Source organism: Xenopus laevis, chromosome 3L (genome assembly GCF_017654675.1).
Source record: "Xenopus laevis strain J_2021 chromosome 3L, Xenopus_laevis_v10.1, whole genome shotgun sequence".
Lineage (NCBI taxonomy): Eukaryota > Metazoa > Chordata > Amphibia > Anura > Pipidae > Xenopus > Xenopus laevis.
This window is the reverse complement of record NC_054375.1, coordinates 140958280-141028111: the sequence shown is the minus strand read 5'-3', so window position 1 is coordinate 141028111 and position 69832 is coordinate 140958280. Positions and strand designations below refer to the sequence as shown.

Below are 69832 nucleotides of genomic sequence, written 5' to 3'. Positions count from 1 at the left end.
GGCGAATCACAAGATGAAGACAAATATTTAAAATAAAAAATAGATGAGTAGATAAATAGGGCAATAAAAAAGTTAATGGTGAACATCCTCTGTATGACTTGCAGAACCAAAAGAGCCTGATGGGGGAATGTAATAAAAGTAGGGATGCACTGAATCCACTATTTTGGATTCGGCCGAACCCCCGAATCCTTTGTGAAAGTTTTGGCCGAATACCGAACCCTAATTTGCATATGCAAATTAGGGGTGGGAAGGGGAAAACATTTTTACTTCCTTGTTTTGTGAAGAAAAGTCACGTGATTTCCCTCCCTAACCCTAATTTGTATATGCAAATTAGGATTCGGTTCGGCCAGGCAGAAAGATTCGGCCGAATCCGAATCCTGCTGAAAAAGGCCGAATCCTGGCCGCATCCCAAACCGAATCCTGGATTTGGTGCATCCCTAAATAAAAGTCGCAAAGAGCAAAACAATTTGCACAAATAAGAATAAAAATTTGCATTTCACAATGTAATACTCTTCCTTAAGCTGTTATTGCATTGCAAATTTTAATTGAGCATTGCCCACTTTTAAGAAGTGCTTAAAGGTGTAGTAATGTTCAGGAGAAAACAGAACTTTTTCAGTAAATTTTATTACATTGACTGGACACTGGTGCAAGCTCGAAAATCTGCAAACCTTCTTCCAGTGTTGGAAGTGGTGGCTAAACAGTTTCTGGGATTGCAAAAGCTTTATTAAATTCGCATATAGGAAAATGTATTCACACACAGGCATAACTTTTACATTGAGAATATTTTTTCCATTACCAACTTTTACTAAATTCCCCCATGAGTGTCTTAACTAGGACAAATCCCATTTAAATGTTAGCTACTCTACATATGTAATTCACTAATTCCTGCTCTAATGGTTCTTGAGCACACACAAGTAAATCATGTTAATCTGTATTTTTGGCAAAGCAATGACTGTTTTTTTACCAGAGATCAGCATCTGTAATTTACATTTCACCTTTTAAGTTATTCTGACAAAGTGGATTTCAGTCCCAAAAAACAATTGTGTATTTTTGGACTCAAATCCACCTTGTGTGTAGTGACAGAAGGACAGAGGGGGGGCTGCATGTGACATAAGCCCAAGACATCATGTAAATGTTAATTCTTTCATGTGATGCAGAATTATGAATTATGTAATGAATATCACTACGCCAATAAACTTCCATCTCCTAGCATTTTCCAAATCTGAAGAACACTATCATATTATTTTTATTGGGCTGTTACTGATGTACCTACTGGCATTAGTTGGAAACATGATGATTATTGTGCTTGTATGTCTGGTATCCCAGCTGCACACCCCCATGTACTTCTTTCTGTGCAACCTGGCATTCCAGGACATTATCTCTGTCTCTGCTTTCCTGCCAAAGCTGATGGCCATCACAATTACAGGGGACACCAGCATTTCTTTTTCCGACTGTATAACTCAGCTATTTCTCTTAATATTTTCTGCCTGTGCTGATTTTTTCCTGCTAGCCATCATGGCTTATGATCGCTATGTGGCTATTTGTGTCCCTCTACGTTATCACCTCATTATGAGCCCAAGGTTCTGCGTCCTGCTAGTGACAGCTTCTTGGATTATCTGTGCCACCAATGCAATGTGCTATTCTTTGTTTATATCTCATGTGTCATTCTGCAGGCTTTTTGATATCAATTATATATTTTGTGAATCCAAATACATGGTGGAGATTTCCTGCAGTGACACAACCCACATACAGACATTGGTAACAATTAATACACTCTTAGTAGGGATCCTTTCAATTGGGTTGATCTTAACATCCTATGTCTATATCATATATACCATCCTAAAGATAGAAACTTCAGCTGCAAGACTCAAGACTTTCTCTAACTGTTCTTCACACCTTACAGTTGTATTGCTCTTTGGTGGTTCCGGTACCAGTTTGTACATGAAGCCAAATTCAGAAAACTCTCAAGAAATTGACAAGATGCTTTCCCTGATGTACTTGGGTTTTATCCCAATGTTAAACCCTTTGGTCTACAGCCTCAGAAATAGACAAGTTCATTCTGCTGTAAAGACAGTACTTACCAAATATATATTAAATGCAATTTAAAATGACTTCAGCATGTCTCTGATGATGCTCCTGTTCTGTTGCTGCTCATGATCTCCCTGTTAAAACCTTCCTGTAGGTTGAGCTATCAATTGAATAGTTTCTATCCTCTTTAAGTAGAGTATTGAGTGTATGAATGGACCTTTCCACTAAAAACAGTTGTGATCACTCTGCCCCAATCGGCAATTATCATACATGAATAAGTTGAATTGTCATTGTCTAAAGTTCAAAACATGTCACTTTCATCATACTTTTAGGTAACCTGTGGCTCAGAAGGTTTCATCAAAATGTTTTGGAGGAGCTGAAAACAAGGGATAAAGCAATAAATCACCACAGGGTTTCATCAACATACTTCTGGATGCTGTTTTACTTCAAAGGGGGTGTACAAACAAATATAAAACTTTGCTCAGTTAAACTTTCATTTTATCTCAGTGGTTATTTGGAAATGCAATAAGGGAAGAAGAATTGGAGACTGTAATGGTATAAACAAAAAGGCTGGGGGCATGGAACAGGAAGAGAGAACGGGGTGATGTGGGTTAGTCTGTCTTCTACATTCCCCACCAAGGGGGCAAATTCACTATGCACCTAACGCTAGCGTCAATTCGGTAGCGTTGGGCTTTTTCGTTACTTCGCAAATTCATTAACGGACGCTGGCGTAACTTCGCTAGTGTAACTTCGCATCCTTATGCCTGGCGAATTTCTGCAACGTACGTAACTACGCAAATTCACTAACGCGCGCATTGTTCTGAACGCTACCTTTTACGCTAGACTTCCTTCGCCACCTCAGACCAGGCGAAGCGCAATAGAGTAGATAGGGATTGCTTCAAAAAAAGTTAAACATTTTTCTAAGTCCCAAAAAACGCTGGCGTTTTTTCTATATTATGGGTGATAGGCTAAAAAAGATCGAATTTTTTTTTGGGGCTCCCCTCCTTCCCCCCTACATTTCCTAACTCATGGCAACTTAACTATACAGTGGGCACATGTGTAGGGCAAAATAAACATTTTATGTGATGTTTTGAAGGTTTCCCAGGCATTTCTAGTGCTGATACGTATTCCTCCATTGAAATTTGAATTTGGCACTGTATGCAAATTAACCATCGCTAACGTAACTTTGCTTCACTTAGCGAATCAACGCTAGCGCAACTTCGCAACCTTACGCTAACCCAATGAGCCTTAGACTTATCTTAGGAGTATCCAATGATATTAATTGTTTCTGCTCCATCAAGAGCAAAATCTAAAATTTACCACTAATCAACCATTTCTCAAGATACGTATCATCTCTCTTTTGAGGACAATCGGGAGTATTTATTATAGAGATCAATGGCTTTGGGTTAGTGCTAATAAAAAGTAGTCATTATATATCAAGCTTCTATATTGCTTTTGTACACAGTATAGATGTAAAAAATGCCCATTAACGTTAACCTTTGCTTCTCTTATTGATTATAAGACCAGAAAATCATTCTGTTCATTATAACAGCATGTCAAATACATTTTACAGTCAGGAAAACCTGTTCAAATTTTTATTTTGTATTACTTTTTTTTTTAAAGCTCTTCAAGTTAAGTTTAGTTAGGCTTTAAACAAAAACAATCTGTACAGTATAAATGATACAAGAGCACAACGTTCTTTGTGCCCTTCAGGATCAGATGGGCTATAGGATCCTACAGGAACAGAAAATGAGGACTTTGAGAATCTATAATTTAGGAACATCATCAACTAAAAGCAACCCATTTTTAAAGCTAATCCTAAATACATTAACTAAGTGTGAAGAAATGTGTAGGTTTGCAAAAATAATTTTCTTGGCAAAGTCTTAGCAACTAGTCTACAATTTATATTATTGTGTGACCAAGGGTGCTGTTAAAGTTGAATGTGGAAAAAATAGAAAAAGAATGCTCTGTACATATACTGAATAATAAAAGGCTACATCCTTATACCACAATCCTATTTTGCCAGGTTCCGGTTCAATTCTGGTATTAGAGCCTTGGGAAATATAACAATATAAAGTAGCTGGAATGAGGTCCTGCCCTAATGAGATTGCATTCTATGGGGCAGATTTACTAAAGGGCGAGGTGGCAAACGCTGGTGACAATTCGCCAGCATTACAGCCCGCAGGGACTTTGCCGATTTACTAATGGGCGCAGGCGTCACTTCGCTAGTGAAAGAGATAGATGTTAGCGGTGATTCGCACTCTATAGCCAGGCGACTTTTCACTCTGGCGAATGGACGTTCTCCACAAATTCACCAAAATGCGGATTTTACTGAGTTTTACCTCTTTCACCAGACTTGCCTTCGCCAGCTCAGACCAGGAGAAGTGCAATGGAGTGCAAAGAATTTGCTCAATCCTCAGTTATTTACATCATATTTTGTGAGTGGAAAAACTTCTAAGTTCCAAAAATGCTGGGGTCTTTTCCTTTTTTCAGGGTGACAGGCTGCAAAAGTCCTAAAAGATAATTTTTTTAGGTGTAACCGGTTTCCCCCATACATTTTCTAACATATGGATCATTATTTTACAGTGGGCTCACATGATGGGCATTAAAACGACTCTAGTTTTTTTTAAGGTTCCCTGGACATGTCTAGTTATCAGTGTCAATGTAATGTATTAGATGGAACATGTAACAGAAAGAGGTCCATTCAACTTTAAATTTTCCGTCGTATGCAAATTAGCCTGATTGCAAGAATTTGCGCTAGGCAGAATTGAACACCAGCGCATCTTTGCCTTGATTTGCTCACATTGCCTGAGTTACGCTAGTGAAAATTCACCAGCGTCCGTCGACCAGGACGAAACTTCACATTTTAGTAAATTAGTGTTGTCCCAAGGAATTTTTGCCTGGCAAAGTGTTGCGATGGGTGCGGAGCCCTCGCTGGCGAATTTTCGACGCTTAGTAAATTTACCCCTATGAATTTAACCAATATGACTTTAATACTGGATCAGTAAGCTTTTAAAATAAAGACGTATGCACAGCAGAAAAGGTTTTACTATTGATTTTAACATATTACAGTTAATAACCCCAAAATGGAAAAGTAAATCTTAATTGTTAATGGATCATGAAAAAATTCAGGAATGTATATGTTCTATACTGTAGGTTGTTTTAGGCAAATTGTGCGGAATCACCTGTATGAACAAAGGGCAAGAGACCACATGTGACCATGCGGTGCCTGATGATATGGTGGCAGATTCCATTTAATGTGGCTTATACAGTATATCGTCTTAAATTATTAAAATACTCAGTGCCCAGAATAACATAACATTATTCTGAATACCTTAAAAAGTAAGCATTAAATGCCTTAGATTTTTGGAAAGTAATTATTATTATAATTAAACTAGCAGAATGTACTTTTCTGAACAATAACATACCGTTTTGACCGCAGTGTATTTATTTGTATGGGCAGAATTTTATATTCAGAGTCTTTGTAGGAAATAAAATAAACTCTTAGATTAATATTATTCACATAGCCTATAGTAATGAGTTCTTTGGGGATTTAATACTATTGTCTACAGGTTTTACAAACCTTTAAATACTCTGCTTCCAACTCTGTTGATGTTCTTCATGAGAATTTCGTTAATAGACTCAGGAGACCCTGGTAAGCAAATACTCTTCTGCTATCTTGCTGCATATTGTTCATGCAAAGGACATTGAATTTAATTTAACTTACATACCACTTTTTTAAAAAAAACTTAAGATGATATCTAAATTCCCTACCACTATCTTATCTACCCCTTCAACCTTCTTTAATATTCTACTACCGGTTTAACTTATTGTTACCAATAATGGTCAAATCTTTATTCAAATGTAATTTTCACTTTACCATGGACATTTTACAGATAAATATAAACAAAGGTTTCTCATAGTGCAGTTAACATACCACAGATTTATCTTTTCATGAATTAAAGGACAATGAACTCCCCATTGCGTGTTATCACTGTACCAAAACTTATTTTTATTTTTAAACTATGACATTCTATAATTTATTTCCAAAAGAAAATATTCTACCTCTATTTGGGAGCAGTCAAGGCAAACACAAGATACGTTTTGTAATTAACCTAGTATCACAACAATGTTGGTTTTGAATGGATAAAGAACCTATTCATGAATTTACTAGTTACTATAGTTCATTAAAAGAGTTATGATAATTTATCTGTTCTAAAACAAAATTCTTGTTTACAAACAACTTATTCTGTTGCCCCGCAATTCAAAAGGGGAGATATATCTCTGCCTTTGAAAAAAATAGTTACAAATGAAATAGAAAATGTAATGTGTAGTGATGGGCGAATTTATTTGCCTGGCACAAATTCGTCGTGATATTTCCGTGTTCTGCCACCAGAGAATAAATTCGCAAAATTGCAATGAAAATTCACAGGCATTTACTTTAATGCGCATCAAATGTCAATGATAATTCCAACACCGGCGTCAATTTTGATGCCTGCGAATTGATGCTGGTGGCAAAATTTGGGGATTTGCAAATTTCCTGGCGAAGCGAAACGAGACAAATTCACCCATCACTAGTAATGTGTTATGATATAGACACTGGGGCTCATTTATCAACACTGGGCAAATTTGCCCATGGGCTAGAGTCCTGCAGCGGGTGGGGTAAAAAAACCTGCAGGTTGCGGGTATAGACGCCAGTTGGCGGTTCTGTGGGTCACATGTCTTCTCAATAGCAATCTTTACTCCTTTTTTCTGACCCCGCCTAATTCCAATGATGTCACTTCTGGTTTACAATGACAGCACTTCCTGTTTTACTCCTTTTTTTCTGATCACTCCTACTTCCGAAGATGTCACTTCTGGTTTACAATGACAGCATTTCCTGGTTCTTGATGTGCTGGTTGCCGATAAGGTACTTGCGGGTCGAGTAGCGGGTCCAAACGGGTAAGAATGCGGGTTGTGGGTCCGGGTTGCGGGTAAAAAATGGACCCTCACAGGACTCTACCATGGGCGGTTTCCTAAAGCAACCAATCAGTGATTCGCTTTTTAAAGCCAACTGCAAGAAGAACAATGAATGCAGCAATCTCATTGGGTTACTGCCCATGGGCAAATTTGCCCAGTGTTGATAAATTACCCCAATGACACTTTTCTATATTTCTCAAACCTGTAAGCATGATATCTGGGGTAGAAATCTTTTAGAAGGGATTTTAAATATAATAACCTGTATTACATGATGAGAAAAGGTTATTCAGCTCCAGATTTTCCTTAAACTTCAAAGCAGTATCTGCATGATAAACCATGAGCTAAGCATCTCTCACTGAATAGAACCTGGCCCAGTACATTGGAATTTATTTCAAACCACAATATTTGTGTACAGCCATGGTTGTATGTATCCTTCTAACATCTTGCAAGACATATAAAACATTCTCTAAAATGGTGAGAAAAATCTATAGAAAAAATAGATTTCACACATTATGATTACATTCTGAGATTATTTAATCCAATAGGGAACAGGGGGGTTAAATGGTAAATGAGGTTCCAGGTTTAAAATTGAAAATTGCAAGGCTACATGTTTCATCAAAAGCAACATGAATGTTATTCAGTAAATGGAAGTGTCCTGGGGTCCCTATTAATTAAAAAAGGCTTGTCAATTAGTTTAGATAATAAACTTTGCAACCCTAGGCAATGTTTGCAGAATGTTACATTTTTCTTATGAACCCAAAGAGGCATTGACTTAAGAGATGACATAGCAATGTACCTTGACTGTAGAGTTTGATTTTGAGCACCAGCACATATGAAGTATATCCATGAGGATTGAACAATAAAGTTAATGTATTAAGAAAGCATTTCAAAATAGGTTTACCTTCTCTGGAGAGAAGGTGTTAGAGGCTAACACAAGTTTTTTCACTTTTTAGTAGAAAAAAATCTTTTTCTTCTCACCAAAATTAAAGAACCAATAACATCAATTTTTTAAAAAAATAAATAAAATAAACTTGTTAATATACAACGAAAAAAACACAAAGACAAATTAAATCGTTAAGTCTTTATTAAGTAATAATTTACCAAAACTCCGCTTGCGCTCCTCTTGAGAAAAGGCGACAGGCTGACGATCCATCATGCGGAGCGCAATTTCTCCTCCCTGGCTATCTCCTATAAGGAAGGCAGGGAGGAGAAATCGAGTGCCTCGCGATGGATTACTGGATCACCTTTTCTGAAGAGGAGCATACGAGGATTTTTGGTAAGTTATTTCTTAATAAAGACTTAGCGATTTCAAAGTTTAATTTGTCTTTGTGTTTTTTTCCCGTTCTATACTAATGAATTTAGAAAAAAAATATTGATGATACTGGTCCTTTAACCAAATACAAGAGGTCACATTTCAGACTAGATAAACTGCTTTTAAATTGGAGGTTTACCACAAGGCTGGTAAGATTGTGGAATGGTCTGGCAGGTGGTATCATGATGACCAATTCTTGTATGCCTTTAAGAGGAGCATACATATGGTCTTATGCAGGGCCCAGTGTTCCCTCTAATTTAATTTGGTCTGTGTGAGCCAAAAAATATTTTATGTGCAACATTTTAAAATCATGTGTGCACCTTTTAATTAATTATGTGCATACAGAGTAATTTCAAAATGATGATTTGTAAAATTCTTTGTACATACAATGATAAGTTGTATACACTGACCTCAAAATGTTCATAAATTATAGGGATCATTGCCAGGGCCACATAGTAAAAAGGAGATCCAGAAAAGTATTGTACTTATATGTAGAAATACAATACTATATGTGTATAGTAAACATTTTATTTAATATCCAGAGTATAACATTTTGTATAAAATGTTCCATACATTTCTTATTTTTTGCTGTTATATGGACATCATATTTTACACATGCTTTTCTATAAAATAAAATTAGAATTAACCTTCGCATCGTGAAGTAATGAGCACTTTGGGGATTTAACATGATTTCCCATAGATTTTAAAAAACATTTAAATACTCTGCTTCCAACTCTGCTACTGTTCTGTAGACGCAGAGGATTTGCACAACAGAAACAGACATTACCAGAGCCTGGTAAGCAGCAAATACTCTGTTTTCAGCTCTGTTCCTGCATTTCATTCATGTAGCCAAACATGCCAGTTTTAATAATATTTTTCAGGCCCCAAGAAGATATACAAGTTACTTTACTCCCATTCTGGCTAGAATTGGACATGGTCTGCATTCATAGCTCACTGCATACAGTGACTTCCAAAAAACTGATTTATTATTTCCAATGCCATCTTCATTTAATTCACTCAGTTACTCAACCAATAACAAAAACTGCTATCCTGTACCATATATATATATATATATATAGGTATGGGATCCATTATCTGGAAACGCGTTATCCAGAAAGCTCAGAATTACAGAAAGGCAGTCTCCCATAGACTCCATTATAATCAAATAATCCAACTTTTAAAAAATGATGTAATAATAAAACAGTAGCTTGTACTTGATCCAAACTAAGATATAATTAATCCTTATTGGAAGCAAAACCAGCCAATTGGGTTTAAATAATGTTTACATGATTTTCTAGTAGACTTAAGGTATGAAGATCCAAATTACGGAAAGATCCATTATCTGGAAAGGCCCAGGGCCTGAGCATTCTGGATAACAGGTCCAATACCTGTATATATATATACACACACTCCAGTGGGGTACCAACATCAACTAGTAGCCTTAAGCAATAAAAAATTAAAACAAATTGCAAATGTTGTCAAAATATTACCAGGAAGAAAATAATTCATCAAATCAGTGATAATCCCACCTTGCCATATTTAAATTACCTGAAATGTATTTTTTCATTTCAGTCAGATCAAACAACAATTTACCATAACTGACTGTGTCCAATACTTGTGAGCACAGGGGATTATAATAACAACTATAGTCCATTATTACTACCCTCCTATTCTTCCTTCAGCATTATGGGGGTTATTTACTAAAACTCAAATTAATCAAATGTTTTTATTAAAACAAAGCCAACCAAACTCCCCTCCATGAATTCAACTCATTTATTATTAATTCCTTTCGAAAACGCTGGATAGAAACAATGTTGCAACCAAATCAAGCCACAATTTGAAACTTGTGATTGATGCTCCAAAAACTCTACTTTTTCGAATTGATGTTCCGAAAACTAAATTTTATTGAATTTTCATCTTTATTAGATCATCTGACGAAAACCAGCCCGGATCACAATGTCAACAAAACATCTTCCGGGACATCTGTCATTGACTTCTACATGACCTCGACAGGTTTGAGATGGAGAGTTTTTTAGCAGCTTTGGGGGTATAATTAATGTTTGGGGGGGTTTTTTTCGACCAGAAAAATTCAAGGTTTAATATAAGGGCCCCTAAATGTCTTTTTCTGCTGCATTAAGATGACCACAACAATGTTTATTTCTTCATTTAGTGGGCATACCATAGGTGTGTTCCTATGTGGTTCCCTAACTTTTACTGTAAATGATCATTGTCATTTCTGAGGTGAGAGAGAGCCTTAAAACGTTGTGTTTGACCCAGTAGTAAGATATTTTGTTTCCACTTAGTCTGGACTTTACTGTTGATATACAAATAGCAGGAATTTACGCAAGTGGCAATTTTTAAAGCAAGAGATAGCGACCACCTGTGTTTATTCGGAGGTCTAGGCAAGTGTGATCCTTTTCTGAGGGACTGCGCCAAGGAACAGTAACTTCAAATATTTATTACTGCATGAGCTTGATCTCATTTCCTAGACAGAGATTTCCCTCTTACCCCATGCCTTTATACAGTAGATATATGTTTACATGCAATTTTGAACACACTTTTTTTATCATTTTTTTGGAATTGTAACTATAAATTTCAGAATGTAATTTAAGAATATGTATATATAACAGCTGAAAAAATGTTGCAACTTGTATTTTATTTTTTTTTAAAAAAAACTAGATCTTATTAGAAATGGACTATAATTTTGTTTATACTTTATTTTCATTTTCATTCATTAAAAGTAAAAAAAAACTTATTAGTGAGTTCATCCAAATATTTAAAATATTTTTAATAAAATCCTAAAAACATTTACAATTTAGCAAGTAGGAGTACAATTGAACTTACTTTATGGTGTGGGTCTGCGCATGCCATAAAAAATAACAGTAGAAGCCAAGATTGAAACTGGAATTTGGTAACTTGCTAGCCTTAAAATTAGGAGGTCAAGCTATATAGGAAACCAACAATATACAAGCCCCCAAATGCACTTATAAGTTTATTTAACTAAATGATTTTAAGCAGAAGTTTAAACTTTCCATGGAGGCCCTATCTGAAAACCTCTAAAAGTCTGAATTGATTTAAAATGGTCCAATGTGATAAGCGCAGCTCCTATTGAATTCTATAGGACCTTTGCAACTTTTACCTAGCAACATTTTGTATTTATGGTTTTCATGGTTTTTACTCTTAATAAATCTTACATTTTTAAAAGCTTTTTTTTTAAAAAAATAGGAAAAATTAATTTTTAGAGATTTGTTGAAAAAACTAAATTCAATTTTTAGTAAATGGGCCCCATAGACTAAGGCAATCTATTAAAAAGTAAAAATGAATGTGCTCTTTAAAATATATAAGAGGGCAAGATCTGAAAACCTCTAAAAGTCTAAATTGATTTAAAATGGTCCAATGTGATAAGCGCAGCTCCTATTGACTTCTATAGGACCTTTTCAACTTTTACCTAGCAACATTTTGTATTTATGGTTTTCATGGTTTTTACTCTTAATAAATCTTACATTTTTAAAAGCTTTTTTTTAAAAAAAATAGGAAAAATTAATTTTTAGAGATTTGTTGAAAAAACTAAATTCAATTTTTAGTAAATGGGCCCCATAGACTAAGGCAATCTATTAAAAAGTAAAAATGAATGTGCTCTTTAAAATATATAAGAGGGCAAGATCTGAAAACCTCTAAAAGTCTAAATTGATTTAAAATGGTCCAATGTGTTAAGCGCAGCTCCTATTGACTTCTATAGGACCTTTTCAACTTTTACCTAGCAACATTTTGTATTTATGGTTTTCATGGTTTTTACTCTTAATAAATCTTAAATTTTTAAAGCTTTTTCTAAAAAAAATAGGAAAAACTAATTTTTAGAGATTTGTTGAAAAAACTAAATTCAATTGTTAGGAAATGGGCCCCATAGACTAAGGCAATCTATTAAAAAGTAAAAATGAATGTGCTCTTTAAAATATATAAGAGGGCAAGATCCAGCCCTTGACATTATTAGTGAGGGCCAAAATCTAAATAGAAGACACTTCAGAGCATAAACTCTCTAATCTGGTTGTCTAGTGCCCACACAAAAGTCATGCCTGACTTGCAATGACCGGGTATCACATGTTGTATGTACCATCAGTGATCAGCATCTGTATTTTACATGACAAAGTTGATTTGAGAACATCATTCATAAACTGCAAGTGCAAGTGATAAGTGCAAATATCAATAGCAACCAGTCAGGAATTAGTTTTGAGTAGTCTATGACAAAGATGAAAACTAAGGCAAGACTTAGACTTTTGAGTTTAAAAAGGTTCATGTAAATGTTGTTTTCCTTCTCAGTAAATGCAGAGCCATGGATTATGTTGTAAATTCTACAGTACCAAGAGACTTCCATCTCCTCGCATTTTCCAACTCTGAAGAACATCATCATATTATTTTTATTGGGCTGTTACTAATGTACCTATTGACTGTGCTGGGAAACATGATGATTATTGTACTTGTGTGTCTGGTATCCCAGCTGCACACCCCCATGTATTTCTTCCTCTGCAACCTGGCAGTCCAGGATATTATCTCTGTCTCTGCCTTCCTTCCCAAGCTGATGGCCATCACATTTACAACGGGAACCAGCACTTCTTTTCCTGTGTGTATAACACAGCTATTTCTCTTTATAACTTGCACTGATGGTGATTTTATCCTGTTGGCCATCATGGCTTATGACCGATATGTGGCTATTTGTTTCCCTCTGCGTTATCACCTCATTATGAAACCCGGGATCTGCATCCTGCTGGTGACAACATCTTGGATGTTCTGTGCCACCAATGCAATGTGCTATTCTTTGCTTATATCTCAACTGTCATACTGCAAGCTACTTGATATCAATCATATCTTTTGTGAAATTGTATCCCTAGTACAGCTTTCCTGCAGTGACACAACACACATACAGACATTATTAACAGTTGAAGCACCATTAGTAGGGATTTTTCCATTTGGGTTGATCCTAACATCATACGTATACATCATATATACCATCTTGAAGATGAGAACCTCAGCAGCAAGGTTGAAGACGTTCTCCAGCTGTTCTTCACATCTCACAGTTGTATTACTGTATGGTGGTACATGCATCAGCTTGTACATGAAACCGGACTCACAAAACTCTCAAGAAGTAGACAAGTTGCTTTCCCTGATGTACTTGGGTTTTGTTCCAATGTTAAACCCATTGGTGTACAGTCTCAGAAATAGACAGGTCCAGTCTGCTGCAAAAATAGTATTTAACAAATGTATATTAAATGCTAATTTAAAATGACATGTCTGTGATACACCTTGCCTGTTGCCACTTGTGTATATTTTGTAGTTGCAAAATATAATTTCCATAACACAACTGTATTTTGAATTACTTACTTAAAGCTCTTAAAATAATGTTTTGTGGGGCATTCATTAATTATTGGGGCTTAAACTGTATAAATAATTATGGAGGACAGGTCCATCCTCTGCGATTCCTCACTGAACCTCATGGATTTGATGAGCTGTGGGATCCTCCCAGAACTGACTGTAAAGACTACAGTAGGAGCAATCATAATAAAGGTGCAGGACAATAGAATCTAATAAACATGGATGGAAACAAGAAGTTAAGCCAAAGAGTCACACACCAGAATATCCAAACAATATAACGGGATTCAGATACTAAGAGGCACATTTATCAATAATAAAGGGATTTATCAATAATGTTTTTGAATGTGCCTTAAAGGAGTAAAGCTTCATTTTAGTTATTGAACTGTTCTACTGATAATAAACCAGTTATTGCTGCAAAGAACCCTCTTGTGATTTGGATCCTTTGATGCAAACAATAGTCTACAAGGTGCCGGGAACTGCTGGGCAGGCCCGGACTGGCAATCTGTGGGTTCTGGCAAATGCCAGAGGGGCTGCTATAAGGTCCCATAGAAAGTCAGTATATAGTGGGCTTGTGGGGGCTGTTTGGGCCTCTATGTGGGCTGATTGGGCCTCTGTGTCCCTGAAATGCCAGGGCCTATTTTCATTCTCAGTCCGGACCTGCTGCTGGGAGTTTCCCGCCCAAGTACTAGTCAGAGTCACACTACATGCAGGAATAGTCCTGGTCACACACACTATAATTCACACTAGTAAAGTGCACTCATGGGTGTGTTACAATGTTATAAAACATGAAATAGAAACATGGGATATGATAAATGCTTTTGTTAATATGGTGACACTATTAATATTTAATATTTCTCACAACCTGTAAGCTTGATGTCTATAATGGAAATCTTTTAGAAGGGATTTAAGAGATAATAAATTAAAGAAAACCCATATCCCCCGAACAATGTAGGTCTCTATAAAAATATATTGCATAAAACAGCTTATATGTAAATTCCTGCTTCATTTAAATAAATCATTTTCATATTAATACACATTTTTAGTAGTATGTGTCATTGGATAATCGTAAATAAAATACTGGCATTTTAAAAATGGCAGCCCCCTGGGATCATACAATTCACGGTGCACACAAACAAACCAAACATGTTAGGTCACATGAGCCAATTAGCAGACCAAGTTGTGTCTTATTCTTCCCCACTTCTTCCTGTTACAGTTAGAGCTGCAGTATTTCTGGTCAGGTGATCTCTGAGGCAGCACACAGACCATCAAGAAATGGTGGCTCAAGGCAAGAGATGTAAAAGGGCAAGATTTGCTTAAATATATATACCAGTTTGATAAGATTCCTTCATATGCCACTTAATTTATTATAATCTGTTGCTCAAGTATTCATTTTGGGGATATGGTTTTCATTTGACATTTGATGAGAAAAGCTTATTCAGTTAAAGATTTTATTTTAGGCTTCAACACAGTGTCTGCATGATAAACCATATCAAAAAGTCTTTGTGAGATGAAAATTAGATCTTGGGGTTGCAGTGTGGATGCAATATTACTTTACACAAAATTAAACTGATTTATATTGTCCTGAAACATACTTATTTTACATATATATAGAGAGCTGACTGAAGCACAAAATGCAAATGGTGGTAACAATTGGAATGTTTTCTAGACATTTTGTGAAGGTGTCTGTTCTATCCTATTCATAAATTACCTTGATAAATGCAAGGTTATTTGTTTGCCAGTAGAACATGGGTCACACTGGACTCTCTCACCCAGATGGCATTCACTAAGTAGAAGGTGAGGGCATTGTGCAACTATACCTCTGTTGCTGCTATGCAAAAAAATAAAGACAGAGGGACAGAGGGTGCCAGAGTTTCTTGCACACAAAACAAAAAGGGTTTATTTAACATGCACACAACACAGGCAAGTGGTACAGGCAACATAAAATGGAGAGCGTAATACAGACAGAGACCAAAGTTAGCAGGAATCTCACTTAACTAGTGATGGACGAATTTATCTGCCAGGCGTGAATTTGCATCAAAAACGAGACGCCGGCACCATTTCGCGAATTTTTTGCCGTTTCACAAATTTCATTGGTAATTCGCAAATTTTTCGGCGAACCGAAACGCCCCAAATTCGCCCATCACTACACTTCACCTCTGAAACACACCATAGTGGCTTAGATTACCTCCATGGGATTATTTACCCTGATTCCTTATCCGCTAGGATCTCTATACTATGGCAATATCGCCTGACAGATATACCTCCAATACGCCACTCATACTTTGGAGCTCATGGCTGCTTTTTATAGCTCAACCTCAACTAACTCACACTCCTAGTGTGGTACACCTGCCACTAAACACCTCATTCATGAAGTCCCTGTATCCTTGTCTTCACTAAGGTCTTTCCTTTACAGAGGCCTAGAAACATCTACTTCCTGTTAAAAGTGGAAGAACATATGGTGCCTCTCCCTTATCAATACTAAAGAGATACTGACACCTCATGGCCAAATCTGGAACTGCCAGGGAACACTTTAACCTAGAAAGGGAAACAATTCTCCTCCCAGCTCTAAATTAGGCCCAGTTCCAGGGGAACTTAACCCCATGGACCCCTAAATGTGTTTTTACACAAAATTCATTGTACACACCCTAATACATTGTGGATGCTGGCCTATTGTGCGCACCAAGCAAGTAAGGACTAAATATCTTTGGTATTTAAATAAAATATTTATTTTTACATGAGTCTAAACCATTGGCTAAAACATTCCACATATACAGGTTTTTTTTTGTTGAAGGTAAATGAACAGCATATTATCTATATCTATAACATACATCTATATCTATAACATATAGTCAAACTAGGATCAAATTGTCAGATTAACTTTATTCACACAGCCACACAACTGCAATAATGAACACTTCAGGGATTTAATAATAGTTTGTATAGATTTTACAAAGCATTTAAATACTCTGCTTCCAACTCTGCTGTAGCTTTTCTACAATCACTTTGAAAATTTGCAGAAAAAAAACAGGAGAACCTGGTAAGCAGCAAATACTCTAGTTTCTGCTCTGTACCTGCATGTCATTCATTTAGCTAAACATGCCAATTTTAATAACATTCATCCTTAAGAAGATATATTTATATATATATATTAAATAATTATTATGTCACTGTTATTATCCAGTGTAATGAAATTAGCTTTTTAAAGTTTTCTATTCTAATGCTGGAGGTCAAGGGACTACTCAGTTCCCAAAATAGACATTTAGTTTCACTAATAAACATACATGCAGATTTCTCATTGTATGTTGGCTTAGAGAATTCTCATAGCACATGTTAATGGGCCGACTCTTCAAATTTTTTTTCTGGGACAGTTACAATTAGATGCTTCAATATAGCAACAGCCTAAGTGTTCAGGTTCATACAATCCCAAAAATGCTGCAAAAGTCAGTTTATATAAGGCCATGATGTCACTGATACAATGTAACCGAGTATCTGACTTTTGCAGCATGTTGTGCCCTTCAAACTCTTTTGATCAAGCTAGCAAGAAACTAAATTGATATTGGAAAGGTCAAGTAGTTCAAATTGAAAGACTTACCTTCAGGAATTTGCATTGTCCTACTGTTTCTCAGCCTACTGTACTTTACACATCATAATTCACCACTGTTTGCTCATACTGCTGATATTCTGATATGAAGTCAATGCACCCAAAATGGAAAAAAACTTTTTTTACAATAAAATTAAATTTTTTTTACTATAAAATTTGAATTTTTAGTGGGTTTATTAAATCTCGATGCAGCAAAAAGTCCGAATCCAAAAAATCTGGCATCTCAGACCTGCGGAGCTGTATATAAGTCAATGGGAGAGGTTCTTATTAGTAATGGGTAAATCTGTCCTGTTTCGCTTCACCAAAAAGTTTGTGAAACGCATTCAACTCAATGGGCCTCAAAATTATTTTGACGAGCGGCAATTTTTACACGAGCGACAATTTTAACATGAATGCCTTTTTCTCCAAGTACATTGAAGTCAATGGGCATCAGATTTATTTGACACACAACAATTTTCACACAAGCAACTTTTTTGTCACAGCAAATTGTGGCAGCAGTTTTGCAAAACTTTGTAGGTGGCCAAATGCATAAATTCGCCGCAAATCCATGTCTGGCGAATAAATTCACCCATCACTAGTCCCTATCCTATTTGGAAGTTTCTGTGGTCTGCGCTGTAATTAGCCTGAAAATCCGACATTTTCTGACTTTTTGGGCAAAAATCCAAAAAATTTGGCCTTTTCAGGGAAAAGGCAGAAAAAGATGTACGATTCAGGTTTTCTCTCGATTTTTTCCATTTTGTCCCCATTCCGATTAAATCATGCTTTTTTTAATAATAAATAAGGTCACATCATGGATTCTAGTTTGGTTGGACTTTTTTTAAAAAAAAAAAATCTGAAAAAAATCGGATTTTGATAACCCCCCAAAATGATACTTTATATATGCACTGTACTACGTAAAGACACCTGCAAGTCTTTTGTTGCAATGCGCATTTCCTTATTCTATACATTGTGCATTATCGCTAAGCAAAGGTGTAGCGTTAACACCTGCTCCAGAGTTTCATTAAATATTTTGTCACTAAAAAGACTTGCACTTGCGAAAATAAATTACATATGCTGCAAATGTTCACAAATTTGTTCTTAAACGTTGAGATAAAGTCGTTGAGGCCCTTAATCAGTCAGAAAGGATGCAATATGGTTAATACGCGTCTTTGCTCAGGTTTAATGTGCTAGCAAAACATACTACATTCCCCCATAGGTGTACTAGTGCACGTTAACCCAAATGAGTGTATAAAATATTATTTATATGGAATGAACACATATGCCTGTATATATATATATATATATATATATATACATATATATATATATATATATATATATATAGCTAAAATGTATATAATGAGTATTAGTCAATGCTGCCATAATTGAAGTGGGTGTAAAAATATTTATGCAAATATTATTTTGGGGTTACCGCTAAGGGGCTACATTCATGGTTCTACCATTCTTAATTCCCAGCACACATAGATATACAGTATAATAAAATAGTATTCAATTGTGCATGTGGTTCCATAAGTTCTGCAAGGAAGAAGTATCTTCTGTGCTTTGGAGAAGCGCTAGAGAAGCTCTAGAGAAGCTGCAATTCCAATGCAATGTTTAGTGGTGTACCTTCAATGTTCTGCTTCCCCCCCCCACAAAAAAATATTTGGGTGCCCAGCAAATACTTGTAAGCCACCGCCCCCCACCCCAATCTCACCACTGACCTGTTTTTTTAGGGATGCTAGATATTAAAACAATGATATGATACAACATGGTCTATAAAACATAAGAGCAGGCTGCAGGTGTTTTTGTATGAAATACAAAGATGATCTGACATTGGTTTCCTTGTTATTTTCAGTTTTAATAGCTTGGTATTCTGCAACTAGGGCTTCCTTTCCCTGACAAGCGTGCAAAGATAATAAAGAATATTAGAATAATATTATTAATGTAATGTAGATATAAACAAAGATGAATAGGAATAAATGAAGTTAGTTAGTGTAGTACTCATCTACTCTCGTATTATCTATTATCATTAGCACATACAGTTTATTTATAAAATACCAACAAATTACACAGCACTGTACCTATATTTTAATTTAGTCCTATTATTCTAAATGTGTCACGTAAATCCTGTTTCCTTCCTGTTTCCTCAGTTCATGCAGTACCATTGTTTATGTCATGAATATTTCAGTACCAAGAGACTTCCATCTCATAGGATTTTTCAACTCTAAAGAACATCATCATATTATTTTTATTGGTCTTTTGCTTATGTACCTACTGGCTTTGGTTGGAAACATGCTGATTATTGTCCTTGTATGTCTGGTATCCCAGCTGCACACCCCCATGTACTTCTTTCTGTGCAACCTGGCAGTCCAAGACATTATCTCTGTCTCTGCCATCCTGCCCAAGCTGATGGTCATGAACTTTATAGGGGAAAGGAGCATTTCTTTTTATGGCTGCATAACACAACTATTTCTTTACATATCTTGCAATGATGGTGATTTTCTCTTGCTGGCCACCATGGCTTATGACCGATACGTGGCTATTTGTGTCCCTCTACGTTATCAACTCATTATGAAACCCAGGTTCTGCATCCTGCTGGTGACAACATCATGGATGTTCTGTGCCACCAATGCAATGTGTTTTGCTTTGCTTATATCTCATTTGTCATTTTGCAGGCTTATTAATATAAATCATATATTTTGTGAAATCATATCCTTGGTGGAGCTTTCCTGCAGTGATACAAGCCTCATAAAGGCATTAATAACAGCTGATGTACCATTAATTGGAATTTTTCCATTTGGGTTGATCCTAACATCTTATGTATACATCATATATACCATCCTGAAGATGAGAACCTTGGCTGCAAGGCTAAAGACGTTCTCCAGCTGTTCTTCACATCTCACTGTTGTATTACTGTATGGTTGTACATGCATCAGTTTATATATGAAACCAGTCTCAGAAAACTCTCAAGAAGTAGACAAGATGCTTTCCCTGATTTACTTGGGTTTTATTCCAGTGTTAAACCCATTGGTGTACAGCCTCAGAAACAGACAGGTTCAGTCTTCTGCAAAAATTGTGTTTACCAAATATCTATTGAATTCTCTGTACAATGGATAGTTACAGAAGGTTCCCTAAACCATACACTCTTTTGTTAATAGCCTATGTACCAGTATTACATCTGCTCCTTATGTGCTACAAATTTGTGTAAATCTTTACATATTTTGTTAAATAGAAGGTAAACTATTCAAGACAAGTTTGAAATTACTTTGACATCTCAACAGTTAGCACTAGAGAATAAACACATAAAATAATAAATACAATAAATGAAAACACTTTTGCTGGCAATTCACACAGATGTAAGCTCTGTCGTTCATTCATTCGTTCGTTCGTACTTAATCACCAGGTGACTTTTGGTTCTGGCAAAAGGTTGTTTCAAATTTAGTAAAGTGTGGATTTTACTGAATGTTACCTCTTTTGCCAGAGTTGACTTTGCCACCTCAGACCAGGAGAAGTTCTAAGATGAAGCTAGATCTTCCTCAATCTTCTGTCACTTACATCATATCCTGTGTGCCCGAAAATACATTAAAGTTGAAAAAACATTGAATATGGAACATTCATTTTTCAGTGGGCACATGTGTAGGGCATTATATTAACTCTCTGGTCTTTATTAAGGTTTCCTGGATATTTGTAAGAAAAAATGGTAACTTCAAGCATTTGCACCAATCATACATACAACTTTAAATTACTGTATGCAAAAAGTCGCCAGTGCTTAGTGCCCAGGGCACAACTTCGTATATTAGTGGTAGCAAATTTGCACCTGGCGAAGTGGTGCGATGTTTGCGAAATGGTCGCTGGTGACAATTCGCCCTTTAGTAGAGTAGTTCCACTTCGCTAGCGAATTTATGCCAGCGCCCGTTAGTAAATCGCCGAAGTTACAAAATGACGTCACACTGGCGAATTTGCGCCCTGGAGAGATAGCTCTGTGTCAAGTAGTATTTCCTCAGGCATCAATGCTGCTCAGCTTTGGTTTACTGACGTTATTTTAATAAATTAGGGAGCTGGGTGGTTAATAGGTTCATGATTGATAAATTTAAGGTTATTTTCAAAAACAACCAAAAAGAAATGCTTGATTATTTTGCTTGAGCAAAAGCAAAATAAATTCTAGTTTAACATTAAATAGGACCCTATTAAGGGGCCCTAATATGGCCCTTCTTAAAGGGGTTGTTCCCCTTTGGGTTAACTTTGAATATGATATTGAGAGTGATATTCTGAGAAAATGTGCAATTGGTTTTCATTTTTTTTATTTGTAGTTTTAAAGTTATTCAGCTTTTTATTCAGAAGCTCCCCAGTTTCCAATTTCAGCCATCTGGTTGTTAGGGTCCAAGTTACCCTAGCAACCATGCACTGATTTGAATACGAGACTGGAATATGAATAGGAAAGGCCGGAATAGAAAGATGAGACCAATTGAAAAGTTGCTTAGAATGGGCAATTCTATAGCATACTAAATTAAATGTGAACCATTCCTTTAATTAAGAAATTTGCCACCATAGGCAAAGTCTTCAAAAATTTTATTTATATCCACACAAAGAGGGTTTGGCTCAAGAGATGAAAGGTCAATGCACTTTAACTATGCAGTTTAAAGAGATACTGACACCAGAAATTAAACATTTTTTTACATCTATCATAACATCTTTGCATGCTGTTATCATTTTGACATAACATCATTTGCCCAATGCTTTTACATTATCCATCTGATCCCCATATTCCTCTATGAGGGGGCTGCCATATTTGTGCAGCAGGAGTCCGTTAGCATTAGAAACTCTGACAGGTTAAGAAGGGGCAGTCAGGTTGGCAAAACAGTCAGGTTTAAGAACTTCAAGTAAAAATTACTTACAAAAGCAGATTTAGTTTATTATTAGTGAAAGATTATCAACATGAGCTATAGGTAACTTTTAATGTACATTAATATTTTGAAGAGTAGTTGTTATGAATAGTTACCCTGGTGGTCTAGTGGTCCACTGCAGGGCAAAGCCGTGTCTTCGGCGGGGACACCCACCACATGTGTCTGATCCCTTCCAGCGCCGGTTCCCCTATGGTGGGCGCAGCCACGCGCTTCCGGGTTTATGTGCCGGCGTGATGACGTAATCACGCAAAGGCCTCGGAATTCAAAGGTATTTAAAGGGGCTTTTGAAATGAACACATTGCCCGTTGATAGGTTCAATTAGTTTGTTCCTGGTGCTATTCTTTGTGTAACCTGCCTGATCTTCTGTGTATTGACCCGTGCTTTACCTGACTATTCTGAACTCTGTACCCTGACCCTTGCCTGGCTTGCCTGACCTCTCCAAGCTGAACCCTGCCTGTCTGACTATTCTACGTTCTCCAATCCTGATTTCGGTCTGTCTGACTTTTCTACGCTCTCCAATCCTCTTTTCCGGCCAGTCTGACTATTCTAACTCTGCTTGTGCTGGCCCGGCCTGCCTGTTCCATGCTGTGTTGACTGGTCTGTCTTCCAAGTTGTGTTCTTCCATCCAGTATCCTTGGTGAGACGATCGTGCCCCTTTGCTCGTCCACAACCTGGAGCTTTGCTCCTCTCTTAGAAAGTCCTGGCAGCATCCAATTAGCCGAGGGCTCCTCCCGACGTGAAAGGCGGCTGATAAAGGCAGAAGTAAGAGACCAGGAAGCCTAGCTCTGGTTCTGGATTTAGGGTGCCAAACGTGACAGTTGTTTTTTAGTGTCAGTATCACTTTAAACCAGTTCAGAGGGAGCATATTGAGCTGGAAAAAGGTCAATGTTATCAAAGTTGGTTTGACAGTCTAAAAATAATACCAAACGAAGAGCACAGCTGCTAGGGAACATTGCCAGACCTACAGAGTAGCAAGGTGATCCAGGAAATGATTGTGCTTAAAAGGATACTGTCATGGGAAAAAATGTTTTTTTTCCAAAATACATCAGTTAAGAGTGCTGCTCCAGCAGAATTCTGCACTAAAATCAGTTTCTCAAAAGAGCAACAGATTTTTTTTTATTTCATTTTGAAATCTGACATGGGGTTAGACATATTGTCAGTTTCCCAGCTGCCCCCAGTCATGTGACTTGTGCTCTGGTAAACTTCAGTCACTCTTTACTGCTGCAGTTCAGTTTTTTTCCCATATCCTTCAACAGGATTTTAATGTGATAAACAATGAAATCAGTTTTTATATGCGAACTTAATTGCCTCTGGTTCTATGGGAAAATCTGGAACTGAACAAGGAGATAAGCATTTCACATTAAATTGAATATGGCCCATTATGTATAAAGTAGATATTTTACTAAAATTCCACAGTATAAACCTTTGTATAAAATGGTACACAGAGTTTGGGTTGTTGTTGGTTTATGTTTATGTTAACAGCATCTTAATTGCAGAGTTTTGTATAACAAATTGCTAAATTGACTTTATTGAGTAATGAGCACTTTGGGGATTTCCTAGTATTTCCTACAGGTTTACTAAACATTTAAATATTCTGCTTCCAACTCTGCTGTAGCGCAAGTCTTGACACAGTTGAACAGAAACAGGAGACTCTGGTAAGATGTGACCGTAGCGTGTTGGCTTGAAGGCTGCTTATTGCACATATTAATGAATTATCTATTCTCATTTATCTATTGGGACACCCTTGGTTGATTTCTTCAATATAGCAACAGTCTTCACATTCAATTTAACACATTCCCTAAAATGCTGCAAAGGCTAGAGGCCATGTCACTATGGAGTCTTTATGCTGAGCCTTTCAAACTATTTTGATTTTTTCCAGACTAAAGGAAACACATTTGACCTTGGAAAGGCCCTTGCTTCCAGCTACTGGTTATCAACTCTTCACTTGAGAATTTACTTCTATTTGCTCATATAGCTTATATTCTGTTGTGAGACCAATGGACCTATAGGGCTTATATCTGCATATACTGCAAACATCAACACCAACATTTTGGGGTTTGTAGTGGTTATATTCCAATGTATATTTCCCTATTGTGTATCAATCTACTCTTACCTGAAGAATGCTTCATTCCCAGCACATAACTGATACCATAAAGTGAGGCACCCGTAGGTTTTACAGCTACAAACACAAATAGAGCTGGACTGAAGAGATTAACATCAGAATTTCACTTTTATGCAAAGTATCTAAATTAGTAGAATCCATTGATTTATAAATTCCATCCTCTTCCCTTCAACAAGTTAAGCCCTTAAGCTGACTGCTGTTTCCTTTTTCTATATTGCTCTACAACACAATTCTCATTTCAGGTTATGTTGCAAAAAGCAGTGGAAAATTAAGGAGTAAGGAAAAATGTAAGTAAGTAAAATAAGGGCATAATGTTAGATTGTCTGTCATATTACATAATGGAAAGTAGGACCAAACTAGTAAAAAAAATATAGGTATCAGCACATAATGAACTAGATGGAGAGGGAACCAAGTCAAATGCATAACTATACTTTATATAAACATGATGAAAATGTAAGGAACTATAACTTACACTTCATTGATGCTTTCCCACATAGTCATATCCTTTTGTACAATTTGTTCCAATATAATTCTCTCCATCTCTATAAAAGGATGACCTCATAAATGTTTTATCTAATATTTAGCTGCTAAACCTAGAAAACCAAATCTTACCAGTTTTTAAATTAATAACTTTATCGGGTGTATGTAACTCGAAGACTTGAGTGCTTTAGTGTGTGCTTTAGAGATATATTTAATAGGAGCTGCAATGCAAATAAAATGTTGTTGCCGGGAGTTACAATTCAGTTACTCCACAAGCTCTTTACCCTACTGATGGTTGATTGACTTCAGTCATTAAAACAATGATGTCAAATGAAACCATCTATAAAACAAAAGCATGAGCTTATATGGTGTGTTATACAAGGAACATCTAAAATTGGTAATCCTGTTATGTTGATTTTTTTTACTTTTTGGTTCTTCAGTCTCCAGCACAAAATTAAAATGGCTATTTGTTAATAGGGCTTAAATATACATATAGACTTATAGATGTTCAGTTTTAGAGAGGACCAGAGAGGAAGAATATGAGGACAAATACAAAGGAATACAAAGAAAGGTTCCATAAAATGGGGAATTTATTAAAAGGCACTAGTGAATAGGTCCTTCAAAATATATTTGAGCTCCAAAACCAGCCACAGTGACAGCGGTAATCCAAATAAGTCCATAGACATTCTAATTGATGTCACTAATAATGGTTAAGGAGTAGTCACAATCAGTACACACAAATCATGCCTGGCTTTGCAAAACACAGTATCTTCTGCATAGCAATGACCTGGTATCTCATATAATAAGCTCTATCAGTAGCAGTAATATCTGTTTGCAGATCTGTTTTTTGTGGCTGATTTCAGGATATGGGCACTGAATTGCAAATGTGCATTTCCCAATTAGAAACCAATAAGAAATTTGTTTTGAATAGCCTACAAATAATTGCAAAATGAAAGCAGAGGTCTGGTTAGATTTCCTAACTACAATTTAGTATCACTGACACATATTTATATAGCACCAGCACAGGGATCCCCAACCTTTTGAACCTATGAGCAACATTCAAAAGAAGAAGGAGTTGGAGAGCAACGCAAGCATGAAAAATGTTCTTGGGGTGGCAAATAAGTGCTGTGATTGGCCATTTGGTAGCCTCTATGTGGAATGTCAGCCTACATTGAGGCTCTGTTTGGCAGTGCACCTGGTTTTTATACAACCAAAACTTGCCTCCAAGTCTGGAATTCAAAAATAAACACCTGCTTTGAGGCCACTGGGAGCAACATCCAAGGGGTTGGAGAGCAACATGTTGCTCACAAGCTACCGGTTGGGGATCACTGCACCAGCATATTCCATAGCACTGTACTGTTGTTCTTAAAACAGACCTTGCATCCTTATAGTTTCATGTAAATGTTCCTTCACAGTGTATGCAGTACCATGGATTATGTCTGGAATATCTCAGTATCAAGAGACTTCCATCTCCTAGCATTTTCCAGTTCTGAAGAACATCATCATATTATTTTTATTGGGCTGTTACTAATGTATCTACTGGCTATGCTTGGAAACTTGCTGATTATTGTGCTCGTGAGTCTGGTATCCCAACTGCAAACTCCAATGTACTTCTTTCTGTGCAACCTGGCAGCCCAGGACATTATCTCTGTCTCTGCCATCCTACCCAAACTAATGACCATCACCTTTTTAGGGGAAAAGAGCATTTCTTTTTATGGCTGCATAACACAACTATTTCTTTACATAACTTGCACTGATGGTGATTTTATCCTGTTGGCCATCATGGCTTATGACCGATATGTGGCTATTTGTATCCCTCTGCGTTATCATCTGATTATGAGACCCAGGTTCTGCATCCTATTGGTGACAACATCTTGGGTGTTCTGTGCCACCACTGCAATGCGCTATGCTTTGCTTATATCGCATTTGTCATTTTGCAGGCTTATTAAAATAAATCATATATTTTGTGAAATCATATCCTTGGTGGAGCTTTCCTGCAGTGATACAACCCTCATAAAAGCATTAATTACAGCTGATGTACCATTAATTGGGATTTTTCCATTTGTATTGATCCTAACATCCTATGTATACATCGTATATTCTATCCTGAAAATGAGAACCTCAGCTGCAAGGGTCAAGACTTTCTCTAGCTGTTCTTCACATATCATAATTGTGTTACTGTACGGTGGTTCAGGCATTATCTTGTACATGAAACCAGTCTCACAAAACTCTCGAGAAGCAGACAAGATGTTTTTCCTTATTTACTTGGGTTTTATTCCAATGTTAAACCCATTGGTGTACAGCCTAAGAAACAGACAGGTTCAGGATGCTTCAAAAACAATATTTACCAAATGTCTGTTAAATTATCTGTGTAATTATTGGTTACCAAAGGTTGCTTAAACAAAAAACTCTGTTTTAAGAAAAAAACAGTACCTTGTACTTGATAAATAAGCTGCATGAATTCGCATTGGTGGCAAAACAATCCTACTGGGTTTATTTCATGTTTAAGGGGATCCATATTAGAGAAAAAAAATCTTATCTGGAAAATCCCTGATAATAGATAATTTACTTGTCTAAACTATTGGTACTAGTGGGTGCTCTATTAAAGTTCTACAATAAATAACTTTGCTGGTGCAACACAAAGCTGGGAGCTTCTGTCCTCTATATCTAAAGGAACTAGGGTGTCATTGGATCTTTCTACTAAGTACAGTTGCCCATAATGTTTCTTTAATTATTTGCCACTGTACTCTACTTCTTTTCAGGTTGCAGTTTCAACTGAGCCCAACAACCAAGACATAGTATAAACCAGTGCTTGGTTGATATGGTAAGTGGAACATTTTGGAGAGCTTTAGAAGACCAGTTGCTAGTTTTCTTATATTACATCATCAAGAGCAAATACCATATGAACTTATGAAGATCAGTTAATGACTCCAAGGTAAACAGTGCCTCTACTCACATTGCACTTACATCTCTTTACATAATGCTTCATTTAAGGCAGGGATCCCCAACCTTTAGAACCTGTGAGCAACATTCAGTAGTAAAACGAGTTGGGGAGCAACACTAGCATGAAAAATGTTCCTGGTGTGCCAAATACAGACTGTGATTGGCCATTTGGTAGCCCCTATGTGGATTGTCAACCTACATCGAGGCTCTGGTTGGCAGTACACCTGGTTGTAATGCAGCCAAATCTTGCCTCCAAGCCTGGAATTAAAAAATAAACACCTGCTTTGAGGCCACTGGGAGCAACATCCAAGGGGTTGGAGAGCAACATGTTGCTCACGAGCTACTGGTTGGGGATCCCTGATTTAAGGGATGGCCTGTTTCATTTTATTTTAGTTTGATATGTACAGAATTGGACACATGCTCAAGAGTGGCAAGAAGATGTCATTCGATGAGTGTTTTGATGAGTGACAGTAAAATGATGCATTTGTGAGTAGTGATGGGGGAATCTGTCCCATATCGTTTTGCAGAGAAAAAAGTGAAACGGGGAAAATTTGAGAAACGCATTGGGAGTTTTTTCATGTTTAACCTATTTTGTGGTGGATTTTTTGTGAGTCTCATTTTCCCTCTCAAATGGGGGCACATTTACTAAAGGGTGAATTTTGGATGTTTAGCGAAAATTCGCCACAAAGACAATTCGCCACCACATTGCCTATTTACTAAATGCCGAAGAGGACAATTCGCAAGCAAAAATCCTCACCACTAGAGAACTTTCGCATTGTTTCACCAGTGAATTTTCGCAAAAATTCTCTAGTGAAAATCCGGTAATTTATCAAAGTGCAATCACTACCCTTTTCTCTAACGTGTATTTCGCCAGGTTCGGGCAGGTCAACTCCCATTATAAAGACAGAGCAGCCACTTTTTAAATCCCAATCAACATTGCCCATTCCATGCTACATTTTCACCATGGCGAAAATTCTCTAGAGAAGATTTGCCTACTACCATTGTGTGGGGAAATATATTGGCATATTTTCACAGAGAATTTTCACCAGGAGAAAATTCACCACATTTCTCTTAATGTTGTTGTGAAAATACACCTGGTGAAGTGAGGCGAACTTTGGTGAAGTTAGGTGAAGAGAAAATTCACACTTTAGTAAATGTGACAGTTTTGACCTTGATAAATCTGCCCCTGCCCGTCCACTGGCAGTCTGAATTTTTGGAGGCCTATTGATCAAAGGTTCAAAGTCAGTGGTTTTAAAGGTTTTTGAAACCACTACTAAATTAAAAAAATCTAAAACTGATACTGATAAAAATACTGTATTTAATTATATCATTTTAATAGCAATTTATGTGTTCCTTAGAATACAACAATTAAATTAACAATGCCAAAGGGCCAAATCCAGTTTGCCAACATCATGGGGCAGATTTATCAAGGGTCAAAGTTAAAATTAGAATTTCGAATTTGGATTTTCAAGTGTTTTTATGGCCAAAACTGTCAAATTCGACAAGGGCATTGTTAAAATTCAATTTGAGTTTTTTTAAAAATTCAAATTTGATTTTCAAAATGTATCATACACTGGCCCTTTAAGACCTCAAAATTGACTATTTGCCACCTAAAACCTGCCAAATTGCTGTTTTAGTCAATGGAAGATGTCCTGGGATCAATTTGGATTTTTTCGGATAAAAAACTCAAATCAAGCTTTTAAAACTCGAATTAAATTCTAATCGAATTCGATTTGAGTTTTTGGGTGATCCTATTCACCCAAGATTTTTTTAAGAAAATTGCGATTTCGAGTTCATGGAAGTTTTTTAAAAACTCGAAAATTCGACCTTTGATAAATGTGCCTCCTATTGTAAGAGCCCTAATCTAAATAAAAGCTATTTCACTAAATTAACTTTTAAATTCATGTCTTTGATGATGGTTATCGAGTGCCCACACAAGTCCTGCCTTGCTTTGCATAGCAATGACCAAGTATCACATGTTTTAAGTGCCATCAGTATTCAGCATCTGCATTTTACATTGTGGGGCTGATTTGAGAACATGGGTGCTAAACTGCACAAGTGTAGATACCAATAGTAACCAATCAGCAATTTGTGCAAGTAGGAACATGAAAACAAAGACTGGGTTGATTGCTTTTGTTCCTACTGTACATTCATAAATCAGACCTTTTGGGGCAAATTTACTTATGGTCGAATATCGAGGGTTAATTAACCCTCGATATTCGACTGCCGAATGTAAATCCTTCGACTTTGAATATCGAAGTTGAAGGATGTACCGCAAATAGTTCGATCGAACGATTCAATCCTTCGAACCGTTCGATTCGAAGAATTTTAATCCATCGATCGAGCGATTTTTCGTTGACGAAAAAAAACATTAGAAAGCTTATGGGGACCTTCCCCATAGGCTAACATTGATGCTCGGTAGGTTTTAGGTGGTGAAGTAGGGGGTACTTCGACTATCGAATGGTCGAATAGTCGAACGATTTTTACTTTGAATCGTTCGATTCAAAGTCGTAGTCGAAGTAGCCAATTCGATGGTCAAGTAGCCAAAAAAAACCATTCGAAATTCAAAGTTTTTTTTATTCTATTCCTTCACTCGAACTAAGTAAATGGGCCCCTTTGTCTTTCATGTATATGTCGTTCCTTTTCAATAAATGCAGAGCCATTGATTATGTTGTGAATGCTACAGTACCAAGAGACGTCAATCTCCTAGCATTTTCCAACTCTAAAGAGCATCATCATATGATTTTGATTGCACTGTTACTATCTACTGTTACAGTATGTACCTACTGACTTTGGTTGGAAACATGATGATTATTGTACTTGCATGTCTGTTGTCCCAGCTGCACACCCCCATGTACTTTTTCCTGTGCAACCTGGCATTCCAATACATTATTTCTGTCTCTTCTGTCCTTCCAAAGCTGATGGTCATCACCAGTGTCGGACTGGCCCACCGGGAGACCAGGAAAAGTCCCGGTGGGCCCTGGTGTCAGTGGGCCCTCATGCTGCTAAACATTTGGCCTATTTCATGGTTATTCCCTATTTCTTTGAGAAAAAGAGGCTAAATAGATGGAATAATTGATTACAGTATGTAAAGAAAAGAGACTAGGGGAATAGAGGTTGAGTGAGGAGAGGAAGAATAATAGTACTGAGAGTGGCCCTGGGCTAAGGTTTTTTGATGGGCCCCTGGTCTAAGGTTTTTGGGTGGGCCCCTGGTGTCCCAGTCTGACACTGGCCATCACAGTTACAGGTAACACCAACATTTCTTTGCCTGATTGAAGTGATATGGGAATAAGTTTGCCAGGCGCGAATTTACAGCAAATTTCTGCATTTTACTGCAGGCAAATAAATTAGACAACTGCTGTGAAAATTCGCAGGCAAAAAATCCACCACGTCGAAAAATTATTCGGACGCCCATTGACTTTAATGCATTTGGCCAAAATAGGCTACATGCATCTGTTTTCTTTTTCATTGGTTCTACCATTCTTTATTCCCAGCACACTTAGATATACAGTATAAAAAAATATTATTCAATTGTGCACATGGTTCCATAAGTTCTGCAAGGAAGAAGTCTCTTCTGTGCTTTGGAGACGTCCTAGAGAAGCTGCAATTCCAATGCAACATTTTGCGGTGTACCTTCAATGTACTGCTTCCCCCCCCACAAAAATATTTGGGGGCCCAGCAAATACTTGCAAGCCACTGCTCCCCTACCCCAATCTCACCACATCCCTATTTTTTAGGGATGCTAGTTATTAAAAGAATCATGTGATACAACATTCTTTTTTGGTTTATCGTGTGAAAAGTTATGGCCCGTGATTCAATTTTAGCAGAGAAAGCTTTTCTCCCAATACCGTTCCAGTACACTTTGTAGAATTTTTATGTGATAAACAATGAAATAAGTTTTTCTAACTGTATTTCATCATTTATTTATTTTTTATTATAACAAATACGTAATATCCACATTGTTGTACACATTGGTTGGAGGACAACAGAACCCCTTTGGTACCCATGATAATTATTGGTGCTCTTTTTATATAGGAAACGTGTGCCTAAACTCTTCTAATAATAATTTTAGTGTTATAATGTGAGTGTTGGTTCTAGTGAGGGGTTAGTGTCAGTGTTTTCCTTTATCCTGAAAAAAAAAGTGCTTGTGTAGGACAAATCCTACAAAAAAAGGGGAAGTGCCACTTTTATTATTATTAAACAATTTGTGAAGTTACTTAAAGGGCCAGATATCTATAAAAGTGCTACCCCTTTCAATATGTGCTTATATTATTATCAATAACCCGTGCCTTTAATTACTGTAGGTGACCAGTATTCTAGCCCTGTAGGGCTTATATGGTACTTTGATACTTGAGTGCATGTGCCCGTGTTACCGTGAAGGGGCAGTGTCAGTGCTATTGTGAAGGATGGGTACCATTTTCCTATATTTTAATTACATATAAATATATATAAATTCTATTTCCCAAACCTCCCATCTTCCACATCTTCCATATCAGGGACATTATCAAAAGAACAACACTAAAGAAAAACAGGAGAAAGAAAAAGGAGAAAAGAAAGGAAGGAAAAAGGAGAGAGAAAAAAAAGGTAGAGAAAGGTAAGTAGGTAAAAGTTAAAGAGAAAAAAGGGGAATTCGGGACCTGCTTTGACTACTGTTATTACCGTTCTATTTGGGAATTCAATTGCTATCTTCCATCTTCTCCCCTAGTTGTGTTATCTATGCGTTTTTATCTTGCTTTTTCCACTGTTCCAATTTTTGATGCGTGGGATCAGTCTTTTTTGTTGTATCCATTTTATTGATTGCCATTTTCTCGTACATTTAATTTGAATCCGTAAGATTTATCAGCTCCTCCCATGTTGGAATTTCCATCGACTTCCATCTTCTTGATATAAGTAATCTAGCTGAAGTAAGTATGTGAAATGCTAGTTTCCTTACACTTGGAGGATAGATTTGTATTTCTAAGTTTAGAAGAGCTAGTCCTGGTGTTAGTTGAATGGGTACTGTTGTTACCTTTTCCATTAACTGGGATACAACCTTCCAGAAAATAGCGATGTTTGGGCATGTCCACCAAATGTGTAACAATGTTCCTTCCGCATTATTGCAACTCCAGCATGTCTTGGAGCTTTTCTCATTAAATTGAATCTGGGCAATTATGTATAAAGTACATATTTCATTTACATGCCACAGTATAAACCTTTGTATAAAATGTTCCACAGATTTATTATATTGGTTGATTTCTGTTTATATGGACAGCATATTTTATGCAGATTGAATAACAAATTGTTAAATTAGTTTATTGAGTAATGAGCACTTTGGGGATTTCCTAGTATTTCCTATAGGTGTTACTAAACCTTTAAATATTCTGCTTTCAACTCTGCTGTATCTCTTCTATAAAGACCATGAAGATTTGTACAGGGCTTGTAACAGTTGAAAAGAAACTGGAGACCCTGGTAAGATGTGACCCTAGTGTGTGGGCTGAAAGGTGCTTATTGCACATATTAATTTATTTTCTCTTCAAAAATGTATCTACTGGGACAATTTTGGTTGATTTCTTCAATATTGCAACAGTCTTCTCATTCAGTTTAACACATTCCCTAAAATGCTGCAAAGGCTAGAAGCCATGTCACTATATAGTCTTTATGTTGAGCCTTTCAAACTATTTTGATTTTTACCAGACTAGCAGGAAACCCATTTGACCTTGAAACAACCTTGGCATCAGTAACTAAAGAGAGGGATTTGCTTCCAGGTTCTTTGTTCTACTATTTATCAACCTACTCTTTACTTGAGAATTTACCTCTATTTGCTCATATAGCTGATAGTCTATTGTGAGACCAAGGCTTATACTATATCTGCATATACTGTAAATATCAACACCAACATTTTGGGTTTGTTAGTGGCTATATTCTAATGTGCATTTCCCTATTGTCTATCAATCTACTATTACCTGAAGAATGCTTCATTCCCAGCACATAACTGATACCTTGAAGTGAGGCACCCGTAGGTTTTACATCTGCAAATACAAATAGAGCCATATTGAAGTATTTCCAAAGGAGACTAACGCCTACATTTTAATTTTATGCAAAGGATCTAAATGAGTAGAATCCGTTGGTTTATAAGTTTCATCCCCTTTCCTTCAGCAAGTTAAGCCCTTATATGTCTGCTGATATTTTTTAGGAATCTTCTCCTTGAGCGACTGCTGTTTCCTTTTTTTATATTGCTCTACAAAACAATTTTTATTTCAGATTATGTTGCAAAGAGCAATGGAAAATAAAAGAGTAAGGAAAATGATATTATATTACATAATGGAAACCAGAAAAAATAGCAAGACATAATAGGTATCAGCACATAATGTTTCAAGTAAGAACTATATGCAGTACCTAGACTTTATATAAATATGATGCAAATGTAAGGAACTATGGGCCAGATTCAATTCAATGAGAAAAAGGATTATCATGTGAAAAGTCATAGATAAGATTCAATTTGAGATGCAATTCAATTCAGAAAAACGTATCTCACTGTTTATTACGTGAAAACTCTATTGAAGTCTATGGGGAAAAAAAACTGAAACTGAATTTCAAGAAAAGTTTTTTCTTCTTGAATTGAATCTAGTCCAGGACTTTTCACGTGATAAACAGTGAGATAAGTTTTTTTCCCTGAATTGAATCTGACCCTATAAATGAGACTTCACTGATTCTTGTCCACAAACAGTCACATGCTTTTATACAATTTGCACCAATATCATTTCCTCCATCTATATAAAAGGAGAACCTTATGAGTTTTATCAAATATAAAATACATTTTTACATTCTAAAATGTACTTCCAAGGGCAATTACTGCACAATATGAGACAAAGTAAGACAAATACAAATTTTTTACAACATAATATACCTAGTACGTTATTGCAACAGGTAGTAGCAGCTCTTACATCAAACATACATGTAGGGGCAGCTTTATCAAGGGTCGAATTTCGAGGGTTAATAAACCCTCAAAGTAAAATCCCTCGAATTCGAATATCGAATTCGAAGGATTTTAGCGCAAATGCTTTGATCGAACAATCAAATAAAAATCATTTGATCGAACGATAAAATCGCTCAAATCGAACGATTTTAATCAATCAATTGAAGGATTTTTATTCGATCAAAAAAAGGTCCCCATAGCCTAACATTGCACCTCTGTAGGTTTAAAGTGGCGAAGTATGAAGTCGGAGTATTTTTTAAAGAGACAGTACTTCGACTATCGAATGGTTCGAAAAGTCGAACGATTTTTACTTTGAATCGTTCGAATCATTCGATTAGATCGAATTTGATCAATTCGATAGTCGAAGTACCCAAAAAATACTTCGAAATTCTAATTTTTTTCCATTCGAATTCTTCACTTGAGCTTAGTAAATCTGCCCCGTAAAGTAACCCAACTGTAATAAATACAGTCAATATAGCAACTTAGAAGTTGAATGTGCACTTGAAATAAGAAGGATGTGGGTTTTTTGGTAGGTAACAAGAATTCTCATTCCAGGCAGTGTCATTCTGTGGCTTCTTCAGAAAATAAAGTTCTGTCTTGGATAAAAAGGTCATTAACTTGAGGGATAGGTCCCTGGTAAGGCCTCACCTGGAGCATGCAGTGAAGTTTTGGGCTCCAAAAGGATATTAATATGCTGGAGAGAGTGCAGAGATATGCAATTAAGCTGGTTATAGACTGTCAAGGTTTCTCTGGAAAAATGCACTTGCAAGGGGATATGATAACTCTTTATAAGTAGACTAGAAGACAATATAGACAAATAGCAGGGGATCTTTTTTCCCATAAAAATGGTCAACACACAAGAGGCCACCCCGTCAGACTAGAAGAAAAAAACCTTTAATTTGCAGTGTTGGTGGTTCTTCACAGTGAGGTTGGGGAATGCACCAAATGCCTTTAAGAGGGGATGGATGTTTTGTTGGACAAGCATAATATTAAATGCTACTGTGATTCTAAAATCTGCAATTAGTGCAGATATTTGTTATATTGTTTATGTATGTGAGTGTATAGGTAGGTTGCAAGTACTGTATGTATATATGTGTGTGTGTGTGTGTGTGTGGGGTTTATTTGGAGGGACTGAACGTGAAGGTTTTTTTTTTACTTAACTATTTAACAATGTAACCTTACCTGCCTTACAATTAGGAGAGTCAGTTATATGGCACCCCAAAGCATATAAACCCCTATGATTTTCCTTTGATACACAGAAATAACCTACACATGCCTCAGTACATTGCCTAAGGTGTTAAGTAGAAATAAAACTGCAAATTCTAATATAACTTCTGAAAATGCTACAAACTTGCCTTTGAAACAAATACCATTGGACATCAAAATAAGACATAAGTACCTCTAGCTAAACACTATCCATCTGTTATATAACTTGTTATTAAGATAAAAGCCTTATGCAAAAACATATAGTGGCAGATTTAGTAGAGGTCGAGTTGTTTTTCGATGGAAAATTCGAGTTTTCAAGGGTATTTTTCAGTCAAAACTCGGGTTAAAAATAAACTCAAAAAATTTGCATTTTTTTAAAAAAAACTGAAATTTTTCGAGGTTTATTATACATTGAAACTGGAAATAGCTCAAATCCAAAAATACACCATCCAAAACCTGTTGAGGTCATGTAGAGGTTCCATGAACCATTTGAAGATGTTAATAGCCTTCACGATGTTTGAGTTTTTTTTTTAAGTGGGGTTTTGCTTGAAAACTCGATCAATTCGAGAGATTCTAGTTTTTTTTGCTGAAAATTTGATCAATTAAAGGTTTCGGGTTGTTAACCCTGAACTGGTTTGAGTTTTTTACATTCAAGTTTTTTCTTAAATTAGAAACCATTAGAGGTGTGATCTCATTCGAGTTCATCCAAGTTCATTTAAAGGTCTAAAAAAGCTCACGAATCTCTAAAATTCAACCTTTGATAAATAACCCCCTGATAGTGTGATTAGTAAAGCCTTTATGTTATATGATGCTCATCTTGAAAGTCAAGCATGAACTGCAGAAATGTTTCATTTAAATAATATTTCCTTCTTAATGTCTGCAGTACCATGGATTATGTCCAGAATATCTCAGTACCAAGAGATTTCCATCTCCTAGCATTTTCCAATACCGAAGAACTTCATCATATTATTTTTTTTGGACTGTTACTGATGTACCTACTGGCTGTGCTTGTAAACATGCTGGTTATTGTACTTGTGAGTCTGGTATCCCAGCTGCACACCCCCATGTACTTCTTTCTGTGCAACCTGGCAGCCCAGGACATTATCACTGTCTCTGCCATCTTGCCCAAGCTGATGACCATCACCTTTATAGGGGAAAAGAGCATTTCTTTTTATGGCTGCATAACACAGCTATTTCTTTACATATGTTGCAATGTAGGGGATTTTCTCCTTCTGGCCATCATGGCGTATGACCGATACGTGGCTATTTGTGTCCCTCTACGTTATCATCTGATTATGAAACCCAGGTTCTGCATCCTGTTAGTGACAACATCATGGACTTTCAGTGCCACCAATGCAATGTGTTATGCTTTGCCTATATCTCATTTGTCGTTTTGCAGGCCTATTAATATAAATCATATATTTTGTGAAATTGTATTCTTGCTGGAGCTTTCCTGCAGTGATACAACTCTCATTAAAGCATTAATAACAGCTAATGTAACATTAATTGGGATTTTTCCATTTTCATTAATCCTAACATCTTATGTGTACATCATATATACCATCCTGAAAATGCCATCCTCAGCCGCAAGGCTCAAGACTTTCTCCAGCTGTTCTTCACATCTCACTGTTGTGTTACTGTACGGTGGTTCAGGCATTATCTTGTACATGAAACCAGTCTCTGAAAACTCTCAAGAAGTAGACAAGATGTTTTTCCTTATTTACTTGGGTTTTATTCCAGTGTTAAACCCATTGGTGTACAGCCTAAGAAACAGACAGGTTCAGTCTTCTGCAAGAATAGTATTTTCCAAACATCTAATAAATTATCTGTAACCCTTTATCCAGAGAGCTCTGAATTTCAGAAAAGCCGTCTCTCATGGGGGCAAATTCACTAAAGGATGAAGCGCCTAACGATAGCGTTAATTCGCTAGCGTAGCGCATTTTCATTAATTCGGCGATTCACTAACGGACACTGTCGTAAATTCTCTAGTGTTACTTCGCACCATTACGCCTGGCGATTTTGTGCAACGGACGTAAATACGCAAATTCACTGATGCACGCATTTTTCTGAACGCTACCTTTTACGCCAGACTTCCTTCGCCACCTCAGACCAAGCGAAGTGCAATAGAGTAGATAGGGATTGCTTCAAAAAAAGTTTAAAAAAATTCTAAGTCCCAAAAAACGCTGGCGTTTTTTCTGGGTGATAGGCTGAAAAAGATCTAAAAAAAATTTTCTGGCTCCCCTCCTTCCCCCCTACATTTCCTAACTCATGGCACCTTAACTATACAGTGGGCACATGTGTAGGGCAAAATAAACATTTTATTTGCTGTTTTGAAGGTTTCCCAGGCTTGTGTAGTGATGCTACATATACCTCCATTGTAACTTCAATTTGGCACCGTATGCAAATTAAGCATCGCTAGCGTAAATTCGCTTTGCTTGGCGCATTAACGCTAGTGCAACTTCGCAACCTTACGCTTACCGTGAGCGCAACTTCGGAATTTAAGTGAATTTGCGTAGCGCTGGCGAAAATACGCCTGGCGAAGTGCGTTATCCAAATAAGCTACGTTTTTAAAAATTCTCTGTAATAATAAAAAAAGTATCTTGTACTTGATCTAAACTAAGATATAATTAAATTATAATTAAATCCTTATTGGAAGCAAAACAACCCCACTGCGATTATTTCATGTTTAAATGATTCTTTAGTAGATGCCATGAATATCCAAACTACAGAAAGATCCATTATCTCGAAAACCCCAGGTCCCAAACATTCTGCATAATAGGTCCCATACCTGTGTAATAATTGGTTACAAAAGGTTGCCTAAAAAAAAACTCTGTTTCTAAGACAGTACCTTTTACTTCATACATGTAAAGTAACCCTACTGTAATAAATACAATCAATATAGCAACTAATTAGTCGAATATGCACTTGAAATAAGAAGGAACTCTGTTTTTTGGTAGATAACAAGAAGTCTAATTCCAGGCAGTGTCATTCTGGGGCTTCTTCAGAAAATAAAGTTCTGTATTGCATAAAAAAGGGCATTAACTCAAGGGATGAAAACATAATTCTGCCTCTTTATAGGTCCCTGGTGAGGCCTCATCTGGAGTATGCAGTGCAGTTTTGGGCTCCAGTCCATAAGAAGGATATTAATAAGCTGGAGAGAGTGCAGAGACTAAATGCAGCTAAACTGGTTATAGGATTGGAGGATCTAAATTATGAGGGGAGACTGTCAAGGTCTCTCTGGAAAAATGCACTTGTAAGGGGACATGATAGCTCTTTATAAGTACATTAAAGGACAATATAGACAAATAGCAGGGGATCTTTTTTCCCATAAAAATGGTCAACACAAGAGGCCATATTGTTACACAGAGGGCAAACTTTTCAAATGACATTTAAAATCACTTTAACATGTATCACTTAGACATCTAAACTATTGGTACTAGTGGGTGCTCTATTAAAGTTCTACACTAAATAACTTTGCTGGCACAGCACAAAGCTGGAAGCTTCTGTCCTTTATAACTAAAGGAACGCGGGTGTAATTGAATCGTTCTACTAACTACAATTGGCAGTAATATTTCTTTAAATATTTGCCACTGCACTCTACTCTTTCCAGGTTGCAGATTCAACTGAAGCAACAACCAAGACACTGTTATTCTGTCTATAGGGACCTTCTGCTATACATCTTTAGTCTATTAACCAGTGCTTGGTTGATATGGTAAATGGAACCCTAGAATTTCATGACTAAATTAAAAATTGGAGACGTTCAGAAGACCAGTTGTTAGTTTTCTTAGAATGCTATTATCTACATCACCAAGAGCAAAGACTAACGATGGGCGAATTTGTCCCGTTTCGATTCGCCAAAAAATTCGCCAGAAATTCGCGAAACAGTGAAAAATTTGCTTTTGTGAATCTTGATGCCTGCGTCAATTTTGACGCCCACGTCAATTCTGACACTCACGTCAATTTTGTGACCGGCGTTAAAGTCAATGGGCGTCCGAATAATGTTGATGCGCAACAGTTTGACGCGAGCGACTTTTTATTCACTGCCGTCCAAACGCGGAAATTCGCAGCAAATTCCCACCTGGCGTATTTATTCGCCCATCACTAGCAAAGACCATTTTAAATTATGAAAACTCCAAAGTAAACAGTGACTCTGCAGACATTGCACTTACATACAGATTAATAGGTACTATAACACACAAACAATGTCTATCTCTTTACTCAATGCTAGGGATGCACTGAATACAGGATTCGGTTCAGGATTCGGACAAGATTCAGCCTTTTTCAGCAGAATTCGGATTCAGCTGAATACAAGTACGTGGCAGAACCGAATCCAAAAAAATACTGCACTTTTCGTTAAATTAGTGTTCGGATTTGGTTCGGTATTTGCACATGCTTTATTTTTTTTCAATTATTTTATTTTAGATTATGTACAGAAATGGCCAAGAGTGACAAGAAGATGTCATTTGATAGATGTTTAATAAACCAATATATTTATTTTAAATATTTAAATATTTGTAGTAATGGGCCAATCTGTCTCATATTGCTTTGCCCAAAAAAAAGTGAAACGGTGGAAATTTGAAAAACGCATTGAAGTCAACGAGAGTTTTTTCGCAGCAACATTTTTTTGTGGTGCCTTTTTTTCATAGCAACACCTCGCAAAAAAATTGCTAATCACTATTTGTGAGTCTCACTCTCCTTTTCACATAGGGGCACATTTACTTCGGAAGTATCCGCGCAACTTTGTCAGACATTACACATGTTTAATGCACTGTATTTGCTTTGATTCATCTTCGGGTACAATTTTGCAACAACAATCTTGATCTTCACACATTCCCTATAATGTTGCAAAGGCCAGTTTATATGGCCACAAAGTCTCTCAAACATCACTTCTCAGAATTTTGAGGGGCACCTGTAGACAAGACAAATGTATTGAATTGTAGCATCTCCAAAGGAAATTAAATACAAATTGAATTAAATATGAAATTAGTATTTTTGTTTGCGCTGTATCTAAACATTAGCCGTTCTACATGTGTAGTATTGTATACATTGATGTGGAAGTTGTATCTCAGTTTAGCTCTCATACAGTATATCTGCTGATATTACTGGTAGATTCCTCTTTTTTTGCTGAACAGCAAAAAAAAAAAAGTACTGAAACAGCTGTTAAATTAAATCAAAAAGCCTCAACTGTGTCAGTGCTTCTGTGGGCAATCTTAGACCACTATCCCAATTATATGTATTGTAGAATTGAAAAAAGAAACCCGCGTGCATAATAACTGCCAATTATGTCTGTATCCTTTCATAAAGCCACATGTCTAGTACCACGCATCAAAAAAAATAAGTGGATAAGTGAACCACAAAAGGCATATTATTGTTTAATTTGCTATGAGTTTGTGGTACAAGCACATCATGCATGTTAGGATATATAAATTCAAAGGAATGAATTTATTAGGCTTACAGGGTACAGCTAGTCTGTTTCTGGTGTAAAATCACAATTGTGTTTAATTAAATGCAAGAAAGAAGCATCGATGGAAGAGGTCCCCAACCTTACCTGTGAGCCACCATCAATGGTAAAAAAGAGTTGGGGAGCAACACAAGCATGAAAAAAGTTTCTGGGGATGCTCTGTTTTGCAGTACACCTTCTTTTATGGAAATAAAACTTGACTCTAAGCCAAGAATTCAAAAATAAGCACCTGCTTTGAGGCCACTTGGAGCAACATCCAAGTGGTTGGTGAGTAACATTTTGCTCATGAGCCACTGGTTGGGGATCACTGTTCAATGGTGTAATAGTGGTACAACCTTCTGATGCTGCGATACTAAAACAATTGGGTCTATACATACATTAGGTTATTTCAAAAGGTAGTCCATAAGTATATTCAGTGAGGACTACTAGCCTTTAAAATGATTACGCCATACGAGTGGAGAAGTCTACCTGTGGGCCTAATAATAGTAACTAAATATAAATAACTTACTTATCTATGTCTCTGATGATGTTTAGTGAGCATCCACACAAACCATGCATGTTTTTGGAGAAAGCAGTATCTCTAGCATAGCAATGTCCCGTTTAGAGTTGTCATTAATCAGCATTTCCATTTGACATGGTGGCGTTCAGGCTCTGTGAAAACGTTTTTTTCCTTAACAAATGCGGTACAATGGATTATGCAATGAATTTCACAGTACCAAGATCCTTCCATCTCCTAGCATTTCCCTACTCTGAGGAAAATCACAATGTTATTTTAATGGGATTCCTTCTAATGTATCTGCTGGCTGTGTTTTGGAAATGTCTGGTATCCAATCTGCACACCCCAATGTATTTCTTCCTGTGTAACTTGGCATTCCAGGACATTATTTCGGTCTCTGCTTTTCTTCCAAAGCTGATGGCCATCACAATGACTGGCGTAACCAGCATTTCTTTTCTTGGTTGCATTACACAGCTATTTCTATTTATAACTTGCACTGATGGTGATTTTCTCCTGTTGGCCATCATGGCTTATGACCAATATGTGGCTATTTGTATCCCTCTGCGTTATCACCTCATTATGAACTCAAGGTGTTGCATCCTGCTTGTGACAATTTTTATGGATTTTATGTGCCACCAATGCAATGTGCTTCTCTTTATTTATATCACGTTTGTCATTCTGCAGGCTTCTCGATATCAATCATATCTTTTGTGAAACCATATCCATGTTGAAGCTTTCCTGCAGTGACACAGCACATATACAGACTTTAATAGCAGTTGAAGCACCATTAATAGGGATTCTTCCAGTTGGGTTGATCCTTATATCCTAAGTATACATCATATTTACCATTCTGGAAATGAGAAGCTCAGCTGCAAGGCTTAAGACTTTCTAGAGCTGTTCTTCACATATCACAGTAGTGTTGCTTTTTAGTGATACATGTCTTAGCTTGTACATGAAACAAAAAATTCTCAAGAAATAGACAAGTTGCTAACCCTGATGTACTTGGGTTTTATTCCATTGCTAAACCCATTGGCGAACAGCCTTAGAAACAGACAGGTTCAGTCTGCTGTAAAAATAGTATTTACCAAATATATAATTAATGCATCATGTAAAGGTTCTTTAACATGAGGGTGCATTTAAGGCAGTTACTTTCCGTAATGCCTTTAAGAAAGGCTTGGATATTTCCTTTGACATCACATCAGTAGACCACTATCAATCCAGGAACTGGAATAAATGAACAAAACTGAAAAAATAAAAACATTTTTTGCTAAAGTATTGAAGATATTTTATTTTTACTGTTGTGTCCTGGGAACAGAGTAGTTGGCAACTGTGTTGGAAATTGAAACCAATCTTTAGTTTGTTTCCTTATTTTGTTTTGGGGCCTAAAATATAACCTTTTGTCTGTTGTAAAACTAATAAAAAACCAAAAGTGAATTGGTTCCGAGGTAATGTCATAACCTATAAACTTGCTAACTAGGCTAGGTCTATATCTACCTGTTTCCACTCTCTCTTTCTCTCTCTCGTTGCAAGACTAAGGGGTGAATTTGTTTACAATTGAATTCCTATTTTTTCCATGAATCTTTAAAGATTTGTGGTTTTCCTATTTTTTTTAAAAAAAAAAAGCTCTAAAAATTTGAGCTTTATTCAGTGTAAAAACCATGAAAACCTCGTTTTCGGCAGGTAAAAGTTGTTGAGGTCCTATAGAAGTTTTTTCAGATCATTCAGTGTAATTTTCCTTCGTAGTTTTTCTATTTGGATTTTTTAATAGATTTCATAATATTTATGGTTTTAGGGGCAGATTTATCAAAAGTCAAATTTTGGAATCATGTGAATTTTTCTTTACTCTAATAAATTTTAATATACTCACAATTTGAAATGATCGAATAGGGACGATCCGCAAATTGGATTCATATTCGACTAAACTCGAATGTCAGGAAGGCTATTAACATCTTCAAATGGGTCAATGGACCTCTGCCAATGACTTCTACATGAACTCGGCAGGTTTTCGGTGGCGAATAGGTGAACCTGAGTTGTTCCCAGGGTCAAGGTATGATAAATCTCGAATTTCAAATTTGACTTCGAGTTTGGATTATTCCCAATTTGAATTTGTGATTTTTCAACAAAAATCCAATTTGAAAATTTTAATTTACTATTCAACTCTTAGGGCCCCAAGCTTGAGTGAAGGATTCGAAGTAAAAAAACTTTGAATTTCGAAGTGTTTTTTGGGCTAATTCGACCATCGACTACGACTTTGACTTTGACTTTGAATTGAAGGATTTGAACTAAAAATCATTCGACTATTCGATAGTCGAAGTACTGTCTCTTTAAGAAAAAACTTCGACCCCCTAGTTCGCCACCTAAAAGCTTCCGAACCAAATGTTAGCCTATGGGGAAGGTCCCCATAGGCTTGGCTAAATTTTTTTGGTTGAAGGATAATCCTTCGATCGTTGGATTAAAATCCTTCGAATCGTTCGATACGAAGGATTTAATCGTTCAATCGAACGATAATTGCTTCGATCGTTCGATCTAATTATTTGCGCAAAAATCCTTCGACTTCGATATTCGAAGTCGAAGGATTTTAATTCCCAGTCGAATATCGAGGGTTAATTAACCCCCATATTCGACCCTTGATGAATTTTCCCCTTAATAAATCTGCCCCTTATAGAAAGTGAGTGAGAATGAGGCTGCTAAATAGGCCTCTAACGGCTGTTTTATAACTATTTGAATATATTTTTTTTCCGTAATTAATGTTTGTGTATTAAAACTCCCAAACTCGAATTGTGGTTTCCAAAACTCAAATGACTTTGATTTACTCTAACTAATAACTATGGATGGGGGGGGGGGTGGAATCCCTTTGGGTTGAGATTTTGACTGGGCAAAAAGCTACAAAGAAAATTATCATTGGTGTATGCTATAAACCACCTTGAATAAGATTGGGGCCCAGTTACTATTACAAATGGCGGCTGCTTCATAACTAGGTCAAGTTATTATTATTATTATAGGTTACTTCAGTTATCCAGACATTGACTGGGATAATGTGGTTGCCAAGTCAGAAAAAGCTAGTAGGTTTGTAAATATGCTGAATGACTTTTTATTTCAGCTCGTTCAAGAACCTACTAGGAATGATTCTCTTTTGGACCTGGTAATAACTAATAATTCTGCACTCATCTCTAATACATTTGTGTGAGATTGGGTTGTAGAAACAACTCTATAATGGAGAAACTAAAACGCTAAGCTTTAGACATGCAAAATTTGCCAGTATAAGGGCATCTCTGCAACATTTTAACTGGAAAGGCTTTTCACAGGTTGAACACAGAAGAAAAATGGGAAGTCTTTAACATGCTGCTTAATAAATATACTTGTCAGTATATTCCCCTTGTAAGCAAGGAACATCGTTGCAAAGCCCTTTGTGGTTTGTCAGAATTGTTGGTGTCGAGGCTGATAAGAAAAACTTTTAAGGCTCTCAAGTTAGCTGGGACAGCTGAAACATTTGTCAGGTATAAGGAGGCCAATAAATCATGTAAAAAAATGCTATCCGGCAAGGAAAAGGGCATTGCAGCAAGGAGTAAAATTAACCTAAAATTATTTTTTAAATATGTAAATTGTAAAAAAACTTAATGAGGATGCGAGCAGGAACCTTGACTCTGCAATGGCAGTGGATGTAATCTACTTGGACTTAGCCAAAGCATTTAATACACTACCACATAGAAGGTTAATGGTTAAATTAAGAAATATTGGCCTGGAACATAGTACAGGTATAGGATAATTTATCCGGAAACCCAATATCCAGAAAGCTCCGAATTACAGAATGGCTGTCTCCCATGGACTCCATTTTATCCAAATAATCCAAATTTTTAAAAATGATTTCCTTTTTCTCTGTAATAATAAAACAGTAGCTCGTACTTGATCAGAACTAAGATATAATTAATCATTATGGGAAGCAAAATCAGCCTATTGGGTCTAGTAGACTTAAGGCATGAAGACCCAAATTAGGGAAAGATCCGTTATCCGGAAAACCCCTGGTTCCAGGCAACAGGTCCCATACCTGTATTTGTACTTGGATAAAGAACTGGCTAAAAGATAGATTACAAAGAGTGGTTGTAAATGGAACATTTTCTGATTGGACAGTGTTGTTAGTAGCAAACCACAGGGCTTTGTACTAGGTCCCTTGCTTTTCAACTTTTTTCAAGTTTATTAATGACCTGGAGGTGGGCATTGAAAGTACTGTTTCAATTATTGCTGATGATACTAAATTTTGCAGAACTATAAATTGTATGCAGGATGTTACTTGCAAGTTATGCAAGTTATACACTCAATGGCAGTGTGTTGGGAGATGGATCTTGGAGTTTTTGAAGATAACAAGTTGTCTAATTCCAGGCAGTGTCATTCTGTGGCTACTAAAGCAAATAAAGGGTTGTCTTGCATAAAAAAACTCAAGGAATTAAAACAGGAGGAGAGACCTGAAGGTATGAAGAAGAGTGTAGGTTGCATGGAGTTTATTTTGAAATTAGAGCTGAAAAATAGAGAGGGGATTCATTGTTAAGGGCTTTGAACATGAATTTGTGAGGAGACAGGGAGTCAGTGAAGGGATATGTAACGAAACCCTGCTGATGTGGAGTGATGACATAATTGAATGAGTTTAGCAGCACCATTTAGAACAGATTGGAGTTGTGTTGGAACACCTGTAAGGAGTAAGTAGGAGTAGTCAAGTCAGGAAATAAGAAAAAACTGAATAAGTGTTTTAGTTGTATCTAAACTGAGGTAAGGTTGCATTTGGGTAATGTTGCACAGGTAAAGGTTTTGCAAGTGTAAAAGGCAGATAGGAGTCCGAGATAATTCATAGTAACATAGTAACATAGTAAGTAAGGTTGAAAAAAGACACATGTCCATCGAGTTCAACTAGTCCCTGGATCAACGTGTACTATGAGCTATCTCCCATAACCCTGTATTCCCTCACTTGCTAAACACCATCCAACCCCTTCTTAAAGCTATCTAATGTATCAGCCTGTACCACTGATTCAGGGAGACAATTCCACATCTTCACAGCTCTCACTGTAACAAACCCCTTCCGAATATTTAGGCGGAACCTCTTTTCTTCTAATCGGGTGACTTTGTGTCAGCTGGAAAGACCTACTGGTAAATAAAGCATTAGAGAGATTATTATATGATCCCCTTATATATTTATACATAGTTATCATATCACCCCTTAAGCGCCTCTTCTCCAGCGTGAACAACCCCAACTTGAATATTGGAATAACATGGTTGATTGAAAGATGATGTTATTGACCGTGAGTGAAACCTGAGGGACAGGGAAGATGTTGGAGGAAATGAATTCTGTTTTAGAAAGAATTTGTTTCAGGTTACACTGTTTGAGTTGCACATATACATGTTTTAAGTGAGATGCTGTGCATGTCTTTAATTTATATGCAAGGACAGAAGGAGAGAGGTCCGGAGTAGGTAGAGCTGGGTGTCATCAGCATAAAGGTGATCCCTATAGATCTGGAAAGATTTAAACCAAGAGAGGGGACCCTTTAGGTAAATTATGGGTATTTTAGCAGGGGATGACAACTGTAACTAAAGGGGGACTGCAACTGTACTAAAGGGGGACGATATTTGAATCCTTTTACATAAGCATGGCCTACTGGATAGTATTTCTACAAACACATTTGCCATTAGGTATGATTTTTAAATTTTTGATGTGACTTACTTTGTATGATCTACTTCATGAGCATACAATTTGTATTGTCAACTGTAATATCAGATACTTGTGGAATATTTTAGTATTTAGTTCACCCTAAAATATGGATGATATACGATACTGTTGCTAGTAACTGTTGATTAAGAAACTGTTGCTGATTGTGATGGTCCTGAGAATCATTAAAGGGGTTGTCTACCTTAACTTAACTTTTAGCATGATATAGAGAGGGATATTCGGAGTCAATTTTCAATTGGTTTTCATTTTTTTATTATTTGCGGAGCCTTTAAATAATTTCGTGCCAACAATGATGGCACCCACGGCTTGCGTCTATCCTAGATCCGGCACGTGTTGGTGTGCAGAAGAAAATTCGATGGCTACAGGCAGCCCCGCAAGGAGTAGGGACCACCAGGTACCGGCCCAAATTTCTTGTTGTTTGGTGAGTATTTTTTATGGGAAGAATCTTAAATGCAGAGTTTTTTAAAATTTGTATTAAAATAAGCAATTAAAATGTTGGATTTGTTTAATTTACACACCTGGGAGTTATGAAAACATTTGGGATTTCAATTATTTCCTAAAGGTCTTACAAAACGTTTAAATACTCTGCTTCCTGCACTGCCATTGCTCTTCAATAAAAATCATGAAGCCTTGTATAATAATTCCAACAGCCTAACAACAGGACCCCGGTAAGCACCAATGCTTTCTGATTTGTTATTGCACGTTATTTCTATCTTGAGATAAGGACAATTCCTTTCATTTAGAAAAAAGGACCAATATATTGAAGTCTCACAACTGGCCAGCGCCACAGTTATTGGTTTTGTTGCACAGTTTCAGGTAAGTCTTAATAGTTCTTCTCTTGTATGATCCAATGAATTGTAAATGTTACCAATAGGCTTCACAAGCCTTAGGCATCTGCAAATTCCTCTAAAATATATTTCAATTTCAGGTTCTGTGGTTAGAATTACATGTTTGAAAATTAGACAACTGGCAAAACTTGCAATAAAAAAATAGAGAACATATAGGTATCATCACACGAATTAGTCAAGTGTTTATAAAGTGTCATATTCCACAGCTCTGCACAACAGGGACTTATTTACATCAAATTAATGACCACTATAGAAGGCTCTGCTTATTAGAACTTACAGTCTAAAAGGCTGTATCTGTGCATAGGAAACAGCATGAGGTTTTATGAATATGATGACGTATATTATCATACTGTCTATTAAACTACTCTTAGGGGGCAATTCATTAAAATCATTTTATTCTGGTTGGGCTTGTAAGGGGTAAACTCGAATTTTTCAAGGAGAAAAAAACCAAAAAAATTTCAAGATGTTTTATACCCCAAAGCAAAATCCAAAAATACTTCATCTCAAACCTGTCAAGGTCCTGTATAAGTGAATGGCAGATGTCCCATTTCCAATTTGAAGGTACAGAGAAAAAGGAAATCTTTTTTTAAAAATTTGGAGTCTATGGGAGATGTTCTTTCCGTGATTCGAGCTTTCTGGATAACAGGTTTCAGGATAACGGGTCCCATACCTGTATATGCCACAGCTTTATGGTTTATCACAGTCTTACTTAAAGTCAGATTATATGTACCCAGAACTTGCAATCCTGTGACCTCTTTTTATACCCTTTTTTGTGGCGTGAATTGAAGAATGTATGCCATGATAGAATACAGAGGTTATAAGAATGTATTTGTTTATATTATCAGAAAACTCATTTTTGTGGTGCTACATGTACATTACATTTTCTAAGGCTTCTATTTTTATCCCACTTAAGCCACAAGTAATACCAATGAATATGTTATGAGTGAGGGGCAAGTTATCCCATAGGCAGGTGGTGCTCTATCTTCCTTTGGACTGTACCATGTGCATGAGAGGCAGGGTGAGTGCTTGAAGTCTTCAGAAATATATTCTTGAGGGAAGGCAACAAGGTAGTCTGGTAAGTGAGGGCAATATATCTCTAGTTATATTAAAATGAAGTCCTACAGGAGAAGGCCCGGATTCTTAAAGAGTAGTTCCAATATCACTTAATATTTAGTATCATTTAAGTGAAAGTACTGGAATGTGACTTTCTCTTCTACTGCACATTAAGGGGCTGATTCATTAAGGGTCGAATATCGAGGGTTAATTAACCCTCGATATTCGACTAGGAATTGAAATCCTTCGATCGAACGATTAAATCCTTCAAATCGAACGATTCGAAGGATTTAAATCCAACGATCGAAGGAATATCCTTCGATCAAAAAAACTTAGGAAAGCCTATGGGGACCTTCCCCATAGGCTAACATTGACTTTGGTAGCTTTTAGATGCCGAACTAGGGGGTTGAAGTTTTTTTTAAAGAGACAGTACTTCGACTATCGAATGGTTGAATAGTCGAACGATTTTTAGTTCAAATCCTTCGATTCAAAGTCATAGTCGAAGGTCGAAGTAGCCCATTCGATGGTCGAAGTAGCCCAAAAAATACTTCGAAATTCGAAGTTTTTTTACTTCGAATCCTTCACTCGAATTTAGTGAATCGGCCCCTAAAAGTCAAATGGCACATTAATTATTAGAAAGCAGCACAGATGTAAAATAATTCAAAAACATAAAAAACAAGAAGAAGCATCTCCTGAATTGCAGCTATCTGGTATAACATATTTTAAGCATTGTTAGTGATCCATTTTACATTATGTCTTTAAGGTTCCATTTAAATGTGGTTTTCCTTCTCAGTTAACAGAGTACCATGGATTATGTCAGGAATATCTCAACACGAAGGGATTTCCATCTCCTAGCATTTTCGAATACTGAAGACCATCCTTATATTATTTTTATTGGGCTGTTCCTAATGTACATACTGGCTGTGCTTGGAAACTTGCTGATCATTGTACTTGTGTTTCTAGTTCCCCAACTGCAAACTCCAATGTACTTCTTTCTATGTAACCTGGCAGCCCAGGACATTATCTCTGTCTCTGCTGCCCTACCAAAGCTGATGGACATCACAGTTACAGGAGAAACCAGCATTTCTTTTAATGGCTGTATAACTCAAGTTTTTCTCTTAATATCCTGCCCTTCTCAAGATTTCTTCCTTTTGGCCACCATGGCTTATGATCGCTATGTAGCTATTTGTATCCCTCTGCGTTATCATCTGATGATGAACCCAAGGTTCTGCGTCCTGCTAGTGACAAGCACCTGGTTGTTTTGTGCCATCAATGCCATGTGCTACTCTTTGTTTTTATCTGATTTATCATTCTGCAGGCTTCTTGATATCAATTATATCATCTGTGAAACCATAGCTATGATGGAGCTGTCCTGCAGTGATATAACACATATACAGACATTGATAGCAGTGGATGTACCATTAATGGGGATTCTTCCAGTTGGACTGATTTTAGCATCTTATATATACATTATATATTCCATCCTGAAGATGAGAACCGTAGCTGCAAGGCTCAAGACTTTCTCCAGCTGTTCTTCACATATCACAGTTGTTTTGCTACTTGGAGGAACATGCATTAGCTTGTATGTGATACCGGAGTCACAAAACTCTCAAGAAGTTGACAAGATGCTTTGCCTGATGTACTTAGGTTTTATTCCACTGTTAAACCCCTTAGTGTACAGCCTCCGAAACAGACAGGTCCAGTCTGCTGCAAAAATTATACTTAGCAAATATATATGTGTGGGATCCTTTATCCAGAAATTGGTTATGTAGAAAGCTCCGAATTATGGGAAGACCATATTCAATTTTTATTAAATAAATCTATTTAAAAATGATTTCCTTTTGCCCAGTAATTATAAAAAAGTACCTTGTACTCAATCCTAACTAACTTGAATCCATATTGGTTGCATAACAATCCAATGTTTCAATTATTTTTAGCTGCCTTAAGGTTTGGTGATCCAAATTATGTAAAGATCCCTTATACAGAAACCTAGGTCCTGAGATAATAGATCTCACAATGAAATCTGTGTTGAGTAGATTGTCAACATTTTATTTAATAAACTTGTTCTAAATCTATTAACCGGTGGGTAGAAACAGTACTTACCTTGTAACATGAGTCTGACATCCCAAAACTGATTATAATAATGCTCCTGCTAAAATTTGATTATAGGTTGTACAGATGAAACAATGTGGGTAGTCGCAGAATGTTTTCTTTTGGCATTACTCATGATTAATAGGAATCATGTATTGTTATTGAAAAGGAATAATGAAATTGTCCAATTTTTAAATATAAGGAATGTTGATATTGTATCGGTGACAAAATATTTAGGATACACTGGATGAGTTAAAAGTCAGTCCGAATGTGGCTTCTGATGGGTTCCTTTAGCAAGTAATAGGATTTGGTTCAGGGAAGCAAGAAGGAATCAGAAAAAAAGAGAAAAAAAAGAGGGAAAGAGATAGGGCTAAGGTATAAACAGTAGTGATGGGCGAATTTGTCCTGTTTCACTTCACCGGAAAATCCTTCATTTATCACGAAATTCGCAAAACGGCAAAAAAAAAAATTTTTTGAAACGCATTGACGTCAATGGGCGTCCGAATAATTTTTATATGCGCGACTATTACGTGCGCCTAAATTTTTTTGACCCGGCGGATTTTTCGCCGGCAAACTTTCACCGCAGTTTTCACGTGGCGAAACGTGGAAATTTAACGCAAATTTGTGCCTGCCAATTTTAGTTGCCCATCACTAATGAACAGTAGAAGAACAGCAAGAATAGCAAGCAGATTGTGTTTGGATGGTGTAATGGGAATAATAAAGGATAAAGTGTAAAGGAAGGACACTGGTGCTTGTAAAGCACTAACATAATTTGCAGTGATGCACAATAGATGGATTTATGCCTTCAATAATTATATACAAATATTGACAGATACAAGAGGTAAAGAAGGTTTTGTTCAGAAAAGCTTACAATACAGACAGACACCTTCTGTGACATAGTTGTTTGTGGTGGCTGTTGGGTTGAGTGGTGGATATTCCTGTTTTTTTAGTTTCATTAATGTAGGAAGTTTGTCTTTCCCACAAAGTCAGTGGAGGGGTCCCTGGTTTGCCCAATTGCCAGCAGGTAGGTACCGTGTGATCCTATACTGTGACAAGATAGGGTTTCAATTATTTTATTGCAACATTTATCTTGAATTTGTTCAACTTTATCCATGACAATAACATAAGAGCACAGCTCATCTCTGTGATATCACTCAGTTTCCACTCCAGTAATATATTTTCTACAAGTGTATTTGTTCAATTTATATAGTAGTACATACACATATATAGTAGTACAACAGACATATGAAACTAGATCACACTTTAATGAATATTCATTAACATAAATAAATAAAGCAAAAATGCTTCCAATCATATATAACACTTACTTTTACAATATCTACAATTACAATTAAAACAACATGTATGTTCTCCTTGATTCCTGAAAGAGAGAACAAACCTATGGTCAACATCAACCTCAACATGCTTGGAGGACTGTAAACGTGATGGACCACGACTACTTGAGTGTTTTTACTTTTACTATAAACTATTGTAGCCGTCTTGCTAACAAAGTGTCCGGCAATAATAAATCCCAATGATTTTAAAGGGCCCTATTAAAGATTGCTGGAGCCTTTGGACTAAATACATTTGTTTTAAAATAAACAAGAATTACATTTTTAGATTTGTTTCATTTGCACACCTGGAAGTTATAAAAACTTTACAAAACATTGAATTGATCTGCTTCCTGTGCTGCCATTGCTCTTCCATAAAAACCATGAAGCTCTGCATAATGATTCCAACAGCCTTATTAAAACTGGACCCCGGTAAGCACCGCAATGCTTTCTGATTTGTTCTTGCACAATATTCTTATCTTGAGATAAGGACAATTCTTTCCTTTTAATTAAACATCTCAGTTTTACAAAAAAAACTATTAGGAACCAATATATTGAGCCACAATCTTTTGTTTTGTATGCACTGCTTTATGTAAGCATTGGTAGTTTAACTCGTGTATGATCCATTATAAATTTCACCAATCACCTTCTGTGATTTAGGCATTTGGACATTGATCTTTAATACATTTCAATCTCAGGTTCTGTGGTTGATACATAGCGTATTGAAGAGATAAACTAAAGGAGACATTGGAATGTCTGTATGGGAATACATGTTTGAAAATGAGAAATACTGGTGAAATTGAATAAAAAGCAAAGAACATATACAGTAGGCATCATCACATCACTATCGCGAAAATAAAAATTTAATATAAGCTTAATCACACTGAGAATCAAATAATAAACGTTCTAAATATAACCAATTAAAAATGCTTTACCGTTTCTGAAATAATCAAGTTTATCTTCACTATTTCTCTCTCAGCATCTGTTTCTCTTCATTCTCTCTTCATGTAGAAGTTGGGTGTCAGATAATCATTGACAGTTAGATCAAATTTATCTTTTAACAGGAGACTCCCTTTCCTAACAGATGTATTAGAGCTCACTCAAATCCAGTAACTGATTCCAGTACAGGTATGGGACCTATTATCCAGAATGCTCGGGACCTGGGGCTTTCCGGATAATGGGTCTTTCCATAGTTTAGAACTTCATACCTTAAGTCTACTAGAAAATCATGTAAACATTAAATAAACCCAATAGGCTGGTTTGGCTTCTAATAAGGATTCATTTTATCTTAGCTGGGATCAAGTACAAGCTACTGTCTTATTTTTACAGATAAAAAAGAAATAATTTTTAAAAATTTGTATTATTTGATTATAATGGAGTCTATGGGAGACGGCCCTTCTGTAATTCGGAACTTTCTGGATAACAGGTTTCCGGATAACGGATCCTATACCTGTACATTCAAAATCTAACTTATTTTGGTACTTATTCTGCATGTAGACAGACAGGATTTCTGGTAATTGTAAAAGAGTGAGCTCCGATACATTTTCTAGGCATTCCCCCTAAAAGAAATATTGGATCTAACTGTCTTTAAAAATCTCCAACTCCTGAATGAGAAGAGAATGCTGAGAGAGGGAGTGTGAAGAATACATTGATTATTTCAGAAATGACTTATATTTAGAAAGTTTCTTATTTTAGTATGATGTAGCTTATATTTCATATTCATTTTCAAGTGAGAAATATACCCACTCCAACAAGTACTGCAAGCAGTGATGGGTGAATTTGTCCCGAAAAATCTGCAAAATGCATTGAAGTGAATGGACGTCAAAATAATTTTGACGCACGTCAATTTCGACGCATGTGAATTTTTATACGAGCGCCTATTTTATCCAAATGCATTAAAGTCAATGGACGTCCGAATCATTTTTTTGACGTGGCAAAATGTGGAAATTCTCTGCAAATTCAAGTCTGGCGAATTTATTCGCCCATCACTAACTGCAAGTAGTCAACCATATTCTATTTACACCTGACAGCATGGACTTCATTTAAAATGCCTTCATTTATGGATTGGGGCCATGCACACATACTTCCCAACTGACCTGATTTTCACAGAACAGTCCTAATTTTGACAGCTCACCGCATTGTGCGTGGCAGATCTTTTTGTCAGTCTTTCCATTTTATTATTAGGAGGTATGCATGCACAGAAGAAACATTTTGAGCCTCTGGGGCTCTTCACAAGCATCCGTATTGTAACTGGGAGCATCTTAGTAATTTTGAGGATCCAGGCAACACAGCAGTGATTGTACATGTGGTTCTTCCTATACATAAATGAATAGGGCTCAACCCCATAGGAGACTTTTAATGCTCCTCACTACTAACTATCATTCAGCAGCCAATGGCAATTATAACAATCTGATTGCGGAGTTGCATTAATGTCAGTGGCTAATGAAGCATGAAGAGCAACTCTTTGCTGGATCAAATTTTATTTGATAGATACTTTGCATATTGCAAGCTGATTACTGTACCTATAAATTCTACACTGAAAACAATCTAATTGGGCCCATTTTTAGGACCTGCACTGAGTGTATAGTCTGTAAAATGTAGCCCATTGCTGATGAAAGTAACCAGAATATAACATCTATACAGGTACAGGTCATTCAGTGACTAGGCCTAAAATGACCTAACAACTAAAAGGAGATGGCTACAACCTAGTAGGAGAGGCTTAGGAGATGCTTTGATTATCATGGACCTTTCATGGTCCAACTCTGACTCATTAAAGCTACTATTAAAGGAAAATTAGCAATTAATAAATGTCACTGTGTGAACCACTGTGGAGGTATGTTGTTTCACCAGGCATGCCCATTAGTAAAAAGTACTTTAAAGAACCTATAGTGTAAGCGGGAACAACTTGAAGGGGCTATAATCGGCGTTCTGAGGCAATATATTACTATCCAACCAATGACTACATCAGTGGACTATTATGACACTAATGGGGGAATGTAATAAAAGATGCAAAGAGCAAAGCAATTAGCACAGATATTTCGCAATGTAATACTCTTCCTGAAACTGTTATTGCATTGCGAATTTTCATTGGGAATTTTCATTGCGTATTGCCTACTTTTAAGAAGTGCTTGAAGGTGTCGTAATCTTTCAAACGCAACAACTTTTTCAGTTACAAGTTTTATTACATTCACTGCGCACTGGCACAAACTATAACAACCACTTAGTTTTGGGGTTCGCAAAAGCTATTTTAAATTTGCGCAAAGGAAAATTTGTTCTCACAGAGATATAACTTTTCACATTGCGAATATTTTTTCTGTTATCGTCTTTTATTACATTTCCCCCAATAGATTCTTGGTCAAGATTAGCCTGCCCTTGAATAAACTCCATACACCCTATGCTGGGGTCACAAATCAAAATATTTATTAGGGCCAGTACTTACTTCACTGTGCTGCACCATGGTATAAAGTGAATTAATTCTATAGATTCATGCCATAGACTATATTTCATGATCACAAGAGCAAATATATTAGTTAAAACCAGTGGTGTCCGGTCATAGGGGCACATTTACTTACCTGCGAATTTTTGCTTCAGAAGTCTCTGCCATAGTTTGTGCAACTACTAGTGATGGGCGAATTTGCGAAACGGCGCCAGCGTCTCGTTTTTGATGCCGGCGCCCGTTTTTTGACGTTGGCGCCCGTTTTTGACGCCAGCGTCAGTTTTTTCGGAAATTTTTTTTTGAAATTCGCCCATCACTAGCAACTACGTCAGATGTAATTTCGTGACAGATGTGCATATTCATAAAAATGTGCAATTACATCTTGGAAGAAGAACTCTGGCGTACTTTCGTCAGGGTGAAAATTTACTAACTAATTTCCTCTAGCATTACTTTCTTCTAGTGAAACTTCGTTAAGTTACATACGTTTATGTTAATTTAAATTCAGTTGGTATATAAAGGTCATGTGTATGCATTTATTAGAGATGTTGGTGAAAATGCTGAAAGTGGCCACTTTTTATTAAAAATGTTGAAGGAAGCAAAATGAAGACAGGCCATGAGCCCACTCTAAAACAAATGTGGCATGAGCTTGAAATATTAAATAAAATGTAAATAAGATATTTTTAACAAGATCATTTGCTAGCAAAGTGTGTTGCTTGTCTTTTTAGTAAACAGGTGGTGTTGCTGCGAATTGTCATTTTAGTGAAAATTCATCAGAAAAACACAATTTGCTCTTTAGTAAATGTGCCCCATAGAGTACAATTCGCTCACAGAGGTGCTCCTATACTGTCAGGTAACAACAAGCCAACCAACCCTTTCTACTCTCCTAGTCAGAGCCTCTAGTTACTCTTCTAATGACCCTAACCCTATATCTCACTAAAGTGATCTATTACAGGAAGTGGCCTTCTTATTTCTCCTAGCAAGTTCTCCTGCCACATACTTTTTATCCATTCATTCCATCCAGAATGTGTAGATCAAAGAGGGTAAATGCCTGCACCCCTCTCCCTGAGGAACTTACCTTACACCTCTGGTCTACAGGAAAAGTACAGTTTTCCCTGCAACCTTCTGTTATGTAATATCTTGATTACTGTTTGTAAAGAGACTGTTCATGGCTAGATAGTACTTCCATCTTCACACTTACATAGTATGGTAAATTACCCCAAGAAATGCAATTGAGATCTTATAAAATCCATGCGCTGTTGAGATAAGTTAGAATCAGACTATAATGTTGTTCCAGGTACATATTTTTCAAGTAATATCTGTGCAGCTGACCAAACCTCTCTGTTTCTCAGGCTGTACACTAATGGATTTAACATTGGAACAACACCAGTATATAGCAAAGACAGATATTTCTCTTGTTCTTGAGAATTCTGAGAGTCGGGCCTAATGTAAATTCCTATAGAAGTGCCACATAACAGCAATACAACTGTTAGATGTGAAGAACAGCTGGAAAAAGCCTTGAGTTTAGCAGCTGAGGTTTGCAATTTTATGATAGTAGCTATAATGTACACATAGGATGTTAAAATCAGTACAAATGGAAGAATGCCTACAAAGGGTAATTCAACTGTCATGAATTGTTTTATATGTGAGGTGTCACTGCATGAGATCTCCAGCAGCAGCTGGGAAGAGAAATGCTGGTGTCTCCTGTAATTGTGATGGCCATCAGCTTTGGCAGGAAGGCAGAGACAGAGATAATGTCCTGGAATGCCAGGTTGCACAAGAAGAAGTACATGGGGGTGTGCAGCTGGGATACCAGACATACAAGTACAATAATCATCATGTTTCCAAGCACAGCAGTTAGGTAGATCATCAAAAGCCCCATAAATAGTAAAGGTTGATCTTCCTCATAGCGAGAAAATGCCAAGAGATGGAAATCTTTTTGAATTGTGGAATTCATTTACTCTTCTTTGTCACCTTTTGATAGAAAGGAAAAAAATACCGAAACCATTACAAACACACATTACTGTACCCAGATCAAAGTAACTAGGATTAATTTAGTTGGAGATACTGGATACTAGTTGATGTCATGCAACGAGACTGAGCACTTTCACATAAGAGATTCAGTTTGGTGAGACTCTCCTAATTCAATTCCCGATTTTTTCATAGAGATAGATGCAATTCAATGAGAATAATTTAGAGAACCTTGAGAATTATTTATTTCTTCTTATTATGTGGAACAAGTGAAACTGTGTATTTGCACCAACCATAGACCTGTTGATAATTGTGCATGTTGAGTCCAGAGTTTGGGCCAGATTCAATTCAGCGAGAAAAGTTTTAAAACGTGAAAAGTCGACATTGGACGAGATTCAATTTGAGATACAATTTAATTCAGAAAAAGTTATATCACGGTTTATCACATGGAAACTCTATTGTAGTCTATATGAAAACATTTTGGGCCAGATTCAATTCAGTGAGAAAAAGTTATCTCATGGTTTATTACGTGAAAAGTAATAGACAAGATTCAATTCAAGGAGGAAAAACTTTTCTCCAAATTTTTTTCCCATAGACTTCAATAGAGTTTTCACGTGATAAACAGTGAGATCATTTTTTCTGAATTGAATCTCATATCATGACTTTTCATGTGATAAACCCTTTTCTCACTGAATTGAATCTGGCCCTTGAACTGAAATAGGAGAATTTTTTTTCTCCTCAAACTGAATCTTGTCCATGACTTTTTACGTGATAAACCATTAAATAACTTTTTCTCACTGAATTGAATCTGGTCCACTTCACTTAAACACCCTATAAAAGTCTATGGGGGAAAGATGGAACTAAATTAGGAGGGAAGTTTCTTTCCTCAAATTAAATCTCGCCCCATTCACATGGTAAACCATAAACAACATTTTCTCATGGAATTGAATCTAGCCATAGGTGTTACAGATGGAGGAGTGGAAAAACTTTGATATAAATGGAAGAAATAAATTTTCCTGGAAATTTTACTGAATGAATGTCCACTACAAATCCAGTAGATACTTCCATGGGTTGAATGAGTTTTAATCGTTTAATATTTACCACTTTCTCAGTACAAAAAATAATAAAAAAACAAATTAATTCTTGTCTGCACTGAATTTTTTTCTTGGCCAACGTGACACCTGCAAGGGATGAAAATGTGAATGAAGTAGTACTGTTAGGTTTTACAGAATAAAATTCAGAATGCCATGACTATTCACATCAATCAAAGGTTTTATCTTATGGCAGATGCACAAATAAGATGTTAGGAAGGTGTAGGTTTGAGGGGATTTTTCTAGATTTACACATCAAGTCAGATAAATAAAGAGAAAATGAAGAAAGCTTAATGCATTATACTGAAGCTTACATGACAAGACATGTTGCACAGGGGCACCACCCAGAACGATGTTGAGCAGGATATGTGATGTTGCTCTGTTCTAAGCCAATTGCTCCATCAAAGTCAACTGTAGAGATTAAATCTGGAGGAAAAATGTGATGTTTTCTTATGCTTTTTCAAATGATCCTGCATTAAAAAAAACAGAATGAGAAATAGAGCATTTAAAGGATTTCTTAACCTCATTAAGAGTGTATCTAATCCCAATAGAGCCCAGTGAACTCTATAAATAAAGAGTAGCCCATTTGTTACAGAAGGGAATAAATAAATATGGATTTTCTGTTTTATTTTCACACACACAGTCCTTTTCCACATACATTTAATCTAACAAATAATTAAATTCATACAACATTTTCTATTTTGACCTAACATATAGAGAATGGTGAATTCCCAATGACAAAATTAAAGGGATCCTCTCATGGTTTTTATGATGTTGTTTTTATTTCTACATTACAAATAATTCTACATTACAAATAATATAAAATGTTATTCCTGAATCCACAAATGTATTTTTTTAGCTGTAATATTGGTATGCAAGCAGCACAGGTCTCTAGTCATTGTGCCTAATCCCGTGCTTTCAGCAAGAGCCAGCACTTCACAATGGACCTGCTTTAAGATAAGCTATTTCTCCTACAAAATGTCAAATGATTGGAGATTTTTTTACTATTGAGTGCCATTTTCATATCTAAACCAGCAAAGCAGGTGTCAGGAAGCTGGTATCCTGTTACCTTCACACTGTTCTGTTGTTAGGCTGCTAGGTGATATCACTCCAACATCATTTGATTCATAGAAGGTTAACAGTTAAGGAATATTAGACTAGAACATAGTATATGTACTTGGATAGAGAACTGGTTGAGGAATAGGTTACAAAGAGTGGTGGAAAATGGGACATTTTCTTATTGGACCAGTGTTGTTAGTGGAGTACCACAGGGCTCTGTACTAGGTCCCTTGAATGAGGATGTGAGCAGGAACCTTGACTCTGCAATGGCAGTGGATGTAATCTACTTGGACTTAGCCGAAGCATTTGATACACTACCACATAGTAGGTTGATGGTTAAATTAAGAAATATTGGCCTGGAACATAGTATTTGTACTTGGATAAAGAACTGTTATACACTCAATGGCAGTGTGTTGGGAGATGGATCTTGGAGTTTTTGTAGATAAAAAGTTGTCTAATTCCAGGAAGGTTCATTCTGTGGCTACTAAAGCAAATAAAGGGTTGTCTTACATAAAAAACTCAAGGAATTAAAACAGGAGGAGAGACCTGAAGGTATGAAGAAGAGTGTAGGTTGCATGGAGTTTATTTTGAAATTAGAGCTGAAATATAGAGAGGGGATTCATAGTTAAGGGTTTTGAACATGAATTTGAATTTGTGAGGAGACGGGGAGTCAGTGAAGGGATCTGCCACGAAACCCTGCTGATGTGGAGTGATGACATAATTGAATGAGTCTAGCAGCACCATTTAGAACAGATTGGAGTTGCGTTGGAACACCTGTAAGGAGTAAGTTGCAGTAGTCAAGTCGGGAAATAAGAAAAAACGGAATAAGTGTTTTAGTTGTATCTAAACTGAGGTAAGGTTGTATTTGGGTAATGTTGCACAGGTAACGATTTTGCAAGTGTAAAAGGCAGATAGGAGTCTGAGATAATTCCTGAGTGGTTGATTGAAAGATGATGTTATTGACAGTGAGTTAAACCTGAGGGACAGGGAAGATGTTGGAGGAAATATAATGAATTCTGTTTTAGAAAGAATTTGTTTCAGGTTACACTGTTTGAATTGCACAAATACATGTTTTAAGTGAGATGCTGTGCATGTCTTTAATTTATATGCAAGGACAGAAGGAGAGGGGTCCAGAGTAGGTAGAGCTGGGTGTCATCAGCATAAACGTGATCCCTATAGATCTGGAAAGATTTAAACCAAGAGAGGGGACCCTTTAGGTAAATTATGGGTATTTTAGCAGGGGATGACAACTGTAACTAAAGGGGGGGACTGCAACTGTACTAAAGGGGGGAGATATTTGAATCCTTCTACATAAGCATGGCCTACTGGATAGTATATCTACAAACACATTTGCCATTAAGTATGAATTTTACTTTTGATGTGACTTACTTTGTATGATCTACTTCATGAACATACAATTTGTATTGTCAACTGTAATATTAGATACTTGTGGAATATTTTAGTATTTAGTTCACCCTAAAATATGAATGATATACGATACTGTTGCTAGTAACTGTTGATTAAGAGACTGTTGCTGATTGTGATGGTCCTGAGAATCATTAAAGGGGTTGTCTACCTTAACTTAACTTTTAGCATGATATAGAGAGGGATATTCGGTGTCAATTTTCAATTGGTTTTCATTTTTTATTATTTGCGGAGCCTTTAAATAATTGAATTTCGTGCCAACAATGATAGCACCCACGGCTTGCGTCTATCTTAGATCCGGCACGTGTTGATGTGCAGAAGAGGAGGCGATGGCTACAGGCAGCCCCGCAAGGAGCAGGGACCACCAGGTATCGGTCCAAATTTCTTGTTGTTTGGTGAGTATTATTTATGGGAAGAATCTTAAATGCTTTTAAAAATTGTATTAAAATAAACAATTAAAATGTTGGATTTGTTTAATTTACACACCTGGGAGTTATGAAAACATTTGGGATTTCAATTATTTCCTAAAGGTCTCACAAAACGCTTAAATACTCTGCTTCCTGCACTGCCATTGCTCTTCAATAAAAATCATGAAGCCTTGTATAATAATTCCAACAGCCTAACAACATGACCCCGGTAAGCACCAATGCTTTCTGATTTGTTATTGCACGTTATTTCTATCTTGAGATAAGGACAATTCCTTTCATTTAGAAAAAAGGACCAATATATTGAAATCTCACAACTGACCAGCAGTTATTGGTTTTGTTTCATGTGAGTCTTAGTAGTTCTTCTCTTGTATAATCCAATGAATTGTAAATGTTACCAATAGGCTTCAGAAGCCTTAGGCAGCTGCAAATTCCTCTAAAATATATTTCAATTTCAGGTTCTGTGGTTAGAATTACATGTTTGAAAATTAGACAACTGGCAAAACTTGCAATAAAAAAATAGAGAACATATAGGTATCATCACACGAATTAGTATTATCAAGTGTTTATAAAGTGTCATATTCCACAGCTCTGCACAACAGGGACTTATTTACATCAAATTAATGACCACTATAGAAGGCTCTGCTTATTAGAACCTACAGTCTAAAAGGCTGTATCTGTGCATAGGAAACAGCACGAGGTTTTATTAATATGATGGCGTATATTGTCATACTATCTATTAAACTACTCTTAGGGGGCAATTCATTAAAATCATTTTATACTGGTTGGGCTTTTAAAGGGGTAAACTCGAATTTTTCAAGGACAAAAAAATGAAAAATTTTCAAGATGTTTTATACCCCGAAGCTGCTAAAAGTCCAAATCCAAAAATACTCCATCTCAAAACTGTCAAGGTCCTGTATAAGTCAATGGCAGATGTCCCATTTCCAATTTGAAGGTACAGAGAAAAAGGAAATCTTTTTTAAAAATTTGGATAAATTTGGAGTCTATGGGAGATGTTCTTTCCGTAATTCAAGCTTTCTGGATAACAGGTTTCAGGATAACGGGTCCCATACCTGTATATGTCACAGCTTTATGGTTTATCACAGTCTTACTTGGAGTCAGATTATATGTACCCAGAACTTGCAATCCTGTGACCTCTTTATTTCCCTTTTTTTGTGACGTGAATTGAAGAATGTATTTTTTTTACTTTATTATATAGACAGTATGGCTATTTAGCATGTGACTTGAAGTACAAGAAGTCATTTATGTGAATTTAAATTAAACTGAAAATGATTTAGGCTTTGTTTAAAATGCAGCAGCACAAAATGATTTTCAAACGTTATCATTGTTTTCCATAGCACTATCCCATGTACTGTAACATATACATTAATGCTGCCATGATAGAATACAGAGGTTATAAGAATGCATTTGTTACACCAGAAAACTCATTTTTGTGGTGCTACATGTACATTACATTTTCTAAGGCTTCTATCTTTTATCCCACTTAAGCCACAAGTAATACCAATGAATATGTTATGAGTGACGGGCAAGTTATCCCATAGGCAGGTGGTGCTCTATCTTCCTTTGGACTGTACCATGTGCATGAGAGGCAGGGTGAGTGCTTGAAGTCTTCAGAAATATATTCTAGCGGGAAGGCAACAAGGTAGTCTGTAGCTACAGGTAAGTGAGGGCAATATATCTCTAGTTATATTAAAATGAAGTCCTACAGGAGAAGGCCCGGATTCTTAAAGAGTAGTTCCAATATCACTTAATATTTAGTATAATTTAAGTGAAAGTATTGGAATGTGACTTTCTCTTCTACTGCACATTGAAAGTCAAATGGCACATTAATTATTAGAAAGCAGCACAGATGTAAAATAATTCAAAAACATAAAAAACAAGGAGAAGCATCTCCTGAATAGCAGCTATCTGGTATAACATATTTTAAGCATTGTTAGTGATCCATTTTACATTATGTCTTTAAGGTTCCATTTAACATTTTACATTATGTCTTTAAGGTTCTCAGTTAACACAGTACCATGGATTATGTCAGGAATATCTCAACACGAAGGGATTTCCATCTCCTCGCATTTTCTAATACTGAAGAACATCCTCACATTATTTTTATTGGGCTGTTCCTAATGTACATACTGGCTGTGCTTGGAAACTTGCTGATTATTGTACTTGTGTTTCTAGTTCCCCAACTGCAAACTCCAATGTACTTCTTTCTATGTAACCTGGCAGCCCAGGACATTATCTCTGTCTCTGCTGCCCTACCAAAGCTGATGGACATCACAGTGACAGGAGAAACCAGCATTTCTTTTTATGGCTGTATAACTCAAGTTTTTCTCTTAATAACCTGCCCTTCTCAAGATTTCTTCCTTTTGGCCACCATGGCTTATGATCGCTATGTAGCTATTTGTATCCCTCTGCGTTATCATCTGATGATGAACCCAAGGTTCTGCATCCGGCTAGTGACAACCACTTGGATGTTTTGTGCCATCAATGCCATGTGCTACTCTTTGTTTTTATCTGATTTATCATTCTGCAGGCTTCTTGATATCAATTATATAGTCTGTGAAATAATATCTATGATGGAGCTTTCCTGCAGTGATATAACACATATACAGACATTGATAGCAGTGGATGTACCATTAATGGGGATTCTTCCAGTTGGACTGATTTTAGCATCTTATATATACATTATATATTCCATCCTGAAGATGAGAACCGTAGCTGCAAGGCTCAAGACTTTCTCCAGCTGTTCTTCACATATCACAGTTGTTTTGCTATTTGGAGGAACATGCATTAGCTTGTATGTGAAACCGGAGTCACAAAACTCTCAAGAAGTTGACAAGATGCTTTCCCTGATGTACTTAGGTTTTGTTCCAATGTTAAACCCCTTAGTGTACAGCCTCCGAAACAGACAGGTCCAGTCTGCTGCAAAAATTGTACTTACCAAATATATATGTGTGGGATCCTTTATCCAGAAATTGGTTATGTAGAAAGCTCCAAATTATGGGAAGACCATATTCCATTTTTAGTAAATAAATCTATTTAAAAATGATTTCCTTTTTTTTCCTACCTAAAATGATTTTCTTTTTCAGTAATTATAAAACAGTACCTTGTACTCAATCCTAACTAACTTGAATCCATATTGGTGGCAAACAATCCAACGGGGTGTTTTCAATGTTTCAATTATTTTTAGCTGCCTTAAGGTTTGGTGATCCAAATTATGTAAAGATCCCTTATACAGAAACCTAGGTCCTGAGATAATAGATCTCACCATGAAATCTGTGTTGAGTAGATTGTCAACATTTTATTTAATAAACTTGTTCTAAATCTATTAACCGGTGGGTAGAAACAGTACTTACCTTGTAACATGAGTCTGACATCCCAAAACTGATTATAATAATGCTCCTGCTAAAATTTGATTATAGGTTGTACAGATGAAACAATGTGGGTAGTCGCAGAATGTTTTCTTTTGGCATTACTCCTGATTTTTAAATATAAGGGATTTTGATATTGTACAGGTGACAAAATATTTAGGATATACTGGATGAGTTAAAAGTCAGTCTGAATGTGGCTTCTGATGGGTTCCTTTAGCAAGTAATAGGATTTTTTAGGGAAGCGAGAAAGAATCAGAAAAAAAGAGGGAAAGAGATAGGGCTAAGGTATAAACAGTAGTGATGGGCGAATTTGTCCTGTTTCGCTTCACCGAAAAATCCTCAATTTATCACAAATTCGCCAAACGGCAAAAAAAAAATTCAAAACGCATTGATGTCAATGGGCGTCCGAATAATTTTTATATGCGCGACTATTCTTACATGCGCCTAATTATTTTTGACCCAGAAGATTTTTCGCCAGCAAACTTTCACCGCAGTTTCACTGGTGGTGAAACATGGAAATTTAACGCAAATTCACGCCTGCCGATTTGAGTCGCCCATCACTAATAAACAGTAGAAGAACAGAAAGTATAGCAAACAGATTGTGTTTGGATGGTGTAATGGGAATAATAAAGGATAAGGTGTAAATGAAGGTTACTGGTGTTTGTAAAGCACTAACATAATTTGCAGTGATGCACAATAGATGGATTTATGCCTTCAATAATTACATACAAATATTGACAGATACAAGAGGTAAAGAAGGTTTTGTTCAGTAGAGCTTACAATACAGACAGACACCTTCTGTGACATAGTTGTTTGTGGTGGCTGTTGGGTTGAGTGGTGGATATTCCTGTTTTTTTAGTTTCATTAATGTAGGAAGTTTGTCTTTCCCACAAAGTCAGTGGAGGGGTCCCTGGTTTGCCCAATTGCCAGCAGGTAGGTACCGTGTGATCCTATACTGTGACAAGATAGGGTTTCAATTATTTTATTGCAACATTTATCTTGAATTTGTTCAACTTTATCCATGACAATAACATAAGAGCACAGCTCATCTCTGTGATATCACTCAGTTTCCACTTCAGTCATATATTTTCTACAAGTGTATTTGTTCAATTTATATAGTAGTACATATATATATAGTAGTACAACAGACATATGAAACTAGATCACACTTTAATGAATATTCATTAACATAAATAAATAAAGCAAAAATGCTTCCAATCATATATACCACTTACTTTTACAATATCTACAATTACAATTAAAACAACATATATGTTCAACTTGATTCCTGAAAGAGAGAACAAACCTATGGTCAACTTTAACCTCAACATGCTAAGAGGACTGTAAACTTGATGGACCACGACTACTTGAGTATTTTTACTTTTACTATAAACTATTGTAGCCGTCTTGCTAACAAAGTGAGTCCATTCAGTGTCCTGCAATAATAAATCCCAATGATTTTAAAGGGCCCTATTAAAGATTGCTGGAGCCTTTGGACTAAATACATTTGTTTTAAAATAAACAAGAATTACATTTTTAGATTTGTTTCATTTACACACCTGGAAGTTATAAAAACTTTACAAAACATTGAATTGATCTGCTTCCTGTGCTGCCATTGCTCTTCCATAAAAACCATGAAGCTCTGCATAATGATTCCAACGGCCTTATTAAAACTGGACCCCGGTAAGCACCGCAATGCTTTCTGATTTGTTCTTGCACAATATTCTTATCTTGAGATAAGGACAATTCTTTCCTTTTAATTATACATCTCAGTTTTACAAAAAAAACTATTAGGAACCAATATATTGAGCCACAATCTTTTGTTTTGTATGCACTGCTTTATGTAAGCATTGGTAGTTTAACTCGTGTATGATCCATTATAAGATTCACCAATCACCTTCTGTGATTTAGGCATTTGGACATTGATCTTTAATACATTTCAATCTCAGGTTCTGTGGTTGATACATAGCGTATTGAAGAGATAAATAAACTAAAGGGAATACATGTTTGAAAATGAGAAATACTGGTGGAACTGAATAAAAAGCAAAGAACATATACAGTAGGTATCATCACATCACTATTGCGAAAATAAAAATGTAATATAAGCTTAATCACACTGAGAATCAAATAATAAATGTTCTAAATATAACCAATTAAAAATTCTGTACTGTTTCTGAAATAATCAAGTTTATCTTCACTATTCCTCTCTCAGCATCTGTTTCTCTTCATTCTCTCTTCATGCAGAAGTTGGGTGTCAGATAATCATTGACAGTTAGCTCAAATGTATCTTTTAACAGGAGACTCCCTTTCCTAACAGATGTATTAGAGCTCACTCAAATCCAGTAACTGATTCCAGTACATTCAAAATCTAACTAACTTTGGCACTTATTCTGCATGTAGGGAGACAGGTTTTCTGGTAATTTTAAAAGAGTGAGCTCCAATACATTTTCTAGGCATTCCCCCTAAAATAAATATTGGATCTAACTGTCTTTAAAAATCAGACTCCAACTCCTGAATGAGAAGAGAATGCTGAGATAGGGAGTGTGAAGAATACATTGATTATTTCAAAAATGACTCAGAATTTTAATTGATTATATTTAGAAAGTTTCTTATTTTAGTATGATGCAGCTTATATTTCATTTTCATTTTCACAATAGTTCCCCTTTAACAAGTATTTATAAAGTGTCAACATATTCCATAGTGCTCCAAAGAAGTTCCGTGCAAGCAGTGAATCAGCAAATCCAGAATCAAGCAGAAGGGTCAGGGATTAAGGATCAGTCAGTAAAATAATTATAGCACACTCAGGAACTCACTGAAGTAATACAAATATTCAGGCACTAAACCCAAATCTTTTTTTGGATCTTTATGCCAGTCGTCAACATGGTGATGTCACGCTGCACACCACATGCCAACAACACCATGCAGCCATGGGCAACCGCCATCTTGACAACAAAGTAGAGTGCTCCTGACACAAGCTTTTCTATAATAAGGAACTACTTATACCCAACATTCATCTGCATAAGTGTAAGTGAGAAATATACCCACTCCAACAAATACTGCAAGTAGTGATGGGTGAATCTGTACCGAAAAATTTGCAAAACGCATTGAAATCAATGGACATCAAAATTATTTTGACAAACGTCAATTTCCACGCATGCGACAATTTTTATACACGCGCCTATTTTATCCAAATGCATTAAAGTAAATGGGCGTCCGAATCATTTTTTTGACGTGGCAAAACGCGGAATTGGGGCCATGTACACATACTTCCCAATTGACCTGATTTTCGCAGAACAGTCCTAATTTTGACAGCTCACCACATTGTGCGTGGCAGATCTTTTTGTCAGTCTTTCCGTTTTATTATTGTAATAAAAATACCTGGTGGTCTAGCGGTACGGCGGCGTGGACGGCCGCCACGCCCATTCTCCTTCCTCCTCCCAGTGCCATTAGGGCGCAGGCACGCTGGCGTGATTGTGCAGGCACGCTGGCGTGATTGCGCCAGCGCGTTCTGGTGCGAAAACGCATGTTCTTGGGCGTGGAATTCTTGCCCTATAATAGGCCCATTCAGACTGCTGACTGATGCCCGTGATAGAACTTGTTTCTACTGGTTCCTGTCGGGGAGCCGGGAGCCCCCTCTGGGGAGTAGTCCGGATCTAGGAGGAAGCCCCTCAGGAGGGATCAGGGTCGTGGTATCCAGGGGTTAGGCAAGAGAATAATCAAAGTCCAAGCACAGGTCAGAAGGCAGGCGGAATACAAACAAAGTCCAGGGCAAGGCAGGGGGTCAAAGGCAGGCAGAGTAACAACGAAGTCCAGGTCCAGGCAAGGGGTCACTCCAAGGAATCAGGCAGAAATAGCAGGGAAAACAGCAAGGGAACCCAGGAATCACTTAGGGAACAGGATCCTATTTTCGGGCGCCATCTTGGCGCCTCAGGCGTCCTTTTATCTTTGAATTTGGCGCCCTTGCGCCAGCGTCAGCGCGCCTGCGACCGTCGCGCCGTGCTGGCGTCACAACGCCGGCGTCGGAACCCACGTGGGTTGCCTGGGCGCCGCCATCTTGGATTCTTCGCCGCCGGGAGCGGACGCGACTCCTCGCGCTCCCGGCGGTCTTGACAGTACCCCCCCCTCACGGGGGCCTCAGGACCACCGGGACTTGGTTTCTGGGGAAACTTGGAGTGGAAGTCTCTTACCAA

General features: G+C 36.7%; 7 protein-coding genes and 2 pseudogenes across 7 annotated transcripts; 8 read left to right on the top strand and 1 right to left on the bottom strand.

Moving 5' to 3' along the window:
* The first annotated feature begins 1173 nt into the window (after window positions 1-1173).
* LOC121401277 (olfactory receptor 1G1-like) lies at window positions 1174-2106 on the top strand. The gene has a single exon (XM_041585624.1). The coding sequence runs from the start codon at window positions 1174-1176 to the stop codon at window positions 2104-2106; it is 933 nt and encodes a 310-aa protein (XP_041441558.1).
* A 10523-nt stretch (window positions 2107-12629) lies between these two features.
* LOC121401276 (olfactory receptor 1-like) lies at window positions 12630-13580 on the top strand. Its single transcript, XM_041585623.1, has one exon. It carries the CDS (start codon window positions 12630-12632, stop codon window positions 13578-13580), a length of 951 nt encoding a protein of 316 aa, XP_041441557.1.
* A 5841-nt stretch (window positions 13581-19421) lies between these two features.
* LOC121401275 (olfactory receptor 1-like) lies at window positions 19422-20363 on the top strand. Its single transcript, XM_041585622.1, has one exon. It carries the CDS (start codon window positions 19422-19424, stop codon window positions 20361-20363), a length of 942 nt encoding a protein of 313 aa, XP_041441556.1.
* A 5817-nt stretch (window positions 20364-26180) lies between these two features.
* LOC121401274 (olfactory receptor 1-like) lies at window positions 26181-27152 on the top strand. The gene has a single exon (XM_041585621.1). It carries the CDS (start codon window positions 26181-26183, stop codon window positions 27150-27152), a length of 972 nt encoding a protein of 323 aa, XP_041441555.1.
* A 9591-nt stretch (window positions 27153-36743) lies between these two features.
* LOC121401273 (olfactory receptor 2A1/2A42-like) lies at window positions 36744-37688 on the top strand. The gene has a single exon (XM_041585619.1). It carries the CDS (start codon window positions 36744-36746, stop codon window positions 37686-37688), a length of 945 nt encoding a protein of 314 aa, XP_041441553.1.
* A 4329-nt stretch (window positions 37689-42017) lies between these two features.
* Window positions 42018-42941, top strand: LOC121401272 (annotated as a pseudogene).
* Window positions 42942-50233: 7292 nt separating this feature from the next.
* On the top strand, window positions 50234-51199 carry LOC108710346 (olfactory receptor 1). Its single transcript, XM_018251483.1, has one exon. It carries the CDS (start codon window positions 50234-50236, stop codon window positions 51197-51199), a length of 966 nt encoding a protein of 321 aa, XP_018106972.1.
* A 6363-nt stretch (window positions 51200-57562) lies between these two features.
* On the bottom strand, window positions 57563-58279 carry LOC121401183 (annotated as a pseudogene).
* Window positions 58280-64292: 6013 nt separating this feature from the next.
* LOC121401271 (olfactory receptor 1-like) lies at window positions 64293-65258 on the top strand. Its single transcript, XM_041585618.1, has one exon. The coding sequence runs from the start codon at window positions 64293-64295 to the stop codon at window positions 65256-65258; it is 966 nt and encodes a 321-aa protein (XP_041441552.1).
* Window positions 65259-69832: the final 4574 nt, after the last annotated feature.

Excerpts from the sequence above, each read along its gene's own strand:
- LOC121401271 (XM_041585618.1), top strand. The coding sequence starts at position 64,293 with ATGGATTATGTCAGGAATATCTCAACACGAAGGGATTTCCATCTCCTC.
- LOC121401276 (XM_041585623.1), top strand. The coding sequence starts at position 12,630 with ATGGATTATGTTGTAAATTCTACAGTACCAAGAGACTTCCATCTCCTC.
- LOC108710346 (XM_018251483.1), top strand. The coding sequence starts at position 50,234 with ATGGATTATGTCAGGAATATCTCAACACGAAGGGATTTCCATCTCCTA.
- LOC121401275 (XM_041585622.1), top strand. The coding sequence starts at position 19,422 with ATGAATATTTCAGTACCAAGAGACTTCCATCTCATAGGATTTTTCAAC.
- LOC121401273 (XM_041585619.1), top strand. The coding sequence starts at position 36,744 with ATGGATTATGTCCAGAATATCTCAGTACCAAGAGATTTCCATCTCCTA.
- LOC121401274 (XM_041585621.1), top strand. The coding sequence starts at position 26,181 with ATGGATTATGTCTGGAATATCTCAGTATCAAGAGACTTCCATCTCCTA.
- LOC121401277 (XM_041585624.1), top strand. The coding sequence starts at position 1,174 with ATGAATATCACTACGCCAATAAACTTCCATCTCCTAGCATTTTCCAAA.